Genomic DNA, 72089 nt, shown 5'->3' on the forward strand with positions numbered 1-72089 from the left:
ATTGTCTGTAAAGTATAAGAATAATGACATCATTATTGTGCAAATATATGTGGATAATATCATGTTTTATGCTACAAATGAATCTTTATGTCATGACATTGGTACTTGTATGAGAAATGAATTTGAAATGAGCTTGATGAATGAATTGAACTTCTTTCTTGGTTTGCAAATTAAACAATGTAGAAATGACATCTTCAATAGTCAAACCAAGCATTTCAAAGAACTCATAAAGAAATTTGATCTGTCATCTCAAAAGGCTAGTGGAAATCCCATGAACACATCATCGAGATTATCAAACAATGAAGATGGGAAGCCTTTTGATGCCACTAAGTATAGAGGTATGATTGAAAGCCCTCTATACTTAACAGCTAGTAGACCAGATATAATGTTTAGTGTTTGTGCTTGTGCAATATATTAAGTCAATCCTAAACAATCTAACGCTTGTGTCATAAAGAGAATATTCAAATATTTGAAAGGCACATAAAACTTACGTCTATGGTAACCTAAGGGTCAAGAATTCGACTTACTAAGTTTTTTCGATGTCGATTTGCCGATTGTCATGTTGACCGGAAAAGCACTAGTGGAACATGTCACTTTCTTAGACCATGCCTAATGTCGTGGTTTAGCAAGAAACAAAATTGTGTTGCTCTTTCTACAACCGAGGCGGAATACATAGTGGCCAGGAAGTGTTGTGTTCAAGTGCTATGGATGAACAAAACTTAGATTATAAGGTTCACTCAATAGCCAAGCACATTGATATAAGGTATCATTTCCTTAGGGATTGCATTCAAAAGAGTGAAGTTATCCTTGAATTCATTGATACAAAACACCAATTGAAGGACATAGTCACCAAACCCCTAAGTGAGGATCAGTTTGTTGAACTTAGGAGGGAGTTAGCGCCCATTGATCTATTAGAATATGATAAATCTCAAAAACTCCCTATTTGGACTCATTTTGGAGTCAAATTGAAGTTCAACAAACTAGATGGATGTCCATTTGGTCATAGAAGGCCAGACAGAAATTCCATCTGACCAGGCGGCTCTTTGTCTAGGTTTCTAAAACCCAAGTTTGAATGAAATGGAACCCTCTTTGTGAAATCCCACAAAATCCTAATACGAAAATCCTTAGTGAAGATCCAAAGATCCAAAGATCCAAAGACCCAAAGGAAGAATGCAACTGTGGACTATCCCTTTTAAACCCCTTTAGGTTTTACCTAGAATCAGTGGAGGTTGTCATTGAAGATCTTACTATGGAAACCCTAAGTGAGTTTGGAAGAAGATGGACTTTGAATACAGTGTTGACACCCTTAAAAGGTCCTATGAAGTTAGGTGAGACCCAAGTTGGTAAAGGACCCAAGTGATAGAATTGGCTTCCGGGAACCCAAAATTCAGCATTTACCAAGAGGGGACCCCTTGGTCGATCCCTTTGGTCAATCTAATCGACCAAGGCAATCGACCAAAGCATCCTTTGGGGTAGAATTGACTATTTTGGGAAATTTTACGTTTTGGGAGCCCTATATATTCAAACCTCAATCTAATTAGTAATACTTCGCCTCTGAGCCTCTAGAGAACGTGGAAGAGCCCTAGAGTCCCCTCTTCAAGCCCAAAGTTGATTCCAAGCATCCAAGAGAAGTTCCTCCATTGATTCCTCTTCTAAAATGTTAGTATTCAATCCTATGCTTCATTGATCTATTCTCTCTACGGTTCTACTTTTTGTTTTGATTGTGAGGAAGGTCTTTAATTATTGTAATGTCCTAGTCTCTGATCCTCATAGTCTTAGAGTGAATTCCCATTCACTCTATTCTTTCCGTAGACAATACGGTGTGATTTCAGTGTTTAACCTAGTATGAAGACCATGATTTATTCTTACTTGAGTTGTTTGATTCTAATCTATGTTAGATCTATTCCTAGGTTGTTTTCTATGCATGATCTACTGTTTTCTTATCTTTAGAATGAATCTCCATTCAATCTAGAATTTTCGTGAGAAGCCGTGGATCAAACCTATTAGGTGATTTATTACATTTATAATCCAAAGGCCTTGTTTGATATTTAGATCATCATAGATAGTCTCTATATGTTATTTTAGAATTTTTCTTATCAATTTCGGAGTGTTCCAATGTCGTTTGAAGAGTTTCCGACTAAAGTTGGAAGTTACTATCCGTACACAGTACCTTTGGTCGATACAATCGACCAAGCCAATCAACCAAAAAGGTCTGTGACAACAACTTTTCTCCGTTTTAACTCCATTTCGTCTCCAATCATTAGGGTTTGTTCCTTATATTCTATACATGTTTGTTTAGGGTTATTTTGGTGATTTTGGACTTGCCCTTTGATCTCTTTCTCGAATATTATGAATCGAATTGAAGGTGAGTACGTTCACTCACAATTGACATTATTGCATTTTATATATTGATTTCTTCTATATTGTATTACTTTTGTAATTACAGTAGGTTATTCATGATGTGATTTACATACTTGAATTGATTATGAATGATGGAATTGTGAATTGGACTATATTGTGATATGTATGGAATCATGATATGATGTGATTATTAGGTTACAGTTGTGGAATGAGGAATGCCCTTTTGGCGTTTTTGTCATTGGACACCAGTGGAGGTGGTATGGAACGCATTCCTATGGTGCCCCTTGGCACTTTCCTTAACTATTGGTTGACATACCTAGGTTTGGTCTAGAAGTATCTGGCTAGGGAAACCCTGTCATATCTAACCCTATCGAAAGGAGTATTGAGGCCAAGTGACTCGTGGCAGCAATGGTGATTCCTTAAAATACATGCATTAGAGCCGTGAGAGGATGTAAATCACATTGTAGTGGGCCATTCATTGGTAGGGTTGCACATAATAAGCTTGGGCTCATGGGCGCTCAAGACCTGTGACCAACCCATGGGAGGACATGAGAGCTTCCCGTTTATTATATGTGGATGACCAATAGGGTTAAGAGTCTACATAGCCGAGAGGGAGATGGTGACTCTAAGGGGAAGGATGCCGGAAAGGATCGCGAGAGGCGACGAATGGATGTATCCAACCCTAAGTAGATATGACTCAGTAGATGAATTGTATTGGGCTAGGTATTAACCTGACACGCGCCAATACTCAAACCAATGGTGGTGAGCGATAGTGTTGACCTAAACCCCAGCAATAGAATGTCCGAAAGGGATGCCTTGACCCAATTACAGCGGAGAACCCAATAGACTAAGAGGGTTGAGGGAGAGTGATTTGAGACCTACCTAGAGGAGTATGATGATTAATCTTAATGCGTGTCTACCAATAGAGACCAACATATGTAGAGTTAAAAGCATACTTGCATACTGTCTCATATCATTTGCATTTATGCTTTGTTATCATTCTTGAGATTGTGATTCTCATAATTGTTAATTGTGTTTGAACTGCCTGCTGAGTTCTTTTGAACTCATCCTTCGAGAGACATGTTTTCTTTAGATTGTATTGCAAGAACTAATGATTGAGAGATCTCGAACTACGAGACCACAGCATGTGACTCGTATGATTTTCAAGATTTTGGAGACTACGAGCAATACAGTGATGCATACCCGTGTGATGACGGAGCATACCAAAATTAGCCAGACCTTGGAGCTTAAGACAATTGAGCCTAGACCTTGTTTGATGGACATAGATACTCATTTTGTTTATCTTTAGAATGATTCCTAGTTTCCTTTATTTCTTTCAAGATGTAGTACTTTAGACTTTTGATCTACCTTCCACATTGATTTTAGAGTTTATTTCCGCTATACTATGTACTCTGATCTTGTTTTATTCCACACTCTGATATTTTTTTGTGATCCTTCTGAGATCCAGTATTTGATTGTTTCTCAAATTAATTGAATACACTGATTTGTTCTTGCTCTTGATTATGTTACTGTGCTATGTGGGTATGTGATCGCCCTAAACTTGATCTTCGGGGCTATGGATCACACCTTAGAGTATTCCAGATAGGGTACGGCTGGGGGGATGTGACACTCTTACTCTCCCCTTGAAATCTCTCTGGTTTTGCCCAAATCGCCAAGCTTCACCTCCCTCATCTTAAGTCTTGAATTCATGAACATTCTCTACAAGTCAAAGATTAAGATCTACTCCATTTGGATTCAACTCCTTACCTTCTGAAACGGTAAGAATTTTTTTGTTAAAGGGACCTGTGTTAGAGATTGAATCAACTGAATCTGCCTTTCTCCATCTCTCCTTTGTTAAGATGATCTTTGTTAAGGATTGAATCAATTATTGAAGTTCTCTCTAATGAAAAACTCTTGAACTCATGAGTTGGTTTCCAAACCTAGTTTTCCCTGTTAACAAACAAACATTTTTTTTTTTACATAACCGAAACTGAGTCTATATTTTCTGGTTTAAACCTGCAAATGTTAGGTGTTTGGCATTCTTGAATCAACCTTGGGGATTGGATTGCATCATTTGGATTTCTAGTTTCATCATGAATGGAATTTTCAGTTACTCTAGAAAACCAACCGAATCATTTTTATTTTTTTTTGGGTTTTAATCAGTTAGAAATGAGTCCCACTTATAATGATCTTTGAACTTAATTTTTTTGGGCTTTGGGATGAGTTATTTGCAATCCATTGATAAACCTCTCTTGATTTCAAATCCATTGCTTGATTTCAGATTCTTGGTTGATCAATTGTATTTGCAATGGTCAATATATGGGGATAAGTTACTTGGATATTGAACATCAGCAATGTATTCTTTTCATGCATTAGTGTTGTCTCTTATGAAAATTATAAATTTCATCTAGCTTTCAAAATTTCAGTTAGCTGAAAGCATGCCCCTGTATGTTGAAAAGACTTGACTCTTGATTGAAATCAGTCCTGTACTGTAATCTTCAAAAATCTGATTTCAATTCTTTCAAACTTCAAATGATCAAAATGTCCAAACATGATAGGCTTATTGATGCATGTTTGATTTCAAAATTGGACTTAGGAATAACCCAATTTCTTTCTGGGAACTTACCCTAATTTGAACTCAGCTCTCCTGTCCTAGTTCTCCACTCGATATTTGTAATTTAAAAATTACTTATTTCCTTCAATGTGTGATCTCTATGTTTGACAAGTCATAATGAGTTCTCGGCGCAACAATGCATTTGTCAGAGGTGGTACTTCATGTGCCTCTTCATCTAGGGCTCCTCCTCCTGCTGAATCATGTGATGACTCACCCCCTCAAAGAGACAAGTGGTTTAGGGATAACCAAGCTAGGGAACTATATCCCCAAACCATAAAGAGGTATATTGAGCAAGGCAAGTCTATTGATCATGTTGCCCTTGCTCAATTCTCCATTATGGGTTGGGGTCCCATTCTTAGAGCAGATGAACCCACCTACCCCCGGCTTGTCACCCACTTTTATGCCAACCTGAGATATGAACGAGAGGGAGAGGCCTTGATTGTTACCTCCTATGTGAAAGGGAAAGATAATTCTCTTACCATTCCTATCCTCCACACTATTTTTGGATTTCTACGAAGGTTCCCTTAGATTTTGGACTTATAAAGAAGCCACACCCCAGGATCTAAACATGGATGAAATTTAAGCTGTCTTTTGTAACCAAGCAATTGACCCCAATACTATTGAGACATTCAACAAACCATGTTTCATGACCAAGCCAAAGCTATTAGCCATATTACATAGCTGAATATTCTACCAAGGAAGGGACACAAAACTAACATTACCCCTCTCCAGGCCTATATCACCTTCTGTCTCATTTTTCATCAACCTCTATGTTTTCCATATATCCTCCTATCATCTATAGTTTAGATTGCTATCATTGGAAACATGAGTTTACCATATGGCAGCCTCCTTAGAAGATGAAGAATCACATATTAGCTCAATTTTCTGTCTCAAGAAAAATAATGTCTCTACAAAGAAATTCGACCAAGTGAGTGATTGCTACTATTTTGGACTTAGGTCTATTTGAATCCGTTGATCTTGCCAAGGTCTCCCTCAACAAGGACGATGATGATGATGATGATGATGAAAAGCTCTCTGTGATAGCTCAACGAGGAAAAGTGGGTACCCTGAACTAAACAATGAATTCAACAATTTGACGGAAATATACCATAGATGGACTACTTTGTTTCTTTTGTTTCAGCCCTAGTACCATCAGATTAATGTTTAAGCGTTAACAGGTGGCTTGTCTAGATTTTTCCCATTCAACGCACATTTCTGCAAAATTTCCTTCTCTAAAAACTCTCACAAAGATCACTGTAAACAGGTATCGATACTCCCAACCTCAAAACACTCCAGTTGATTGATGCACGGTGTCTATTAGAACAACACTAGTTAAGAACTGATTGGTGGTGCATAGAATGTTAATTAGAACAAAATTTTCTTATCCTTCTATCCTAATTTAGCATTAACATGGACGAATGTTTCTGTCATTGTCAATATCAGATTCAGCTGAGAAAATTCAATTAAAAGAACATGTTTTGGTTGTTATAGTACTACTGTTGTGTATGTGATTCTGCTGCCGCTTGCAAATCATGGAAGAGTCCTAGAAGAAATTGTGATGCTTCAAAACATGAGGAATCATGGAAGAGCCTGAGGAGAAGGAATACACCAGCAGCACCAACTGCGGATCATTGAAGCAGTTTTCTTCTTAGGTCTTTACATGTACATATATCTCAATTGAATTGTATGGTAGTGGTGCTACTGTGCAGTGTGTGATTCAGTTGCCCCTTACAAATATTGGAACAAACCAGATGACAATAATTTCTACTGGAGCAGGAAAGAGCACAAATCTTTACACACTTCTTTTATTAATTTGAAGTTGCTAGAAACGCCTTCTTTTCATATAGGAATATAGAGAGCAGTAGAGGTAGTATTTTTGCAGACATTGTAGAATCCATGGAGATAACGTTGTGTTGATGAAAGTATGTGGATAAAATGACAAATTTATGAAGGATAATGATTAAAGGTTCTTTGACTGTAAACACATTTGCAATTACAGTAACAAACATGCCTGAGAATGGGTGAAATCTTAAAAACATATGGTACCATCACAGGGTTGCTAAATTGGTAATAACTAACACTTAATAGTGAAGAAGTCATGGGTTCAACTCTTCTTGATGGTATATCTAATATTTTCTCCCCTTATATATAAAAAGCTCCCTTGTGCCCCCCCCCCCCCCCCAAAAAATATAATAAAATAAAAATAAATTGGTGGTGAAATAACCTTGCCAGTCATAGACCTGCACACCAAGAATAGTCCTTTGTCACTTGCAATATGTTTCCAGCCCTGTTTATTTCTGCTATTCCATGACAATCAGCTCTCATTTCCTAAGGGTAATTCATAAGGGATTGTGCTTATTCCTCAAATAATTCATAAACGAGATCCTAGTTTATGAGGAAAAGATGACAACATTGCGTATACAATCAATGGTTCGATATGATGTGAACGTCCGATTCCAATCTAAGGGTATCAATTCATTCAGTGTATTATTTGCTGAACTGAAACCATGCCGCTTATATCATATCATACTAAATGTTGTGTCCTGAACTCCTGTACTTGGTGATTGGACCTGCACCCACAAACAAGTCATCAGTGGGCGGACCTGGTTGACTGGGAAACCACTTTCAACGATTTAGTTAGTTTGGGAACAACAGTTAAAGCTCCAAGTAGAGTGTGCGCTGAGAATTCCAGAATTAGGTGAAAGATGTCCATACCCTCAAAGTAAGTGATGATTTGTTTATATAGGGCTTGCCACTATCACGAGGCCGTTACACTACCCAATCATATTGCTGCTTGATTCCGGTTTCCTTCCTTAGGGGGACGTGACGGTTTCCTTCCTTAGGGGGGGGCACGTTTCCCACTTAGGCAGTTGGCTACATTGCTACATTAGAGCCATTAATCCCAAATTGACGCCCTTTTTTGGCCAATTTCTTTACTCGGCTCGACTAGGTCAATCCCCATGACGCTGTCTACTTCTCGGGTTGACCTAGAGGGGGGTGAATAGGTTGCAACTAGTGGATTTGCCTAATTTTTTTGTTTGAATGCAAATTCAAGATTTATTATGAATTAAAATGAAAGTAAATAATTGCAATCAACCATAACACAAGGATTTTATAGTGGTTCGACATTACAAGTCTACGTTCACTCCTCTCTTGGCCTCAACAGAGTATTTCACTAGTGATTCTCTTTCAATACATTGGGTAGATGGTCAAACATTTACAATCTATGTTCAATAGGGCAAGAGCACCCTTTTAACAATCTTTGTTACAATAGGGAAAAAGCACCATTTACAATCTCTGTTCACGGACAATAGCACCCTAATCAATTATAATCAAACCTGGACTATAATTGAACTAACAAGATACAAGAGATGAAAATATATTACCTAACAAAAGTAAAACTGCTTACCCTAACATTTAGGAGAGGGCCCCAAATAGATAACCATAGTCAAGTTTGAGACCCCCCCCCCCCGACTTGGAAAGGTATCAAACGAAGATGGGAAGGAGGACACCCAACTATGTGATTAGCAAGGGCATGATCGACCTTGGTGTTTATGCAGTCAGTGCCAATACAAAAATTGGTCCATACAAAGAATTGAACTTGGAGGGGGTGAGGATAAATCATTAAGGACGTTGACTAGGTTTTCGCAATCTGACACATTAGATATTTCCCTAAAACCTTGTGTTGACCACTCGATCATAGCAGCACGAATTGCAAGCGCTTCGCCAACCAATGGCTCACCAAATTCCAAAGGTTCCGAGACTAGATGGCATGCCTGGCCTTTGTAATTTAAAATTGCAAAGCCCACACCTCCTTTATAGCTATCCTAAGGGAGAGCAGCATCACAGAAGACAACATGACCTCTTGAAATTGTTGTTGTCGATTCCATGGTCCTAAGGGGAGCGCTTTGACAATGTGAGGCATCATCAGCCGTTTGTTGAGGATTGTCAATTGCCCAGAATTCTACCCATGCTCTTTGGGCCTTTTCAATTACTTCCTCCGGTTTCCAACATCTCTTCCCAAAAATGCGGTCGTTTCTAGCAATCCAAATGTGCCAACATAAGTAGATGCACTGGCTTATCATCTCTTTCTTCTCCTTTTTACCTATAGCGTTCATGCCACACAGAGAGTCCAACCACTCAGTCATCGAAGGAGTTTGATTTGAGGGAACAAGGTAGGATAGAGAGCTACCAAACTACATAGCCTTGGCAAAATTACATCCCAACATGATGTGGTCGGATGTCTCAATCACAGCACTGTAGACCCTACAAGCTGGATCGATATCGACTTGCATTTTAATAAGATTTTCCCCAGTTGCCATGCCTTCTGCACACAGCCTCCAAAGGAAGGATTTCAATTTGGGAGCCCCAGTCACACTCCAAATTAGTTTCCACACTCTTTTGGGAACCTCCTCCCATTTATGTCTTCTTGATGAAGATGGGGATGATGCTTGTGTGTTCTCTCTCTTGTTAAATAGCATATGATATGCAGATTTTGTTGAGTAGATCCCATTGCAATTTAGACCCCAAATTTGCCTGTCTTCTCTATGATTGACACTCAACTTAATATTGCAAATGGCCTGTTGATCTGCTATTAAACAACTGCTTGATCAAACTGACATTCCACTCCCTGCTATGGTCATGAATCAAATCAGCTACCTTGGTGAATGGGCAATTAAGAGGCTTTAAAGTAGTGATCTTGAATTCTTCACTAGTTGGAATCCAACTACTTTCCCATATGTCCACCTGACTTCCATCACCAACATCCCATATAAGGCCTTGCTCCAACACTTCACGCCCAATTTGTACACTTTTCCATGCCCATGAAGGTCTATAACCTGCCTTGGCCTGCATAAAATCTGAGTGTGGAAAGTATATAGCCTTTATAAATTGTGCCCAAAGAGACCCTGGATTTTGGATCCACCTCCATGCAACTTTGCCCAATAAAGCTCGATTAGGAAGCATCGGCTTGCGGAAACCTAATCCCCCATTTTCCTTAAATTTACAAAGGCTACTCCATGAGACCCAGTGAACTTTCTTTCCGTCAACTCTTTGCCCCCAGTAGAAGTTGCTGATACTTTTGCCAATGGAATCATGTGTTGCCGTTGGAATAGAAAAGTGAGAGCCTGTATACATAGCCATTGATGATGCTACTGACTTGATTAATACCCTACCCGCATGTGAGAGATATAGGTTCTTCCAACTTTGTGTCTTTGCTTCTGTCCTAGATTCAAGCTCCTGAAAAACTTCTTTCTTCGACACTCCTATTTCTGTGGGAAGGTCGAGTTACTTGGTTGGCCCGTCACTCTGCTTTACCTCCAAGATTATGGCAAACTGTCTTCTAAATGTGAGGGGTGTTGGGGCTGAATGTAATGGTAGATTTTGAGTGATCAATGGCTTGTCCACTTGCAGAACAAAATAGATCAACACAATCTTTCAAGTTGACTACTTCTTCCAACTTCAATTCTGAGAAGAGAAAGCAATCATCGGAAAATAAAATGTGGGAAATGGGAGGGGCTCTGCCTCTTACTCTAATACCTCTAATCATGTTATCCCTTTTAGCTTTTTCAAGAAGTTTACTCAACACCTGTGAGCAAAGAATGAAAATGAATGGAGACAATGGGTCCCCTTGCCTTATGTCCCTTGTAGGAACAAATGACCCTTTTTCCACCCCATTAAGAAGCAAGGTGTAAGAAACTGATGTAATAGTTTACATAATAAGATCAACCGAAAGATTACAAAATCCTAGTTTGAGGAGGGTAGCTTTAATAAACTCCCAACTCAATCTATCATAGGTTTTCTGCATGTCAAGCTTAATGGCAACCTGCTTCTTTTTTCCTTTCTTGAGATGCTTAACATAATGGAAAATCTCATGTGAAATAAAAATGTTATTAGAGATTAATCTTTCAGGAACAAAAGCTGCTTGATATGGTGAGATAATACCTGAAAGTGCTGATTTTAGTCTTTCCACAATAACTTTTCGAATTGCCTTGATTGCCACACCACCAAGACTTATAGGTCTGAATTGATTAGCCTTTTCTGAATTCTTACATTTTTTGATAAAAATATGGGAGGGAACTCGTCCGGCCTCAGGGCTTTAAGGGGTCCCATGATCAAAATGACCTTGTGTACTTCCTCCAAAGTAGGGATAGTGCAAAGGCTTCTATTCAATTCCTCACTAATTATAGGATCCACACATTCCAATATTTCATCGATGGCCCCCTGATTCACTCCCTCAGACATAACTGCTTTATCAAAAGGCTCCAACAGCACCTTACTAACTTCTTTCTCAGAGTTAACCCAATCCCCTTCCTCATTTATGATTCGAAGAATCTTGTTTCTGCTTCTTTTTTGTGATGTAGAGGCTTGGAAGAATGCTGAATTTTTGTCTCCACTATGAAGCCAAGAAATTTGAGATTTTTTGTGCCAATGCTCCTCTTCTCTCTCCAACTGCTCATTTAATTGTTGTAGAAGTTTATCTTCCTCTGCTAGATTCTCCTCCCTGCTAGGCTTATATTGGATTGCCTCAAGGCCTTTCTTCAATTTCTTTATGTTTTCTTGGATGATACCAAATTCTTCTTTGTTCCATTTTCTCAAGCTTCTTTGACAATTCCTCTGTTTTTGATCCAGCTTGCAATTTCCCCCATCTGTGATGCTTTTACTTCAACCCTCTTCAATTGTAGCCTTACATGTTGAAAGATAAAAACCTAGAGTTTTGGGAGAATGATCTGGTAGAGTTTGAAGTTCCATTAATAGGTGGCAAATGGTGAGAACTTGATGGGTGTGTAATCACACGATAATCATGGCGCGCGGATATCACCATGTGTTGTTCAATGAGCCTTCCATATGAGGCATGGTTAGAGTTGCTTTCTGTGTCCACAATCAAATGAGTCTCGAAAGTCAACCTTTTTCTTGGAATTCGCTCACCATTATGTATTTCCATATTAGCTATAAGATCATCTCCCTTTATGGCATGGGCAGATCCCGAGGAGGAATCATAGGGTTGTTGATTCAAATCCATGACTAGGTCACCTATCGTTGACTCATCCACATTAGGAAGAATATTTGCGGGTGTATCCCCAGTTTTCATAGTTAGGGAGCAGCTATTTTGGGTAAGGTTCATAATGGGACCTACAGTAATTGCTGCCATGCTTATGTGACTCAGAGGGAGCTAGGTAGGACCATGCTACGAGGTTGCATGGGTGGTGCCTATCACCATCAACGTTGATATGCTGTGAGGGTCTCAAGGTGTGTTGTTTTTGCGCTGGTTCCTTCCATGCTTACAATGGTGACTAGTCGGTCGCTAGCTTCACGAGGTTCAGTTACAGTTGGGGGAGGTGGAACCAAAGGAGTGGTAATTGCAGGAGCACCACTGGGATTCAAGGGGAAAGTATAATTTGCATGTTTGAAGACGTGACAACATGAAGGGTTGCCCAATCATATGAAACTTGCTAAGGAAGAATGCCACCATCCTTCTTGCGCACATTGATATACTCCGATAATCCATTGTCGGCATTCACCAATACACAAAAATCAAGCACGGGGAAATCTTTCTTTTCTTGCAATGCAATGATCGGTACACAGGGGCTCGCCAATAAATCTAGCAATGAGACTAAGGAGTTTATTTCCCCAAAGATCCAACGGTAGGCGGGAGAACCAAACCCAAATAATGAGTTGCTTTTCACCAATTCAATCCATTGTTGCATTATGTGACCATGATGGTAAGATAAGAGGTTTGGCACCGAGCATCAGAGCCCCTCATCCAACACTTCATGATTGAGCTCTACATTTTGAAATAGAAAGAGAAACACACCGTTGGAAGATACATAAACTTCTACTTCACGTTTGTTACCCCACTACTCTTTCATGAACCTTGTCACGCTTGTGAAGGAGGGCTTCGGTCCAACCACGTACCCAGTGAGTGCTACCTCCCACCTTTCTCTTGTTTATAAATCGCCCACTTTGTAGTCGGCCAATTTTTCACCATTTTTAGTCGGAGGAAAACATAATACATAGATGTATCAATATCCCTACTTCCATTTCCTTTGAATAATCCTACCCAGGTTCCACCTAGACAATCACAAGGAGTGCCAGGAAGTGGTCTAGATAGGACGGGGACCACCGGAGGGTTACACGTTGCTACAGCAGAGGGAAGGGGACGAGAGGGTGTTCATGACAAGTCTCTTCTAGTAACCTAGTTTCTCTATTCATTCACAACTAGGGTAACTTCACGTGCAATGCATGTTAGTATTTATTGATTCATTTTATTTTCTTAATTTTAGTTGAACATAATTTGGAGAAATTTTTTATCGAGAGAAATGCTTCCCCTCTTCTTCTTCTTCTTTCTTTTTTTCTTTCTTTATTTATTTTTTTCAACGCTTTCCCTTAAGTAGTCTCTTAATGTGGTTACATGATTATTTTTTCCTTTACCTTACTGATTTCCTTTTATATTTCTCTACCCCCATTTAATGGTTACAATGTGCTTTCTTTTTTTCTTTTTTTCTTTTTTTTATATATAATTTCTTTAACTATAACCGTTCCTTAGGAAGTCACCAAAATGTAACTATAGGTGTTATTTTAGCGCCTTTTTTTTATTATTATTTTCTTAACTCAAGACTTTTAGTTAAGAACATTTTGGGGTTTAAAAAAAATTAACAACAAAGATACCACTTAATCAAGAAAATTAAATATAAAATTAATGAGAAAATTATTATCATCAAATTTTCCAGGTAAAAGGAGATGTAATTGTCATTGACCGAGGGCATTTAACTACTAATTACCCTTCATTTAACTTTATTTTAATTGTCCAAAATAAACATATTCACCGAAGATACTATGCAATCCATTTCACTCATTGAAAATTAGGGTTTCCTGAACCTCTTCTGCTGAGCACTTTTTTTTTGTTTTCTTTTTTTGGGTAATGGAAATAAATTTTTATTTATAAATGGATACCTAAATAGAAACCCTAATTCCTTACCCAGAAAAAAAAATATATTGAAACCCTGAATAGAAACACAACTAAGATATTCAGAAAATAGAATCCATTTCAAAGGGTATGGAGGGGTTCTTAGGGTAAGGAAAGAGTCATGTGGGAGAGATGTGAAGAAATCATGTAGTGCTCCATGTAAAGGCTAGGGGTGTCAACGGTGCGGTTTGGAGCGGTTTCGGGCCGGGCCCTAACGGTTTCGGGCTGAAAACCCCCAGCCCAAACCAGCCCATTTAAAAGATAACGGTTTCGGTGCGGTTTCGGTTTGGTGCGGTTTGGGTTCGGGTTGATTAACGGTTTGGAAATGAAACGGTGAAAATGAAATTTGAAACCCTGATGCTTGATTTCACAAAAGTGAAAATGTTAAAGACTAAAAGTCTGAAACTGAAACAACGTTAACGATTAAGATTAAGACTTAAGAGTTAAGAGTTATCAATTAAGACTTTTAAATTTTAAAATAATAAAACTAAATGAAATTTGAAAATTAAAAAGTTAACGATTAATATTAAGACTTAAGAGTTAAGAGTTATCAATTAAGACTTTTAAATTTTAAAATAATAAAACTAAATGAAATTTGAAAATTAAAAAGTTAACGATTAAGATTAAGACTTAAGAGTTAAGAGTTATCAATTAAGACTTTTAAATTTTAAAATAATAAAACTAAATGAAATTTGAAAATCAAAAAGTTAAAACTTAAAACTTAAGCAACTCTCAACTACTCAAACTCGAGTCTCAACGTCTCAAACACCAAAATTCATAGATCATTAATTACATCTAAACAATTCCAAACAAAATTTAATTACATTTAATATTTTAATTTTATTTATGTAAAGACTAACGGGCTGACGGGCCGCACACAGGCTGGGCCGGGCCAGCCCGAAACCGTTCGGGCTGAGGACCCTCAGCCCAATTACGGCCCATTAAGGATCGGTTCGGGCCGGTTCGGGCTATAACAGGCTGGTTCGGTCCGGTTTTAACGGTTTGGGTTGAAAATTGACACCCCTAGTAAAGGCTATCACATGTCATGCCGGGAAAGGACTAATTTAATCACTCTACGCCTGAGATCGCCGGTAAAACCTGACATTCCTCATCTGGATTACGAAAGTGTGCGGTAGATATCTAAACGCTGAGTGGGAAAGATTATAACCCATAAAAGTCCTCATCATAGACCTAACGTAGAGATTCCCTCTAGAGTGGAATACCTTAATCCGTACGAGTGGCTAGGCTACAAGCAATGTACCAAATCTCGCCCGAGTTTGTCGGTTCGCTACTTGGTGAACCAAGAGAATTAGCAAAATCTCGCAGAAATTTCGCCGATTTCATTTAATTTAAATCTCCAATCCCGATTCCCAAACCAATCTTTACAATACCCATTACCATAACACACAAGGTAACTCCACTCTAATTGTATAAAACCCAAGGTAACTCCACTCTAATTGTATAAAATGCATGCTTTATGCCCTAAGATTTCACACATAAATGTGCTCATCAGATCCCACCTTTTAAACTTCAAAATCCCAACCCATTCCCATCTCACGCAACCACTTTTCATTTTAAAAAAGTGGTGTGTTAGAGGTCTTTTCATTTTTCAATATTTTTTCAATGTGGTGTGTTTGAGATATTTCCACTTTGCGTGTGGGATAATAGGATTTCAGGCGGTGGTTCCTCACTTCCTCTGTGCGTGGTTCCTCTATGTAGTGGTTCTTCTTTCAAACATATAGATTGTTTATATTTCCCCTGTGCCTGGTTCCTCTCTATGGTGGTTTAAGAATCTATATTCTTCACATATTCACCAGTTCATCCTTCACTGAGATTTTAAAGAAATAAAAAGAGAAACAAGAGGTGGTTCCGGCAGAGATTTCTATTTTAGGCAGTAGTTTCGATGATTCCAGCGCTGAGAGAAGAGAAGAGAAGTGAAGAACAAGTGAACGATGGAAAGGTTTTCAGCATATTTCACATCTTCTTCTTCAGTCATCTCCATCAAAGCAACGATTTCACCGGTGATAGAAGGATTTCAACTATAAACGGCGACATTTTGCAGGCTCACTGACAATTTTTGCCGATTCAACGAATTTCCAGCGATAATGAGTGATTTACCAAAGATTTTATTTAAATTTCAATTTTCGGTGTAGCGTACCGAACTGGGCAAAATTCGCCGAAATGTTTTACCTTGGCTACGAGGGACTGGCCTCCTTTATAAGGCTCCTCATGAAGCACTGTCGAATCATGTTGAATAAGAGGAAGACCCACTTCTACCCACTCATGATCCACTTCATCAGTGAATGGAATTACACCCCTTATTGAACATGTGGTGGAGTGTGAAGAACGCACAATCTTGAACCCAATTCTGTGTGGAATGCTCCAGTATGGCAAGATTGAAAACAACAGCTAAAAGATACTCATTCCATTTACTTTTACATGTTTTATGACGAGTTTATAAAGAGTGACAAAGAAATGAGCTTATTCAGTTTCTGCCAAACAGAAAGGCACACTCACTTGAATCGGAACAACATGCTAGGACTGCAGGATGGAACTTCACACAACAATAAACCATTGCCTTCTGCTAGAAGCTTAATATTCAAAGAAACATCTATATTTCTTCCTAACAAGCTTCAACGGAGACTTCTGGATAGCCATCCCTCAGCCCCTCAAACGTCCATATACACATAAACTGGATAGCACTTTCGATCAGTACTCGTAACAAAACAACACGGAGAACCAAGAATATGTTCCTGTGAAAACACTTGTGACGAACTCATTATGAACCAGAACTGTACTATTTTCAATCATATCTCATCTTCATGATACAAGTGTAGACCAAGACCAAACCGAGCACAAGCTCTACAGAAAGCTATCTGCTCTGCTGCAGCAACTGGATCTTCAATGCTGCCATCGCTGGCAGATACTGTCCCAGTTGATTCACGATGTGCCTGCATCAGAATTCACACAAAACAGTCAAAATAACAAACAAACAACAATAATAAGCATTTTACCAACTAAATGGCGTCGGCTACATGATTCTTGCCCTCCAATCAGTTCTATTTGAGGTCATGATAGATACAAGGCCTAAGTTATGCATATATTTTCTCACCACTTCTCTTAAGGTTATCTTAAGTCTGTCCCTAGCTCTCCAAGTTCCTTCAATTTGGATTATCACTTCTCTGTATAGGGGCATTTAAAGGCCTTTATTGAATGTAGTCGTGCAATCTCAAACGACTTCTCGTAGCTTATCACTTATGAAAGCAACTCCAATACCAACTCTAATATGATCATTCATTATCCTATCATTCCTAGTTTTACTATTCATCCATCTTAGCATCCTAATTTTACAAAATAGTCAAAATAAATAACAAATTAATCATCTTCTGATTTGATCAATCACCTCATTATCCTTTCATTTTATACATGTTTATGGCTTTTTGCTTTTGGGTGGGGGGAAGAATTCTTCACACTTCATAATTGAATTTTATTAGGTCTTCTATTTTTATCAGGATGACCAGTAAAATAGATCATGTAGACATTCTCAACGTGGTAAAATTTATCATTAGGGTTTCCATATTCTTGACCTAGGGGCACTCTCGTCACTTATCCCTAAAATCTTCTCTTCATCCATCTTTCTTGCAACACTTCCTTTTTAGGGTTGTGATTCTTGTCAACACTTTATGGGTTTTACTCACTGAGGTTTGTCCCTAGTTGTTTCTCCATGATCAAACCAGACATGGTGATTGATGCTTCTGTGTCAATTGTTGCTTGCAATTATTTCTAAAGATTAGCTCGTGAAATCCTTAGGATCAGCTGTCATGGCAAAAACAAATTTTCCACTAGACCGACCATTCGAATGGAGGAAGTTGTGGAACTCAAAGGTGACTTCCCTTCATTCTCTGTTAGCTCCATCAAACTGGACAAGAGCCAATGATGAAGATATCTGTACTGAAACACAGTATTAACTCCCAGCCAACTTGAGGTGCTGATATCAAGACCAAAATGTTGTTCATTTGATCGGATTGTTTGTATAACTTAAACACAATGCACAAACCATTCACTACAACACACACACAAAATGATACTTGTGGTTTTGACCCAAGCTTGACAGCGTATACTATTATATACTATTGTTGGATTTTCAACAATAGGTGCAAATTTATTATATACTATTGTTGGATTTTCAACAATAGGTGCAAATTTATTATATACGATTGTTGGATTTTCAACAAGTGCAAATTTATCTTTCTAATACTAGGTTTTTGTGAAACCTGAGATTTTCATAAATTTGATATAGTAAAACCATGGAAAAAGAAATTTGGGGGAAACTCAAGTTTCGACCTTTTGAAATTGGGAAATTTCTTGGAAACCTGGGATATTTTGCGGACATTAAGTTTTGATAGGTTTTAGGGGGTATTTTTAAGTGGGACTCTACATATAAAGCTAATTCGAGTTTAGATAACACATTGACACATTCATTTTGCTAAAAATGTCAATGTAGATATGTCATTCAAAATACAAAACATCAATGTAGAGTTTTCTAACAAATACACTGTAATTTAACTACTCAAGTACATAACATTCAATATATAACTTCCAAGTTCAAAACATCAAATACAAAATAACTGACAAAAAAAGGGAAGTACAATTGAGTGTCAAGAGAAGTGCCTCAGTGGATCTATCCCATGAGCAGAGTAGAATTGTGCCTATAGGCTGTAACATCCTCTCCTTTGACCAACGAACATAGACATCCCATGACATGTTATGCCTATGGTTGTCAGTGATCGACAACTGTAGCTTTATAAGTTTAGTCATCAACATGCATAAGATAACCAGTCTAAGGAAATACACAATTTGGATAAGGAAGTACTGATGGAGGGCATATTGGTCGTGGTATTTTAGGAAACATGGAAAGAAAGAAAAAAAAAATCGAAAATTTGGGAAAACCACGAAACTTGCAAGAAAAAATCTCAGGTTTCCACGAAATTTCCCATTTTCACAAGGTCGAAACTTGAGTTTTCCTCGAATTTTTTCTCATGAACCGGCTGGTTCATCAGGGTTGAAGCAGGTTTTGACCCAGTTGGGGAAATTTTCCAAGTTTCGCGTGGTTTTTGTCAAAATTTTCCAGTTTTCAATCGAAACCTGGGACTATTTTTTGTTCCCTCATGGTTTCATTTCAAGCTCCTAGAAATGCAAAATTTCAAGGGTTTGGATCGAATTTTGTTCCATGATAAAACATTGCTAAAGAAATGGAGTTTTGGTAACTCCCTAGTGGTTCCTCGCTGAATTTGACAAACCTTAACATTGCAAGGGGTTATCTGTTGATGAATGCTACTACCAAAATATGGAAGGCAGCCAAAATGTTGTTCATTTGATCTGATTGTTTGTATATAGCTTACTTAAACACAACGCAAAATGATACTTAAACACACAACGCAAATTGTTTGTATATAGCTTGCTTAAACACAACGCAAAATGTTGCTGAATTTGATCTGATTGTTTGTATATAGCTTACTTAAACACAACGCATGAACCATTCACTACAAAACACAAACACACACACACACAAAAATGATACTTGTGGTCTTGACTGGAGCTTGACAGCGTCTACTATTATATACTATTGTTGGATTTTCAACAATAGGTGCAATTTTAATTTTCTAATACTAGGGTTTTTGTGAAACCTAAACATTTCACAAATTTCGTATAGTAAAACACTGCTAAAGAAATGGAGTTCTGGTGACTCCCTTATGATTTCTTGCTAAATTTGGCAAACACTAACATTGCAAGGGGTTTTTTGTTGATGAATGCTCTACTGCCAAGATATGGAAGGCAGCCAAGGACACCTTTCCCAGGTAGGGAATGAAGCACATGTTTATGCATAGAGGAAAATTCATGAGATGAAGCATAACTCAGTACGCTCTGAGTCGCAAGGTATGTGATAACAGCTGGATTTTTCTGATGATTTCATGCTGCACGTTCTACTGATGCTACAGCTTTCAAGAATGAGAAGAAAAGCTGAGAGAATATGGTTTCCTTACTGGCCTAAACATGGGAATTTCTTTCTCAGATTCATTGTGATGCCTTCTCATCACTCATTACAAGCCTACTCCATGGGTTTAACATGAAGATAGTTGTTGAACTGCCATGCTTCACAGTAACACAGTAATGATTAACCTTAACCTTATACACCAGTACTGGTTCCTCATCTTGTGGTGGTTCTACATGATCAGGTTAATATCATGGGAAAGAGCCATCATAACAAAGAATTTTGCTAGAAACTTCATAGGTGATCTAACAGAACTCATGGGTGTGATCATGTTTAACTAAAACAGTGTCATCCTCATCACCATGAACCAAAACGAAATTAACACAACAAAATTATTTTCCTTGGTTTCGACCAGAGACTGAAACAGGTTGTAAGTTCCAGATTTTGCTAGAGTTCTGCAAAATTTTGGAGAACTTGAGCGCTACCACTGGCGATATTTCAACTGCCATCACCTCCATTGCTGCTCCTTTGGAGATTTTTGAAGATTCAATGCAGGGTTCATTCAAAACTCCCAAATTTTTGATATTTTCTTCAATGATGGCTTAAATAATGTTGGATTGATTTGAGATTAATAGATGTCTAGTCTAGGAGGTCAATCTATGATTGTGTGCTGTCAGATTTGTTTTTTTGATGAATGCTACTATTTTTTTTCTTGTTTCTGATTTTAGAAAAATACTTTCCAAATTATGTGTTTCGAAAAAAATTAGCATGTATACTTCATCTACTCTGTGGCAGTGTCAAATTTAATTTTTTGTTGATGATTATTTATTTTAATAATTAAAATTATTAGTATATCCTAAAATTATTTAAAATTTAAAAAATACTAATCATTTTCTATTTTACACTTAAAAATAGGAGATTTTATTTTTTATTTTTTGTGGATGAATGAAAAACTTCATCAACCAAAAGGGGAAAAAGAGGGGGAGAAGATACAAGGAACAAGGGCCAAGCCCAACCACGCCGAAAGGCCCAAAGCAAAGCAACACAAGTAATTAAGCAAGAACAAAGAGAACACAAGGCCAAAAGACAGAGACAACACCAAGAATGTAACTAGTGTTTTCGATTTTTCTCTGAAGAGTGGAGCTCCACGACAAAACCCTTCATAAGATTGTGACAACCCCTAGTAGACCAGTTGCTATGCCTATAGTCTTGAAGGGGGGGGGGGTGGATGGCAGTCTCTGAAGAGGAAGATCCTCAAGCTCAGAAGTGCATGGAGCAATGTCCAAACAAAGGTCAAGCAAAAGGGAGGGAGGGAGGGAGGGAGGGAGGGAGGGAGGGAGATGTATAGAAGAGTGGCTTGGACCAAGGATAGGGGAACTAGAAGCTGCCAGGGCTGAAGGATCCAATGACAGCTGACTAAGGGGGCCATTGGGCCTAGGGAATAGAAGAGCACGAAGAGCGAGCGGGGATGCTGAGAGGGTGACTTGAGGGTCCAATAAAGAGAGATGAGAAAGTTGGAGAGAGGTGGAGTTGGAACTACCCACGAAAGGGGGTACTTTAGGAACAAAAAAATCGTCGGTTGTAAATGCTAAGGAAAGAAGGTTGGACGGAGCCCACATGGTTAAGGAAGAGAGAGAGAGAGAGAGATTTACGCAAACAGGGGACTAAGACTTACCACCAGTTAAAGGATAGTTGTAAAGGAGAGAAGCAGAAGAGAACAACAGGGGGTAAACATAGGATGTGTATGCATGTAATTGTTGGAAAGGTTTCATATGATGATTATGATGTTATTTAATTAAATTTAGTTAAAAGGCAAAAAGTTTCTAAACTTTAGGAGTAATTTAGCATATGCTTTATTTTTGTTTAAGGCTTATCATTAGAGCTTATGTAATGCTTTTGAAAATACTTGGTGTGTATTTCTTGTATCAGGCATTTGGTTGCTATTATTTGAAAGATGGGAGACATCGCTTGGTTGCACGGGAGACCACTGAGTGCAGATAAGAAGAAGTCAATGTAATTACTATAAGAAAGAGATAGGAGAGGTGGGGCCACTAGATTAAAGTGGCATCTAGCTAGAGGGGATATGAATGTAATGTAGTACTGTATTTGATTGATCAAAACAGTAGCCAAATAGGACCTTTCACAGGGAATCAAGTTCAAATTTGATGGACTTAAGGTGAAACAGAGTTTAGGTGGGAAAGAGGACTGAAACTAGAATGGTATTATAACGGGCTGAATAGATCTTCAAATAGGGGCAGAACTATAATGAAGAAAGTGACAATAACAATGTAACATGTAACACCCGGGCTTCACACCGCAAGGTGGATCGATTGGAGCGAACACCAACTTACCTTGATCAAACACAAGGGTTCTCCAAAGCGGAGGAATGCTAGCAAGCAATTTGATTTCAATTCATAAGTTGTGTCTTCACCTCTTACATAAGTCTCTTTATATAGTATTCTAAAAAGACATAAACACTAATGGTAACATCCAACCACTAGCTAACACCACCTACCTATTAATAACTCAACTACTACCTACCTCTTTAACAAAGGAAAACTCCTTTGACAATGAGTTCTTTTATTTTCAAACCACAGCCCCTTTTATTGACTTTTTAAAATATAGACTTGGGCTTAGTTCAAAATAGTGGGCTGATATTCTCCCACTAAAGTAATCCAAGCCCATAAAACCATGGGCTCATTTTATCCCACTACAATAGTCCTAGCCCATGCAAGCCATGGGCTGTTTTGGATCATATCCTTAGGCTTTGGTGGGCTTGACCATTGGGCTTTTCTCTTCCTTGTATATGCTGCCAATTCTGCATCAATTCTCCCCGGCTTGAAAACATTCGTCTCCGACGAATGGATGAATGATATGTAACGCTCATACCAATCGGGATCGAGATTGTTAGCATGAATCCAAGTACTATCATGTCGTGGACGATTCTTCCATTTTACAAGGAAAACATGGTATCCAATGCCATGACAAGTGGTTTTGTAAGAGTCATCCAAAACCTCATCAATGATGTCAGTGATTGGTGGTTTGACTTGGGGCAACCTCAACATTTCTTCAGTGTCTCCATCATCAAAGTGGTGTCGCCATGAGCCGTCCTTCTTTGGAGTGAGTAATGATGGTACAACACATGGACTTAAGCTCTCTTGAATGAATCCTTTATGTAGCGACTCATCCACCTGTCGTTTGAAGTTATTGTGCTCCGCTAGGCTGAGGTGATAGGTCGGTAGGTTTGGTAACACCAAAGCCGATACCAAATCAGTGGCATGCAGAATATCAGGCATAAGAGGTAGCTCAATAGGCAACTCATCAAGAACCACCTCAAGAAAATCAGAAAGTAAGTCTTGGATAAGTGGAGGGAATGTCACCTTAGGCTGATGGGTAACTTCTCTCGTAACAAGAACACCCGATACCAAATCAGTGGCATGCAGAATATCGTGCATAAGAGGTAGCTTATTAGGCAACTCATCAGGAACCACCTTAAGACAATCAGAAGGTAAGTGTTTGATAAGTGGAGGGAATGTCACCTTAGGTTGAGGGGTAACTTCTCTTGTAACAAGAGCCAATAATAGCCCTGTGTTATGGCTAGTGTGAATGAACTCCTGGTGTTCAAGCTTAACCCTGTGACAGTCACCAACATGTCTATTGAATGTAGGTTGTTCTCCAGTGAAATAACTTTGTATGTGCTCCTCAAAAGTTGGTTGCACAACTGGAATCCTTTGGGGTTCTCTCCCCATATTTCTCCGAGTAGGAAAATTGGCTAGAGAATGAGTTGTATGGGATTCTTCACCAAGTGGAGGGTGTGGAGCATGAGTACAGGCAACAACTCTAGCCTCCATTGTTGAGCGCCTCTCTTCCCCGTGCTCGTGACTTGCAGTGAGTTGGTTGCTCAATTGTTGCAACATCCCCATCACTTATGCCATAAGGTCAAGATCCAATCCAGAAGTTTTACCTCCCGCCATGGCTCTGATACCAAATAATGTAATACTGTATTTGATTGATCAAAACAGTAGCCAAATAGGACCTTTCATAGGGAATCAAGTTCAAATTTGATGGACTTAAGGTGAAACAGAGTTTAGGTGGGAAAGAGGACTGAAACTAGAATGGTATTATAACGGGCTAAATAGATCTTCAAATAGGGGCAGAACTATAATGAAGAAAGTTACAATAACAATGTAACATGTAACACCCGGGTTTCACACCGCAAGGTGGATCGATTAGATCGAACACCAACCTACCTTGATCAAACACAAGGGTTCTCCAAAGAGGAGGAATGCTAGCAAGCAATTGGATTTCAATTCATAAGTTGTCTTCACCTCTTACATAAGTCTCTTTATATAGCATTCTAAAGAGATATAAACACTAATGGTAACATCCAACCATTAGCTAACACCACCTACTTATTAATAACTCAATTACTACGTACCTCTTTGACAAAGGAAAACTCCTTAGACAATGAGTTCTTTTATTTTCAAACCACAGCCCCTTTTATTGACTTTTTAAAATATAGACTTGGGCTTAGTTCAAAATAGTGGGCTGATATTCTCCCACTAAAGTAATCCAAGCCCATGAAACCATGGGCTCATTTTATCCCACTACAATAGTCCTGGGCTAAGCCATGAGCTGTTTTGGATCATATCCTTAGGCTTTGATGGGCTTGACCATTGGGTTTTTCTCTTCCTTGTATATGCTGCCAATTCTGCATTAGAATGTCACTAAGTGCCCTAAGGTTCTTGTAGAGATTATAACGATAATGGCCCAACATCTGCAGGGTGGAAAAGAAAAGAGGAAGGGACAGAGGATGCAACAAGAGGAGTTTAAGGATGTTATCCTAGAGGACCTTCAAGCTGGTCGAATATCCCAGGGGCATTTTGGTCATTTTCCAAACCTTTTAGGGCTCAAGAGGGGTTTGGTTGGGACCTCCTTGGTCCAAGGGTCATGGATTTATGTATATTTTTTTATTTGAATTATTATCTTGTGAGTTGTGATAGAGCACTAGTCTAGTCAAGAGTCCCAATTGGAATCTAATCTAAAAAGATTCCTTTTGGATAATTACCTGTTTATATTGCAAGATTGTTAGGAGATTCCTTTTGATTGGTATTGAGTTGTGAAGGGAATTCTAACCCTAAGTAGATCCCCTAGTTAGAGTCCAAGTCTATTTAATTAGTTAGAATCCAAGTTTGTTAATTAGAGACCAAGTTGAGTCCAAATAAGTTTTAGGTTGTAATGCTATTAATAGCCCTCTCATTATTGAATGAAACAAGTTGGAGTTATTGAATAAATCAGAGGCTTGGGCTGTGGGGGAGGAGAACCTTGTGGCCTGGGCAAAAGAGTAATTCTTAGATAACTTCAGCAAGCATCTTCATCATCATCAAGACATTCAACAACAGCAGCAGCCACCTTCTTCCCTATCAAGTAAGTACACATCCCCAGCCCCTTCCAGCCCTAATTCCCCTCCCCCAACCTGCAACACCCCTAGAATTTTCCTCCCTTCTTTGTCCCTCTTCTTTCCTTTTCTTTAGCGTGCGGCAGCCAAGAAACAACTGCAGAATTTCTGCAATTAACTTCCTTCTTGAATCTGAATTGAAAGTTCAAGAAATAGGAAGCATAATTTTCAAGAAAGGAGAACAGCAGAATCCTAAGAAAAGATCCCCTTCACCCCCCCCCCCTTCTTTCTTGCAACAGCAGCCAACCACCCTTTCCCCACTTTCTTGCGATAACAACCCAACTCCTTTTCTGTTTTCTTTTTTTATCTGGTTCTTGTGGCAAAGTTGAAACAGCAGAAAACAAGAAAAGAAAAAAAAATGGAAGAAAAAGAAGAGAAGGGAGGGGGGAAGAAGAAGAAGAAGAAAGGGTCAAGGATCTTGAAGAATTCCAATACCAAGAATTCTTCAAGATCCAATTAAATTTCCAATCTCTTTTCCAACCTAACCGTGGGCCTTCCTTACCCTCATCCAACCCCATTCCATCTGAATTTGGATCCTTCATTAAACTTCTCAAGTTCTTCCTTCACCTTTAATTTGTTAAACGGCCAAACCCAAGTTAAAAAGTATATATTTCTTACCTTGCCAACCCAAGATCATCCCACAAGGCCCTAGGATATTCCCTCCCTTTTTTCATCAACCCTGGAGCATCCCATCCCTTTTCCCACAAACTCTTAGTTTATCCAAATATCCACATAAGTTAATCAGTACTTTCTGCCATCCCATAGCATACCCAAACCCTCCCACAGGACACCCACTAGGCTCCCAGGATCTCAAAAACATCTCCCTACCAACCCACAGACTATATCCTAACCCTTAGACTGCCCATTATTTGTTGGTTTTCATTAAAGAGGGTCTCAGAAGATCTAACCCAGACTCTGGGTTACATCACATGGCTTTCATGGGCTAGTAGGACTATTTTGGTGGGTTAACGCCAACCCACATATTATGATCTTCATGGGCTAGACCTAAGCTCAAGTCTAGTCCTTGAGAAATTCATCGAAGTTAATAAAAAGGGTTGTAGTTTGAAAATAACGAACTCATTTTCAAAAGAAGCTTTTCTTTGTCAAGAATATGGGAATGGTTGTAGGTGGGTGTAAGCTAGTGGTTGGACGGTATATTTAATGTTTTAAGTCTTTAGAATAGTTATATAAAGGGACTTATGTAAGAATGTGGATCACTCACTCAATTGAAATCAATGTTGCTTTTCTATCCCTACTTATGGTGAAACCTTGTGTTTGATCAAGATAGATTAATGTTCAATCCAATCGATCCACCTTGCAATGTGAAGCCCGGTGATGTAACCCAGGGTTTTGGCCAGTCTTTAGGATCCTCTCAAATAGAACCAGCAGTACTTTGGGATTAAACCTTGCCTTTTGGGGTTAAAATCTGATAAGCAACAGCAACTCCAATTGCCATTGAGCCCAGCCCACACCCAACAAAGAAGCCCTGTTTCAGCCTCACTCCAAGAAAGCCCAATTCCAGCCTCAACCCAACAGCAGCAGGCTAAGCGTCTGAGGAAACCACCAGCATGGATGGAAGACTATGAATAGTTGTAACTGATTTCTTACAGGAGTCTATAAAAGGAAACCTGAGCGTAATCAATCGATATGAATGATATCAAGATACTTTTCCCCTCTATTCTTTTCTCTTGGAGTTAGCAATTACTCGAAAATTGCTTGCTCTTAAGCTTGAATTCTGAATTGCAGATTTAAGCTTATCATTTGGTGCTTTCATTGAGAGCAAATTTGATCGGTGCTGAAACATAAAGAACACAGAGCTAGCAGACGTTGTCAAAGCCATACAAGTGCAATGAAACAATTTTCCATCTCTTTTGCATCCAATTTGGCAAATAGTTTGTGGTTTGTGCAGAAGGTATAGAGCAAGAGGTTTTATTCAGACTTTCGAATAAGAAGGGAGAATTGCAGATTCGGTGATGGCAATGGCACTTGAAAGTGGGTTTTACCTTTGCAGTTTTAGTTTTCTATTTTTTCTTTATCGATCAATGACTACATTGAGGGTCCCAACTTGACTAGAAATTGTTCAAGTTCAAGCTTCTTCTTCTCCATTCCAGCAGTCTACCAGCAATCATCAAGCAGCAAACAATCATTCACGGTTGCCTACAAGTAACACCCCTAGCCCCATTCCCCTCTTCCTCCCTCTCATGCAAACCCTTCTCCACCCTCCTCTACCTTGCATGGCCCCACCTCCCCACCCCCATCGCACCCTCTCTCTTTCCCTTCCCATCTGTTCCAGCAAGCCCCCACCCATCCTCCTTGTATCCGTATGCCCCTCCCCTCCCCTTTCTTCCCTGTGATAGCAGCAGACCCCACCCCCTGCTAACCCCTCTTCCCCAACCCATTTAGCCCTCTTTTCCCTTCACCTAGGTTCGCACCTAGGCCTAGGTTTTAGTTCCACTGTTATTTCCCCAATTCAGCCTAGTTTCTTTGGACTAGAGAAATTATATCTTCTTCTTCTCTAGAAAAATTCTGCAAACTTTTAAAATTCTGAACTCTGTATTTGTTTAAAATTCTGATCATATCCTATAGTCATGGTTTTCAAAGCATCCGCCTAGGTAGTGAGGCAGTTTTTCAACCGCTTATTGCCACCGGCCCACCGCTTGACATGCAATTTTTCAGACGTTTTTTCACCTAATCGCTACCGCTTGGTCACCTTGTGCGCCTTATTGCTGCCTAGACGCAAAATTTGTCGCTTTTTTGACATTTTGTACATAATAATATTTTTTTTCTTATTTTTTTAAATCAAATTTTATTCTACAAAACCATATACGAATTTAATAGTTAGTCATTTCGGAATCGAGAATCAATGGATCATTAAATGGATAAGGCACTTACTTGGCATCACACTATCATAGAGGTAAGTAAAAATGTAAAACTACTACTTTCATTTTCATACTTATAATTTGACATAGTTCATAGTCATAGTTTATGATACTTGATGAGATGGACTTATATTTGTATTATTTTTGGATAATCTTTCACAACTATGATTCTTGAATGCTTTTTTTTTCTTTGGGGGGGGGGGGGGGGGGAGATGAATGTGATTCTTGAATGTTTGTTTTATCAATTTAAAAGTAGTTGTATTGAGAAAATTTGACCCAACCGCTTTGGTCGCCTTTTTGCCGCTTGGGCCCAATTTGTCACCTAATCGCCTAGGCAGGCCCCAACAGCTTTGGTCGCCATGCCGCCTTGACAACCATGCCTATAGTCCAGATCAATAACACCAATTCTGAAGTTGCAGATTAGCAAGAAAACCAGTTCTGAAACTGCAGAACAGCAAGACGGTTTCCCTTTCCTACCCTAGCTGAAATTCCCTCCAAACCCTAGTTTTAAATTTTAGTAAAGTTCAGATGCTGAATTTCTGTTACAGCAGGGTTTTTCAGAGCTTTAGAATACCCTAAACACCCTGAATCATCTCTCCTCTTTGCTAGAATTCCTAGGTAGCCATTAGATTTAGGGAAATACCCTTGGCACTAAATCTGAGTTTACATCAAGATATCACCAAGTTGTTATGTAGCAAGTATAAATGGAGTCCTAACATTATTTTTGAGAACAAAATCCCTGAGAAAATGACAATCAACCTCAATGTGCTTAGTGCTCTCATGGAAGACAAGCTTACTAGCAATGTAGATCATTAATTGATTATCACAAAACATCTTCATGGTATGTGCTAGCTTCATCTTTCATACATCCGATAATTCATACCAATCAAAATAGTCATCCAACGCTGCCAACCAATAAAAAACCCTTGAGGATATTGCTTACCTGAGTATTCTTTAAGTTCAAGCTTAACCCTGGACTGTTTCTATGCCCTCCAACCCTTCATGGGTTTGGAGGAAAATTCTCATGCTTCATCCCCGTGCCATCTCAGCTATATCTACTTCCATCTCTTCTGGCTCCTTCACTTCCTTCTGGCTTGACCCGTGGCATCCGATGGGCATTCTCTATAACCACTATAGCCCCCGCACTGTCTATAACACTAGCATCCCCAAATCCCCCCCTTGGCAGCCTTCATCTCAAATGGATCCTAGATCCCTGTCCCCCATCCCGTTCTCACATAGGTTTGGGAATCTCTTCCTTCCCTCTCTAGCTCCCCTTGCGAGCTCACCATTTGGTTACCTTCCCCCACCAAATCCTTCTCCACCTCATCAGCCTGGAACCTTCTCAGATCCCATAGCCCTAAGCCCCCTTGGCTCCCATTGATTTGGTTCAAAAATCACATTCCCCGTCACTCCCTAACCCTCTGGAGAACCCTTAACCTCGCCCTTCCCACCCAATCCTTCCTTATTGGCCGCCACATCCCCGTTAACCCCAACTGTATCCTCTGTTGGTCAAGGTTGGAGAACCTTGAGCACCTTTTCTTTTCTTGCCCTTTCTCCAAATCTATCTGGGGAAAAGCCATTGCCTTCATTTGGCCCCGTTTGAGATGCTCCTATGGGTTTGGGGGAGATTGGCCTTGGATTTTGATAAACTTTTCAGGTTCTTCCATCTACATCGGATTGGTAAGCTAGTGGTCTGTGCCTTGATCCACCACCTTTGGTGGGAGCACAATCTTCGGAGATGGACCTCCAAATCTCAATCTATAGACAGGATTTAGAATTCCATCTACTTTATGTTTCTTCTAGATTGTTAGTTATTCCCCATTCCCCTGTTGATGATACCCCAAGGAATAGGCTTATTGTTGTTTCCTAAGGTCTTAGTTCTTCTTTTCGGTCTTCTTCTTAAAGACCTTGGTCTTTGCTTTCATTTTTTTAATATAATTATTTATTCATCCAAAAAAAAAAAAAAAGCTTAACCCTGTGAGAGTCACCAACATGCCTATTAAATGTAGGTTGTTCTCCAACTAAATAACTTCGTCGGTGCTCCTCAAAAGTTGGTTGCACAATTGGAATCCTTTAAGGGCCTCTCCCTATATTTCTCCAAGTAGGAAAATTGGCAATAGAATGAGCTGGACGGGATTCTTCACCAAGTAGAGGGTGAGGAGCATGAGTGGAGGCAGCAACTTTGGCCTCCATTTCTGAGAACCTCTTGTCCATTTGCTTCTGGTTTGCAGTGATTTGGTTGCTCAGTTGTTGAAACATCTCCATCATTGCCACCATAGGATTAGTTGGACTGGATGGTCCAGAATTTTCATTCCCTGTAATGGCTCTAATACCAAATAATGTAGTATTGCATTTGATTGATCAAAACAGTAGTCAAATAGGACCTTTCATAGGAAATCAATTTTAAATTTGATAGACTTAAGATGAAACAGAAATCAGATGTGAAAGAGGGCTAAAAGCCTAAAACCATAGAAGAAAATTCGACCATTTCGACCGAATGTCTGCATTTTTAAAAAACGAAACGAAATTCCAAGGAAAGTGTCAAATTTCGACCGAAATTTTGGAGATTCCGACCATTTCGGAGGTTTCGACCGAAATTTCAACCATTTCAACATTCCAACTTGTTTTTCCTTAGTTTTTGTTGATTTCTATCCCAATTTCACCAAATTTCCACGACTCATTTGCTTTCATACACTTCTTTTGCTCATTTTTTGCCTCCAAACACCTCGCCACAACAGCTATAAAGGAAACTCCGGCAACAATAGAATGTTAAGCATGAGCCATATCCAACAGTTCCAAACTTTTATTTTGTTTTGTTCATGCCTTAAATGATCTTGTATTGCCTTGAAATTAATATATGTTTAGCCTAGGACTATGATCTATGAATGTGTTTTGTTAAACTTATCTTTTTATTATTCGCTACCATTTTTTCATTTCCTTATTTTAATAATTATTTTCTAAAATTATGTATTTTTATTTTATGTATATATGATATATAGGCTTCAACTTAATATATGTGAGACACCATCTTTATCTAGTCAATCATTTTATTTTGTTGACTTATTGTATATGTAACCATTCTACCAAACAATTCATGTATGCTAATGATTCTATGCCTGTATGCAATACAACTTGCACTTGTCAAAACTAGTCATTTGTTAGTATACTTGAATGACAAATTTTCAATGGTTTTTTTTTTTTTTTGTTAATACAAAATACTAGTTCCATTGTGTTTATTATGCTTGAAATAGGTAGTATTCAAGAATACAAATCATTTTGAATCTATATGAGGCCTGAAACTGAAGTTCCAATTTCTAGAACATCAAAATTTCGGCCTTTTGCAAGGTCAAAATTCCTGTTTCAGTCGAATTTCTTCCTTGGCTAAAACTAGAGGGGTATTATAAGGATAATAGCATAACAATATAGGCTGAATAGATCTTCAAAACAGGGCAAAACTATGATGAAGAAATTGAAGGTACAATATGAGGGATTTGAGAATAACAATGCAACAACCGGGCTTCACACTACAAGGTGGAGCGATTGGATCAAATACCAACCTACCTTGATCAAACACAAGGATTCTCCATAGAGAAGGAATGCTAACAAATCAATTTGATTTCAATTTATTAGTTGTATCTCCTCACCTCTTACATAAATCTCTTTATATAGAATTCTAAAGAGACCTAAACATTAATGGTAACATCCAATCACTAGCTAACACCACCTACCTATTAATAATTCAACTACTACTTAACTCTTAACAAATGAAAACTCCTTCGACAATGAGTTTTTTTATTGAATAAAGTGGTGGGTAGTGTTGCCTATCAAGGGTTTGAAACAATACCCTTAAGTGATTGATGATGCACAATGATGTAAGTGATGAGTAGTACACTAAGTCTACTCAATATACTTTTTCCTCTTGACAATGCTTGAGATAGGATACCTTGTTCACCCCAAGTTCTTCGATGGAAAGCAATTGAACTCAATAGGAGTAAGATTTCTAAGAAGACAGGGCTTGACAGATACAAGTAGTAACAGAGGCTAATTCGTGTCTTGATAAGTGATTAAGAGTGTCATTAAGACCTCCACTTATAGCCAAAATGTGGGATTGATCAGGATCCTAATGGATAGAAAACCGTTATACTTTTTATCTAATGGTCGAGCCACACAGCTAGGCGTTGAGAATATAGTCATTGCAGACTTAGCTGGCCTAACGGTCCCTTGATGGTCGACTTACAGAGAGATCATCAAGCTAATGGTCAACCTTCAAGTTAGACGATCGCAACCATTAAGGTTGTGAATTTGATGATCACGCTAGTTCACTAGACAATTAACTTGCACTTCGACTGTCACTAATTTAGGACATTTTGAATTATTTTAATGAAATGGGCAATTGTCCTAAGGTCTAACGTAACAGTGCTTCATGCACGTGTTCAAAATGCAAAATAGGTAAGTACATTTTTATGCAATTACAAGATGCCATGTGTTTAAGGCTAAGTGCAAGGTCTTAACTTCTTGTATTTTTCTCCAACTTTACGCTCTTGAAGTATGTCCTCTTGGGTGAAAGCATCTAGAGTAAATTCTCTAGGCTTGATGTCTTCTTTTGGCCTTGAGTATCATTGGGACAGGTTCAGTTTATTGCATGCTTTTAGGATGGTTTTGCCTGTATATGGTTGAGTGTGTCAAAGGCTTAGGTTCAGTTTATTGCGTGCTTTTAGGATGGTTTTGCCTGTATATGGTTGAGTGTGTCAAAGGCTTCTTGTCTTTCATATGAGTAGATTGTTAGTGCATTTGTTTATGCGTTCAATCATCAAAATTAATGAGTGATAAAAGGGTCATTTCCCAACACTAGGGACACTTAACTCATATCTTAAAAGTACTCATCTCTTGTTGTTATGAAATTGGCCTGAACAACACATTCAACAAGTTTTTCTCTCAAGCAGACGGGTCATTTCAATTCTAAATTCCCTTAGGGAGAGCATGTAAATGCACAAAAAGAAAGCTCACCTCTCCATCAGATCCATGAACAGTTACACGGTATACCACAGTCACACCTCCATTGTCTGCAAATATTACATCACGTATTTCTCCACACCAACCTACAAAATTAAAAATCAACTAAGAACGATGCCAGCATGTTTCATCACTTACACCCCAAAAGGGGAAAAAATTATAAGCTTCTTAAGTATGAAGACAGCCCCCAACCCCAAAAATAATTAATAATAAAATAAAAATTTGCTCAACCAAAACTAATAATAATAAAACTAAGCTGATGGCTATTTAACTGTCCCATAAAGATCTAAGTAGCCAAACATACTAGAGAAAATGGAAAGTCACATAAATGGTTCACATGCTTCTGTAGGTCAACCTCGTTCCTTAAGACAGACAGTTCCAATGCTGCACACATAGCAAATCTGCATTTCCTAGCACAAGTGATAGGTAACTCCCAAAAGAATTCGGGGGCATTGTATTCCATTTGATTCATAGGAAAGGAAAATGATCAAGTCAGCGTTCAAGCAAAAGGAAAATATCCATCTACCAGAACTTAAACTATAACAGACTTATGAGGCACCGAATCAAGCAAAATCACATGCCTAAACCAGAGAGCCCTAAATCATATAATAAGTCTCGTTATTCCACATAAATGTGTCCGGGAACCCCAAACTTCATCTTCCCCCCACCCCAAGGAAAAAAAAATAATAAAGTACCCGCTCAAACACACACAACAGCAGTGGCAATAACAACAAGAACAAACACACACAACACAAAACCAAGAGAAAGCGAAGGTCCGATTTTGAAGGGAAAAAAATGAAATCTCCCAAATAAAACCAGTAAACAGGTGACAACGACCAGGATTATTTGGTGGCAGGTAACTTCTCGTAATTAAATTCAAAGGTCGGAACATGATAGAATAAAACAGGGAAAAAGAAAATGATCCCTCGAGAGCTAAAAAAAGGTCCACCTGGAGCATAGAAGCTCAACATTCGGTTGGCATGGTACCTGTAGAAATATGCAAGTAACAGGAATTCAGTTAGATCACCCATATTCTAGTAGATATGGAGAATCTAAAGACAAACTCACATTGAGATATTAGGTATTCCGCAAATATCGATACCAGATCATTTCTTGTCCAACCTTACCGGCAAATCACAAAGCAATACTGATTTGAAAAGAAATATACAGAAACCGCATGAAGTTGTTTGGACTTACGGTTACACTATCACTATGGTTGTTTTCATTTAAAGCGTCATACTAGTTTCCCCTTGTTCCTTCTTTTCTGGTAAGCAAAACCAAAAATTGCGGTAAGCTTGTCGACACTGTTCTTACCATGGGATATAGTTCGAATCGGGTTTGATAATCATATCGGGAACCCTTTTGTTGAAGTCTCTGAGGATCTCAGCAAGGGGGCGCATAATGCCCGACGACTTGTCCAGAGGCACCACATAATTCGAATTGGGCACTGCTGACTTCTTGGCGGCGTTGTTGCTGCTCCCGCTGCCGCCACTGCTCTTCTCCAGAGCCCAAACGACGGGGGACCATGACGACCTTCTCCTACCTCTGCGTCCAGAGCATCGAAGTTCGTCGGAAGTACAGGAAAGACATAGCGGTGAAGAGATCGCCATAACATGACTCTCCGTCACCGGAAACACAGGCTTACTGAGAAAGATCCCATTCTGTGAGGCCATCAGATAAGAAAAACCAAGACAAGATCAACGGGAAAAGAAAGACACAGAACCAAGGATCGACGGGAAAAGAAAGACACAGAACCAAGGAGTTGGATTCTTTATTTATTAACGTCCAGATGGTGAGAGAAGAACCTATTTCTTTTTCCCAAGAAAATGAGTTTCTTCAGGACTGTACGGTCTGTACCTCTCACTCACCAACCAATTTTGCTATTCTCATGCGCCATTATTAATGCGCATGACGGTCAAGCGAATATTCAGAATCCTCTTGGTTGGTGTTGACGGTTCGGTCCAAGGAACGACCCAGCAGTCCAATTGGGTTGTTTTGTTGGGTTATAAACTGGTATTCCATACAGTAGCATTAATATGTTTTAAAAATACAAGTCAAACCAAATACGTATATACGAATTGGTGAAACCAATGACAGCCATGAAAGCGCAATTTTCAAAATGTCATTTTGAAATTTGAACAAAACCCATGTTCATTTGACGATTTGGAGGTGTTGTTGAAACTCACATGAGGAGGAGAAGAAGAACAGCAATCGAAGCTTTGGAGCTCTCTTGATCGCATCTTCATTTGACGATTTGGAGGTGCTGCTGAAACTCACATGAGGAGAAGAAGAAGAACAGCAATCGAAGCTTTGGAGCTCTCTTGATCGCATCTTCATTTGACGATTTGGAGGTGTTGCTGAAACTCACATGAGGAGAAGAAGAAGAACAGCAATCGAAGCTTTGGAGCCCTCTCTGAAATTGACGATTTGGAGCTCTGAAACCCAATCTGGGTGATGCACCATTACTTTTCAGTTGGCTAATCAACTTTATTCTCTGACCCAAAAAAAAAAAAAAGGATCAAGTTTATTCTCATTCTCACTGCTAAACACCGTTTACTAGCTTCATTTCCTACATTTGAGTCACCCTTTTCTTTTCTTCTCTGAGACGCATTGAACTGATCAGTGATCCAACTCCTGCACCCATTTTTTTTCTTTTCGAAATTTCGCCTGGTTGGAATTTGAGACATGATTTGGGGTTGATCACTTGCTTTCCTATGTAAGGTACGTTATATGTCTATATGTTTCCTTCTAGACAGTTGTGCGATTATGCTTCCATAGCCTAAGAATCAAACAAATCCCAAAGTAAGGTGTTTTTTTTCCCTCTCTCTCTCACCTTTGGTAAGGAACTAGGCATGATCTACTGTGGAAATGTTCCAATGTGTCAAGTATAAGCGATCAACCAAATTTCTTAGCCTAGTCCTTTTCTAGATTTTGAGGAGGTTGTAGAACTGAAACTTTGGTGTCCATTGTGTACAAAGTAGTCATGTATGACTCCATGCTCACATGCCATAGTTGGAAACCACATACAAAGACATCTCATGCTATGTATGCTAATGTTGCTATGCTAAAGATACTTTGGGTTTCTTTCTGTCATTTTAATTGCTGGGAAATTTGTATATGTAACAGTCAGGAAATTGGTCGTCTACCAACCATTGAACTGCTCATCGTTTGTCACAAGTTTTCAATCAATTGTGAGGTTGTTTGCATATCACTCTCGTTTAACAATTACTGAAATTGCTAATCATCTACCAATTAGTCACAAAATCACAGTCAATGTAATTCATAATGGTGTGCTATACTGACTGTTGTATTGGGGTCGGAGAGCTTTTAAATGTAACACCATGGTGCATTATCTCATAATTTATGTTTGCTGATTTTTTTTTTTTTTTTTTTTTGGTATGATTGCAGGTGATAGCTGACAGAGGACTTGATTTACTATTTACAACTTTCATATTCAGCTTCATCGTAAGTTCAACTTCATGTTTCATTGTCATGCTTTAAAAATAGTAATGTGTTAGTATGGTTTGTCATAGTATATAACATAATTCTGAGATCTCGGCCAAGATTTGCTAATTTTTTTGTTTCGCCCTTGATCTCGTCTTGAGTCCTCACGACAGCGAGATCTTGTGAGACCTCGAACCATGCCCTTCAAGGCTTTTGGTAATGATATGCTTTATTCATCCAAACATTTTGGGAAAGGCGTGGGCTTCCTATGTCTGAAAGCATGTCTCGAATTGAAATTCAATTTAAGATGGAGATGATGCAGATTCATCACTCAAATAGGCCTGGCTTATTAGGTATAGTTTCAGGGTTGGGTTATAAGCATGTTTACCCTTTGACATGATGGGTTTCCTATGTAATAGACCTCTTTTATGGCCTATAATATGGGTAATTAGGTTTCGTACGAAAAAAGCTTTGTTCCTTAGTTTCTTATAAGTCGTTTTCATTTGGTTCAGTTGAACTGGTTTTATGTTGTATAATTGAAGTTGCAGATAAATTGTTAGTAGTGTGTCGTGGGTTTGGATTAGGACTTGACAAACCAGCACTGTTATGTGTCTATTTTAGTTTCCTAGTCAATTCATTCTTTTATGGATTTCTTTTTCTGTATGGGAAACTATTTTGAGTCTTTCATATAAATTTTTAAGGGGGTACATTATTGAAAACAAATTTGATTAATGAAATTGGTTTGCGAGCTGCAACTAATGCCCGTTTCCTCCATTGAGACAGTTTCAGTTTAGTGCGTGAGATGATCTAAACTTAGGTGGAATTGGTTGGACCAGTTGGTCCTTCACAGTGTTAATCCTGGGAGATTCTCAATCAAGCTTCCTCTTCATTAGTTTGAAGAACACTAATCCTTTTTTGACATATCAATTTTCCCAAAACCTTAACTCATCACATCCCATTACAAATACATTTAAATAACAGTTTCTCACTGATATGGAGAAAATATGATCGAACCGGGTTCATACCTGGTTCGACCCTCAACCCCGGTCGAGACAGAGGGAATCGACTCGCTCCCGAGCGAACCGGATCCAGAAGATGGCTTGCTGAGGAAAAAAACTTATTCAGCTACAAGCACGCCCTAATTCAACTTATGAATTAGGTTGATTACCCTAATGATGGCAGACTCAAATTGACAGCTGCGGCTAATCATTATCGAAGGGATAATCATCGCATAACCTAAAGGTTATCTCAGGAGTCCTCTACTAGTCCAAATTAGTAGAAGTCTATCACTCAACGGATCTAACTGTTAAGATCCAACGACTACCCGAAGGCTCAAGTGCATCCAACGAAGGAGATTCAAAGGTACACTCTATATAAACCTCATTGCCATACGAGATGAGGGACAGAGACTGAGAGACTCAGACTCAGACTCAGATTCAGATACATACTGGTAGACGTAAACTATCAAAGGCTTACGATCTAGATCACCTTTCCCAGTTCTTTATTCCTTAGCTCTGTGCTTCTAGCAGAGCCGTTTGTGATTAAGTTCATCAACTGACTTAGCCTTCGGAGGTGGACTCCCGACCCCCGCGATCGAGCCACATCTGACGCTTTCGTTTTGCAGGTCATGACGAGGAGATCTAAGGGCTAAGCAAATTTTGGACGCATCATTTGGCGCCGTCTGTGGGAATCTGACTTGTAAAGCCATGGTGACTAGATCGGCAGCAGCCGCTGCACACCGCGATTCCAGTGTTCAGATCCCTGGAGTGAATAATCCAGATGTTCCCCAGGGAAGCCAAAATCCTATCGAAGTAAATGGTGGTTAGGGAGGACGTAATCCTCCTGATACATTCCAAGATCAATTGAATCAAGTAAAGATTCAACTCTTGGAGGTGAGCCAAGCACTCCGCATGCTCACCAGACGAGTGGTGTTACCGCAAGAGCCTGACCATAACGATCCAGGGAGGCGCGCGTTACCACGTGATCAACCGCGTGATCAAAGATTGGCTGAAGACCGGAATATCGGTCAGAACTTTCGTGAAGGTGACTGAGGACCTAGGAGAATTGACGATCAACCTAGGTGGGACGATCGGTTCGACAGACCGCAGGAAAGTACAACTGATTCAAATACAAGGTTGGACACAGGGGTGAGAACTCACTCACCAACTGTCGGAAGAACCGGTCCCGATGATCGAGCAGTTCGCGACGAGCGGAATGTTCGGGAAGGACGGGCTGTTCGTGATGATCGAATAGCACGTGATGATCGTGTTAATCGAGGTCGTGATCATATCGCTGAAGATCACCCGACCCAGATTGGTCAGGAATTGGCCAACATCAATTAGAAGTTAGGGCAGTTGGCTAAAGGAAGGATGACTGAGGATATTTACTCAGTCATTCGGAAGACCCCCTTTGCCGAGCCAATTGCGGGATATCAATTTCCCCATAACTTTCGTTTGCCTACCTTTTCTACATTCGATCGCTCCGGAGATCCAACGGCCCACATTGGCTATTATCAGCAGACCATGGCAGTTTCAGGTAATTCTGATGAAATTTTATGCAGGGTTTTTGGTTCATCTTTAACGAGTAGCACAAAAGTGGTTGTCGAACCTCCCCTTTGGAGGGATCGTAAACTTTTATGAATTGGCGCGCAAATTCATAGGGCGATTCCAGAGTGGAATACAGGTCAAGAAAACGGAAGAAACCTTGTTTACTGTCAAATAAGGAAAAAGCGAATTGATCAGAGAGTTTCTGAAAAGATTCAACAAAGTAACGATGGAGATAGAAAATTTGGATGAGCAAGTAGCCAAAACTGCTCTATTCACTGGACTCACTAACTGGAAACTCCTGGAGTTATTACTACAGGATATGCCCGCAACTTATGCCTGAGTTGGTACGAGAGATGCCGAAGCGAGCCGAAGTCATGGAGATACTAGATGCGCGCCAAGGAGATAACAAAGTCTCCAATAAGGAATGAAGGCTCTGAGCAGAAGCAGAAGCTAAAGAAAAATGTCCGTGATCGGGTTGGAAAATCTCAGGCTTGGCGCCTGAGGTCTCCCGGTAAAAGTGAATATACTCCATTGAATGTTCCTCGGGCTGATATTCTAAATATCATCAAAAGGAAAAATATTTTGAAGTGGCCACCTAAAATTCTTTTGAAACCTGGGGAGCAGCAGGATCGAGAAAAGTATTGCCGATTCCACAAGGACTATGGTCATTATACAAATGATTGTCGTCATCTAAAAGCAGATATTGAGAGATTAATATCTCAGGGACACTTGTCCAATTTTGTTAGCAGAAGGAGGGAGGAGCCACGTGAGCCACGCGCGGCTGCTCCTAAAAGGGATCGTTCAATTAGTTCAGAACGATCAAGGGAGGCTCCGAAGTCTAAGAAGGGCAAGGAGGTGATTAAAGCTACTCGGTCACCTATACTTACCATTTTTAGAGGACCAGAGCCCGAATCACTCCGCAGTTTGAAGACAAAATCCAAATTTGTCGGAACCGGAGAGACGCAAAAGCGAAAGAAGCTGAATGGTGAAGATTCCATCACCTTTGGCGAGGAGGATGAAAGAGGCGTTTGTTTACCTCACGATGACGCCATAGTCATCAAGGTAGAGATTGCACGTCGGGAAGTGCATAGAGTTTTGGTTGATACAGGGTCTGCAGCTGACCTAATTTCTTATGAAGTGTATCAAAAACTGAAGGTGGATGAGGACTTGATGGAGCCTTCATCCACGCATCTATATGGTTTTGCAGGGTCGTCTGCGGTGGCGGAAGGATCTGTTCAGTTGGACTTATCTATTGGAAGTTTTCCTAAGGAAACAACCGTCCGAATCAATTTTTTGGTGGTTTGGGAGCTGCCAGCTTACAATGTTATCCTCGGGCTACCATCTTTATCCAAGATAGGTGCTATTGTTTCGACAAAACACCTAAAGATAAAATTCCCGACTGATATGGGAATTGGTCAAGTTTCCTCTGACCAGAGGATTTCTCGGTAATGTTACGTTGCCTATTTAAAAGACAAGGAGGGCCCGAGGAAGGTGACTGCCCTACATATAGAAGTTCGAGACGATCGGGAAGAAGCATAAATGCAAAGGCCCGAACCAGTGGAGAAGTTGGAGCAAATTCAACTGTGTACCGAGGATGAGAAGAAGATTACTTATATCGGGTCTGAGCAGCTGGAGGAATTCAAAGATGAGTTGAAGTTATTTCTTCAACAGAATAATGACATATTTGCATGGTCTGCTGAAGACATGCCAGGAATCGATCGGGCTGTCGCAGAGCATAAACTCTGGATAGATCCGAAGGTGAAACCAGTGATACAGAAAAGGAGAAATTTCTCCATTGAAAAGTATGAAGCCGTTCGGGGCGAAGTTGAAAAATTAAAGAATTCTGGTTTCATAGAACCAATTGAATGCCCAACTTGGTTAGCTTACGTGGTAATGGTAAAAAAGGCGAATGGGAAGTGGAGAATGTGTACAGATTACACAGATCTCAACAAAGCTTGCCCTAAAGATTGTTATCCGTTGCCTCAGATTGACCTCTTGATAGATGCGACTGCAGGATATGAAACTCTAAGTTTCATGGATGCCTACTCAGGGTATAATCAGATCCTTATGAATAAGGAAGATGAGAAGTTTACGGCTTTCATGACTGATCGTGAAAGCTACTACTATAAAGATAAAATTTTGTCCTGAAGAACGCAGGAGCTACATATCAGAGGGCCGTCAACAAGATTTTTAAAGATCTGATAGGAAAGAATGTTGAAGCTTATGTTGACGACATGCTAGTGAAGAGCTTTACAAAAGCAAATCATATTGCAGATTTAACTGAGGTATTCTCAGTATTGCGAAAATATCAAATGAAGCTGAATCCAGAAAAGTGCGCTTTTGGAGTTTCCTCGGGCAAATTTTTGGGCTTCATGGTTTCACAGAGAGGTATTGAGGCTAATCCCTGCCAAAATACGGGCTCTGATTGATATGGAGGCTCCCAAAACTGTTCGTGATGTGCAGTGTTTAACAGGGAGAGTTGCCGCTTTGAATCGATTCATCTCCAAGTATGGAGAAAAGTGTTTGCCATTCTTCAAGGCACTCAAAGATTTGAGGGGCAACAAGGAGGCAAAATGGATCGAACAATGCCAAAAAGCTTTCGAGGAGTTAAAAGAAGCACTCGGACAACCGCCGATCTTGTCCCGACCAGAGAAGGGGGAAATATTACTGTCACATCCACCCAGCCGGTACCCCATTTGGAATACCCAGGATGTGATCCACAGTCCAAGGATCAATGATCTGAGGTCCATGCCTCCCACATACACGGTAACACAATCATGAATAGTAATAATCAATGGTAAAAACAGCTAATACTAAGTATCATGAATAAGATAAGATTAACTAAATCAGAGTGCGGAATATAGATAATAATAAAGTGTGATCAAAATCATAAAGGGTGAGAAGGTGTGGTAGCCACCCTCTCAGAGCAGCGGAAAAGAAGTAAATCAAGTTAGTTACATATCCAAATGTCACCAGAATAATTCAAAAACAAGTTAATTACAAGATCCAAGGTTCCACAAATACACCAGGGGAATGGGGCACTATGCTAGGGTTTCTTCTATACTAATGGTAGTCTCCTCAACAAGACGGATGAAGTAAACCCTGGCGCTGCCGCTCCCGCACAACTGTGGGGCTAACCCTGGTGCGGATAGTAATCCTCCTCGGCTCCAATATACGAATCCTCACCGACGCCACTACCCGGAGGGTAGTATGTGGAATCATAGTCCGCCTCATAGGAGGTGCCATCGTAATCTTCGGTGCACTGGAATGTAATCTAAAACATTTGCACAAAAAGGAATGAGTTCGAAGAACTCAAAGAAGGAAGTTATTCCATAATTAGAAATCATACACATTCGGAACATATAATAATGCAATGTGATATGGAACATATGATGCGATATGAGCCTAACGCTATGAATGCTTGGTCTCTAAGGTAGACATGCTTTAAGTCATAGCACCGTACTCTCTCCGGGTCGTCAGTCACTCTCCCATTTCCATATCTTGGGAATGCCCGGGGAAGATCGATAAAGTCATCAAAAAGCCGTGGTAAGGGGATCGGTCACCACTCTCTCACATCATCATTTGGTCAAGTCTTGGCGCATGTCACAAGAAAGCCTAGCCCAATGCAAGTCATCTACTCAGTCGGTCAAGTCAGATTCAGATACGTCCATTCCTCACCCCCGGTGATCCTTTCCGGTATCCTTCACACTAGAGTCAGCGAAATCCCGGATTTCGGACTCATCAACCCTATTGGTCATCCACATATAGTAAACGGGAAGCTCTCACGTCCTCTCACGGATTGGTTACCGGTCTTGAGCGCCCGTGAGCCCAAGTCTATCCATATGCAACTCTACCAATAAATGGCCCCTTTCAGGTATCCGTAGCATGGTTTATGTCCCCTACCGGATTGGTTACCGGCCTAGAGCGCCCATCCAACCATACACTACCACGGGTTGTTCGGTCTCAATGCCCTTCTGATTCGGGTCTGACACGACAAGGATGAACCTAGCCACACAACTAGACAATCCTATGTATGTCATCCAATAACCCGGGAGAGTGTCGATAGGCACCATCGGAGAACATCCCATACTATTCCCTCCGATGCCCAAGGACGAAGTGTCGTGAGGACACCCTCCAATCCCAAGTCATACGTAAGCAATCACACATCAAATCTCATCATTTCTCATGCATCCAATGCATATTAATAATAGTAATCAAATCATGTTATTGAAATGAATCATTATAAACATAAGCAAATCAAAATGATAAAGTAACACAACAAAAGTATAAAGATTTAAATGTTACTGTTCTAACACATATGTAACAGTATCATAATGATTGAAAGAAGTTTAGAGATTTCATTCTTTGGATAAAGCACAGTTCAATATTTGATGACTTATATGTTTATGGATATAACCATCCTTACCTTGGATGAGTTGATGATGAATTGAGAATACCAAGAATAGTCCTATAGAATTGTTAAGGCCCTAAACAAACATCAGTAATAAGTTAGAAAAGAAGTCGGGAAGATCGGATGTCATTTGGGTCAAAACTGACCAAGGTTGCTGTTAGCGACAACTTTGGTCGATGGTCTTGGTCGATGGTATCGACCAAAAGTATCGACCAAAATTGTCCTCGGGCAGAATAGTGGATTTTGGGGATTTTGGTCCGAAATGAGTCTTCTAGTGTTCGGATCAATCTTAAACTTGGAGGCATACTTAACAACAGTAGTAGGACACTATAAATCAAGGAATTAACCCAATCCAATGGTCCAATTAAAAAGCCCCAATTTGAGCTATCAAGTTCAAGTGATAAACATCATGGCATGAGTTGGAATTGATTGCATTGATGAGGAATAGCATGCAATAGCTAGAGGAACTAATAGAAATTCGATTGGAATCATATGGTAATGTTAAACATGAACATAATACACTCTATAGCTCAGTTTGATATCAAATGGTATGATGTTAATAGGTAAATCATGGAATACATATGCTAGGCATGAGATATAAGCATTAGCATCAATGAATGGCTAAGGGAATCATGGATTGAGAATGAGTAGGCACTTGGAGTGGTGGTTGCAAGGTTGCAGCACCATTCCAAATGTCCCATCAGCAAGATGACAATAGAAAAGAGTAGAAAAGGGTAGGGTAGAGAGTGGAATGAAGAGTCATACCTTAGTGCGGAAGATGAAGACAAGAATCAATGATAAACTAAGTGTCTTTGATGAGATACCCTTCACACTAACCAAGGAGCTGCTTTGGGAAGCTCTCCCCACGTTCCCAGGTGAGAAAAATGATTGCAAAAGGCTCAAGGCTCGAGGTCATATTAAATAGAAAAGGAATATTCCATGGAATCATTAACTTGGCAGACTGGGATATTTTGGTCGATGGTCCTTGGTTGATGGTATCGACCAAAATGATCGACCAAAATATTTTCAGCAGAAAACTCAGGTTTAGAACAGCAACTTCAAGTAGGGATTTGAAAGGCTATACAAGGTCAAATTGAGTGAGGTTTTCTTCCACAATTCAATCAAGAAGTCTAGTTTCGAGGAATACCTTCATATTGTGCACAGGAGGTCATTTGGTACATCAACCATATTAATCTCCTCCAATGCGCAGACTTTCCTTAAACACCGACAATGCATTTAAGCAAGGGGTATCATTGTCAATGTCCATGGGCTCGGTCTCCGAATCATGATCATCAATCAGAATGGTCCATAAATCTCTTCTTCCACCGCTTCGGGTCCTCGGACCTGAATACAACAGTTGATCCAGGTCAGGGTCAAGGTTAGAATAGGGTTGGATATTACAATTCCGGCTATATCTAGCGACGTCCCTTTCAGCGGTCAGTGCAGTACTTGTTCGTGAGAAAGATAAAAAATAGTGGCCGATTTACTATGTGAGCCATGTATTGCTAGATGCGGAGACATGATATTCGCAGATTGAGAAGCAGGCTCTAGCTCTCATGATGGGCCGCAGGAAGCTAAGGCCATACTTTCAGGCTCATCCAATTGAGGTATTTACAACTTTTCCTTTCAGTAAAGTTCTTAATAAACCTGGATGGTGTCTTGGTCAGTTGAACTCAGCGAGTTCCAGGTGAGCTTTAAGCCCAGAAAGACAATTTAGGCTCAGGCGTTAGCCGATTTTGTTGTAGAAACTACTGCACCAGTGGAGTCCACCATTGAGGATCCCATTATACCAACCACTTGGGAGGTATATGTGGATGGTTCGAGTAATAAAGATGGAGCAGGAGCTGGAATTCTATTGAAAAGTCCAGCAGGATTTATTATTCGATATGCTTTGAGATTTGCATTCGGAGCAAGTAATAACAAAGCAGAATATGAGGCTCTGATAGCTGGACTTCGGTTGTCAAAAGCATTATCTATCGCAGATGTTACTATTTATAGTGACTCTCAACTTATAGTCAACCAAGTCCAGGGGGAGTATGGTATTAAAGAACCACGCTTGCAGAAATATCAAGAGATAGTGCAGGCATTTCAAAACCAATTTCGAAATTTGAAGATATCTCAGATTTTGAGGAATGAAAATTCAGTGGCAGATGAGCTATCCCGACTAGCCAATGCCAAAGGAAAAAATCTAGACCCTTTGGTCTATATTGAAGAGATAACATTTCCAAGTTATCATGAGAAAGAAATTTCTTATATTGAAGCAGAGCGTTGCTGGATGGATCCAATAATTGAGTATCTGAGAGATGACAAATTACCTGAGGATCCGAAAGAGGCAAGGTTGATCAACATACGATCGGCGAGATTTTTCATTCAGAATGGGAGACTATACAAAAGATCTTATTCTGGACCCCTTATGAGATGTATAGGCCCCGAAGGAGCAAAGTCAACTTTGGCTGAGGTTCATGAAGGAATTTGTGGGGCTCACATGGGTGGATGAGCCCTGGCCCACAAAATTCTAAGACTTGGGTTATATTGGCCTAAGATCCAAGAGGCTGTTATGGAGTATGTTCGTCGATGTGGCAACTGTCAAATTCATGCTACATTATCGAAGCGCCCGGCGGAAACCATGACTTCAATTCTAGATCCCATTCCCTTTGCAATGTGGGGAATTGATATCATGGGCAAATTCACCAAGGCGTCAGGCGGATGGGAATATCTGATAGTAGCAATTGATTACTTCACAAAATGGGTTGAAGCCAGTGCACTGGCAGCAATTACTGAGAAAAAAGTGGAGAAATTTGTGCTTGAGTCAATCATATATCGCTTTGGGATTCCAAAGATTATCGTCACTGACCATGGTACTCAGTTCGACTGTCTGCAATTTGAGCAATTTTGCGGAACATATATGATCGAGCATCATATGTCCTCAGTGGAATACCCCCAGAGCAATGGACAAGTAGAGGTTACTAACCGAACGCTACTGGAAGGAATAAAGAGAAGACTCGAAGCTGACAAGGCTTCTTGGGTCGAAGAACTTCATAACGTACTGTGGGCCTATAGAACTACGGTTCGAACACCCACAGGAGAAACTCCATTCAGGTTAGCATATGGATCCGAAGCATTGGCACCGGTGGAGATAATGGAGGTGACATTACGGGATTGAGAGTTCGAGGAAAAAGCAAACTAACAAGGACTGCTCGATAGTCTTGATCTGTTGGACAAAGTTCGGGCAAAGGCAATAGCACGAACTCAACATTATCAAAGAAGGATAGCGTCTCATTATAATACTCGAGTGAAGAATCGTCGGTATTTAGCCGGAGATTTGGTGTTGAGAAACACCTTAGCTTCCGACCCGCGTCACCAAAGAAAATTGGACCCTTCCTGGGAAGGGCCTTATATGGTTGTAAAACCAGTTGGTTCAGGAGCTTACAGCTGAAGAACATCAACACCCAGAAAGAGTTGGATCATTCGTGGAATGCCAGGCATCTCAAAAAAATTTATCCTTGATGATGATTTCAATTTTGTTCGTGATGTAAACATTTTCAACTCAATCAATGCAATTTTCGGCTTTCAACAAATTATCTTTTGATTGGGGAGCATCATACACCACATTCAAGAACAAGATTCAACTATAAGGCATCGGATGAAAATCCGTGTGGGTCCTTCAACACTTATGGAATTTTTTCGGAATCTCTTAAGTCGAGGCATCGGATGAAAATTCGAGTGAGTTCCTTCTGCAAGGCATCGGTTTGAAACCCGAGTAAGTTCCTTCAAGACTTATTGAATTTTCGAATTATCCTTAAGTAAAGGCATCGGTTTAAAACCCGAGTGAGTTCCTTCTCAGACTTATTGTATTTCTCCGGAAATCCTTAAGTAAAGGCATCGGTTTAAAACCCGAGTGAGTTCCTTCTCGGACTTATTGTATTTCTCCGGAAATCCTTAAGTAAAGGCATCGGTTTAAAACCCGAGTGAGTTCCTTCTCGGACTTATTGTATTTCTCCGGAAATCCTTAAGTAAAGGCATCGGTTTAAAACCCGAGTGAGTTCCTTCTCAGACTTATTGTATTTCTCCGGAAATCTTTAAGTAAAGGCATTGTTCTAAACAACTAAGACCTAGTACAACAGAGATTCAAGTGGCTAGCAAAGTTCAAGATGAAGTTAATTTCTTATTTCTTCAAAAGACCAGAAGAGGCCGGTCTCAACATCAAACATAAGATTACGAGAGCTGGATACAATCTTCAGTCCAAAAAGAAAGTCATCATCGATGATCATTAAGAAGTCATACAAGATCGACACAACTTTGCTAAGACAAACACATGAGTCAATCATTGGTATGGATTCAAGGAGAAGAAGAGGAGAAATGAGGATTACAAAAAACATTTCAGTATGTATAAAATCCTCCGCAATTTCATACTCTTTGTTCAGCTTGTCCAGGAGAAGTATGGTCTTCGACCAAACTTGCATTCAAGGCGAGCTCGTCATAATTGAATCCTTCCAAGGGAGAATAAACAGGAGAATCTTCCAGATAATGCATAATATCTGGATCAGAAGGCGGAGGATCAATCTTATTTTTGGTCCAGTCAGGAGGAGGAAGGCCCAGTTTAGTAAATACTTCAGGATGGCAAACAACACTGTAGGGAGTTGTATCAAAATGAGGATCCTTCCTTAATATTGATTCCCATACTTCGTTCTCACCATCCCGCACGCCCGCAAGTTATAAGCATTCAGCATATCAACAAAGGGCATACTGTGTAAATACTTGAAGACGCAGGCTCTGCGAACATCAGTTGGAAGGGATTCGGGCAAAGGAACGACAGCTTGCCTTTAGGGTAACGTTTCAGATCCTTTGGCTCCTGACTTTCCAACTCCTCGCTCCAGTTGCCGGATCTTCTCCCTGACATCATCCAAGTCTGACCGAAGACGATCGATCACCGAATTCTTTTCTCCTGCAACCTCCCAAGCTAGTTTCCTAAGGCGAGCAATCTTAGCATCTTTAGCTTCAGAGATTTCCCGAAGCCTGGAAACTTTATTGCTCAACCTATTGAGCCTAGAGGCTGCTTCCACTTGGTTGTGGAAGTTACCAGTAAGACTCCTGCAAACAACTTCCGAGTTAAAAAGGAGCAGGAAGAGTAATATTCAGAATCAAAAGATAATGAAGAAAGACTTACATCACCAGCGACTTCATAAAGACTTCATCTGGAAGTTTGGAAAGAACTGCGCTCTCAGAAGTTATTCGAGCAGCAGTGCACCATTCCAACGCTCTGTCAAACTCGTTTGACACTAATTCGGGCGAAGGATGAGAAGGATGAGCTACATCAAGAGAAGGATGAGCTGCATCACTTGTCACTCGACGGCGCTTCCTGGTGGAAAAATCCTCCAACTCCAAAGGAGAGGAGGAGGATGCCAAACAAGCACTAGAATTGGAAATAGGAGCAGCACCTGTTGGGACCACACCTTCATCAGACGCCAACATAGTTGCCTCAGATGCCCGAAGAGTCTCCTTCGGGGGTGCACCAACGGTCTCTGCAGCAAGGGCGTCAGCAGCGCCATCAACAACGGAGTGATCAAGATCTTCTTGGGAAAGACGAGCGATCACTTCGGGCATAAGAGGCGTAGGGACGGCATCAATAGAAACTATGGGAATCTGACTTGAAGATTCACCAACAGTAGTCGCCTTACGCTTGGAGGATTCACTAGATGAAACCACCTCACTGGCCCCAACCACCGCCGACGGAACGATTTTCTTACAAGATTTCGCTCTGATAAAGTTCGGGTTGATCCTGAGAGCCACTATATAAACAGAAAAGCCGTATCAGTACAGATATCCAACAACGAAAGACAAGAGGGAAAACCCTAGTTCTCTATCAGCTATGAAAAACCCGATTAACTAAATCCCAAGTACTACTACTGTGCAGTTTACTCAGGGGGAAAGGGGGAAAGAGATGAGTAATCAAAAAACTCACTTGTTCAGAAGTTGATAGAGTTATTGTTGGAGTACGAGGAATACAGAAGCAGCAGGAGGACGGAATGTCGCTTTAGCAAATATAACTTGCAGATAGCAGGATAGATGGAGGGTACCCACGAAGGCTTTAAATAGCCTCAGGTATTAAGACGACAGTTGAGAGCTAAAGACAACCAATGGCCCAGATCGAAATGACGCTTCGAAATCCGTAACAAGCAAGATCAACGGTCGTAGGGAGGCCACATGGAAACATGTGGAGGCGAGCCCCCGATGCAGGGATACCTCCAATCGTCGCACCGCCATTATGATAATGGATGTATTACCAATTCATTGGAAATAGTGAATGGTATACCAAAGCAAGGAAACGCTTGGACTTCGCAGATACCAGAAGGGAAACGTGTAGATTTTGCAATAAATGAAGGGGCGGGAAAGATTAATGCATCTTTCCAAAACGTATCTTCATAATATCTCTACAAGATTATTATTCGTCGAGGAATGTGAAGTTAAGTGATAAGTTTTATCATTTATATTTTATTCAAGACAAGATTTCAGCAGGAGATGAGGAAATAGTAAGGCCAACATAAAAAAGAAGTGTCTATTCATTAGCAAGGAGGTCAATCTTTACCAAAAAAAAAAAAAAAAGATAACTCCCTAAGCCTTTTCTTCATTGTTGCCCGAGGATCCTTGGTCAGGAGGACTTTGAGAAGAACCTTCCTCAAGATTAACGTTGTCAGAGTCCTCTTTAGCAGCAGCTTGTGACTCGGCTTGTGACTTTTCCTCTGGAAGTGCCGGCTCGTCAGCCAGATATGCCTCATATTGTGGGTCAACTGGAAAAGGATCATCTTCTTCCCGAGCCCAATTTGGGAGATCCATGCCTAATTTCCCGAAGACCTCTTTATGGCACACCTCATGAAAGGGAGCAGTATTGAAGGAAGGGATTGATGCGAGAATTCGCTCCCAAACATCATTCTGCCCCAAGCGATAAGCTTGGATGTTGTAGGCACCTAGCAGTTCAGAGAAAGGTACGCTGTTCAAGTACTTCCGAACACAATCCTTCCGAAGCTCTGGCTTGATGTGCTCGGGCTTGCTGGGAATCGCCAACTTCAAGTATTCTTCGTTCTCTATACATTTAAATTCAAGTCTGTCACCGAACAATGTGGCAGCTTCTTTTTGCTTCCTGGCCTCGCGCTCGGCAGCAGCAGCACACACCTTTGAAGAATTAAGGGCCTCCTTGAGGGAGTTCACTTCTTCCTCGTGCTTTCTTTGCAGCTCCTCGGCAGCTGCAGTAAGCCGGTCTATCTCAGAATTGGCTTTCGCCAAATTCTCTTCATAGGTCTGCAGCAAGGAGTTGTTGCGGCCAACCCGGCTCAATGCTTCCATGTGTTGATAGAAGCTCAACACAACATTCCTGGGAAGGCGGAAATTATCAGAAGAAGTCATAAGAAATTATGAAAAAATAAGTAAGCAAGAAGACCGGTACCTTGTGGATTGACTAACAAGGGCAACGTCATCCAGGGTTTCAAATTCCTGGCGATCAGAAGGAACAAGACTGAGGGAGCTCCACTCTGCAGCTTTCTCAGGGTCCTAAGTCACCCTGTCGGTCACCTTCAGGGTCCACTGAGGGGTGAAGACCTCCTCACAATCTGCAGAATTTTTGGATTTTTTGCGGGAGGAAGCATCAACTGTATCATGCCTCCTTTTGGTTCGGGCGGAGGAGGAGACATTAGACCTCTCCACCATTGGCTTCTTCCCTTTACCCGAAGCATCAGTCACGGGTCTGATATTCCTGATACCCCTATAAGAGGGGTCGGGAGAGGGAACAGAAGCCTCTTGATCAACGGTCAAGGCTCTAGGCGATCATTGCTCGGCTGTCACAACGGCCCTAGTAGCCTTCACTCGCAGGTTCTCGGGGTTCATTCTTGGAGGCACTGCAAAGAAGAGCAAAAGTCAGAATTGAAGACGTATCACTTCAGTAAAATTAAAAGATGATGGTTAGAAGCTCACAATGAGCCAAGCCCCAGTACTGAAGAATGGAGTTATACTCCACCTCAAGTCCATGTATCTCTTGATACCATGGAATGGATTTGATCTTCCTGACGGCCGCCTTGTCTTCTTTGGATAAGGTAAGGCCTCGGTTATTCTCGGAAGAAGAAGTACACCGCCTCCAGACGGTCGGGAAGTTAAGATTTGAGGGAGGTGCTCGACAGAAAAAGTATCGTTCGCGCTATCTTTTGTGGTTAGAAGGGCAAGTTCCTTTGACAAGGATGCTGCCCCTCCAGTCAAGTTCAGCCTTATTGCGTTTGGACAGAAAAACCCATCCGAGAGGATGGGAGATAGAAAGAACATGAAAATGCACAAAGAGAGAAAGAGATGGCGTAATGCCAAGTTCAAAACACAAACCCAAGAAGCCAACGATGAGACGCCAGCTATTGGGAAGGAGCATCCTGGGACAAATGTCCCAATGATTCATAACTGCGGAGAACAAAGGATTAAAAAAGGGAAAGCGAACCTCGCTTTCCAGTGCATCTATGTACAGAGAAAATTCACCCGAAAGGGTTGAATCAACCCTCTCATTAGGATGGGGAGCCCTCACTTGATAAGAGGAAGGAAAATCAAAATCTTGGATTGCTGAAAGAAGGGTTTCCTCCTTGAAAATGGAGGGAAAGAGCCCAGGTCCGCCATTGGACCTGGAAGTTTGAGGCTGCCTAGAAGACTAGGTAGCTACCCTAGAAGTCTTGGAAGATCCAGACTCAGGGAGGACAGAAGGAGTTTCGGTTTTTCTCTCTAAACCTTTTTGAGAAACTTCAGCAAACTCGCTCCAAAGGACAGTTAGGGTTTTGTTATCACTATCCGATTGTTCGAAAGGAGGAGAAGCAACAGCTTCATTACCACTACTATTACTAACACTGGATACCAAAGAAACCCTATTATCCGTCATTACTTGTTTCAATAAGGTACAAAAAGAAAAAGACCAGTAAACTTACTGATTCAGTGAGGCAAAAGCTTGAGAGCAGGAAGGCGCGAAGCAGACGACAAAGGTTCAAATTCCGGACAGGAAGAATGGAACCTACAAAGACAATGAACCTCTTTTAAAAGAACCCGCACGAGTGTTCGGGAATCTGAACGATCGAGATTGATTCAAAATCAACGATCGAGATTAGAAGACGTTTTGAAAGTTTGAACTCACGAATCCAAAACAGGCGTTCGGAAACCGTCGCTTGGATTACGTGAGCCACGATAGATTGACTGCAATGAGACACGTGGCCTTACCCTCACAACGCTCGAGGAAAAGTGACCACCGCATTAAATGTGATATGACATTTAATGGAAAACGCAGAGACTATTTCCTGACGAAGAACCCAGTTAAAAACCAAGCCCTTGGGATCGACTGAACGCTTGGTCTGAGGGGCTCGTGATATGGAGAAAATATGATCGAACCGGGTTCATACCTGGTTCGACCCTCGACCCCGTGTCGAGACAAAGGGAATCGACTCGCTCCCGAGCGAACCAGATCCAGAAGATGGCTTGCTGAGGAAGAAAACTTATTCAGCTACAAGCACGCCCTAATTCAACTTATGAATTAGGTTAATTACCCTAATGATGGCAGACTCAAATTGACGGCTGCGGCTAATCATTATCGAAGGGATAATCATCGCATAACCTAAAGGTTATCTCAGGAGTCCTCTACTAGTCCAAATTAGTAGAAGTCTATCGCTCAACGGATCTAACTGTTAAGATCCAACGACTACCCGAAGAAGGCTCAAGTGCATCCAACGAAGGAGATTCGAAGGTACACTCTATATAAACCTCACTGCCATACGAGGTGAGGGACAGAGACTGAGAGACTCAGACTCAGACTCAGATTCAGATACATACTGATAGACGTAAACTATCAGAGGCTTACGATCTAGATCACCTTTCCCAGTTCTTTATTCCTTAGCTCTATGCTTCTAGCAGAGCCGTTTGTGATGAAGTTCATCAACTGACTTAGCCTTCGGTCAGGCCACATCTAACGCTTTCGTTTTGCAGGTCATGACGAGGAGATCTAAGGGCTGAGCAGATTTTGGACGCATCACTCGCCAAACTGTATCCACTGCACCCTTACCCAAACCCCATACTTCCTTGTCATTTGACAGGCCCACTCATTCATCAATTTCATAAATTCCCAGAACCTTAATTTTTAAGACACCTACTTCGCAGCATCAAAATTCTTCCAAATTTGGATCAAATAACCTTAACAGTTCCTTTCAAACCTCAATCAATACTGCTGTTGTAATTTCAACTAGAAAACCTAGATCCCCAATTCCCTGTTTTAGAACCTTTATTGCCCCAATTCAAGTTGGTTCATTTAAGATCATGTTCCATTGACATCAGAAAATGGTACCTTTAGTGCTGAGAAGTAGATGCACCCTTATTGCACCCTCTTGTAGATGCCATTGTTGCAGGATAAACTTATGTTGACTCATTTGACAAGAGCCCCTCAAATGAGTAAAGGTTTTCGATTCCATGGTCATCATTGAGTGCATTCAAGCTGGATATTTAGGTTCTCATTGGGAAGTAAAATGGTAGTTTGGATATTGTTTGATGCCTTTTCCTTTACCACTTGCAAATATGGCTGCACGCTTCTCTGTTCTTCTGGTCGGTTTGTATGAGTTTATGGGAATTGATGTTGGAATGACAGCCTTGATTTAGTTAATCATTCCTTTAATGTTTACATATTCTTTTTAACTCAGTAGTCTTAATGAGAAAAGAAATTGTTAGTTTGACTTTGTATTATTGATGAAGTAAATGCTGCAAATGATGGCTTTGTAGGTTGAATGTGCTTAGCCAACTTAAAGTGTTCCAAAGTACAGATTACCTTTTCAGTGTTAATTTTCTTCATCATATTAAATTCAGCATCATTGTGGTCCCTTCTGAATTTACCAGATCGGCTTATCTAATTTCTATGCTAGATGCACGTGGTTAGCTTGTTTCTAAGAAAATGAACTATTGGTGCCAGCCTTTGGATGAGAGCACTTACCTACCACTCTTCAGATTGCCATTGTTCTCCAGTTCTTTAAATATGAGTTGATACTGATCAAACCCCTTTTGTCAAGTAGTAGTTGTTATATATCGTATTCCAAGATCTCTTACTTTTGTGATGTTTTTATCTTCTTCTTTAATGTGCTGTCTTGTTTAAGCATGTTGTTGAAGGAATGTGGTTCACTTCTGTTTGGAATCTTTAGGATTTGTATTGATCTTTGTATTGCTCCCTGCTATTATTTGGTGTCCTTCCGCGAAAGGATAGAAAACTTATCAGGGTTGACAAGTCGGAAGAAAATTTGATGTGGATTTGAGTTTTTTTACCTAAGTTTTGTCAGTGTCTTTTGTTCAGTCGATTAAAGTGTTGTTTTTCTTAAATTTTCTTTGTGGTTTTTAAGATCTGCTAATTGACTACGACTTGCGCTTGAATTAATCTAAAATTTTCCATTTCACTCCCACAAAGACAGAAATAGTTAGGACTTTATGTTGCACTCCTTCTATGATGAAGTTTGGTGTAATGGAACTGATGTATTACGGTTGTCTAATCAAGGTAATTGGTATTTGGAAGATTTTATTTTGGCATGTGGATAGATTGTATAGCCTTTGGTCTTGTTTTGTTCTATTATCAATTATTTTCAAGAATTTTGTGGCAATTAAGCTTGGCAAACAGGGTATAATTTGTTTTTTTTTTTTGGGGGGGGGGGGGGGGGGGGGGATAAATGGCTTGGCATACAGGATTGTCTCCATAGATCTTCTTTTCTCTTTTGTCTGTTGATTATGAAGTTAGTTTTGGCAGTTCCCTTCTTATCATATCAGTTCTTACTTATGATTCCTTTCCTGGCATGAAAACTTATATTTTTCGACTAGGGATTTACTGAAGCTTTAAAACTAACTGTTTGATTTCAAATATGCTTCACTGCTAAATATCTGGTTTATGTTGTGAACCTTCGTGTTTTCAGTAATTCCCATTTTGTTTTGATTTATTAGAGTCCTACTGTGAGTTTGATGTCAAACTCCACTGTTTTATGATCAGATGCGATTCTCTTGCAGCATATTAATCATATATCATTGCTGAAAGTTGTTGTTTTTGATACTCTTAATTGCGATTTTGAATGCCACATGAATAATTGGTAATCACTTAATAATTGGGTCTTTAGTTTGTTTCAAATAACCCTATTCTTAGTGGGATAACCTTATTAACTTTCAGATCAGTCCATTGGATCAAACTCATATTTTGAAGGGTTGTACTAGACAACTAAAGTGGCATCAGATCAACATGATTTTGATCAAACACATTGTCCATTATTTCAAATCTTTCCTTATCTTATTCTGTTTTTTTTATTAAGTTTGTTGGTGAACTGAAACTCAATCGGATCATAGAATCTGGCTTGCAGATTGGTTTCAGCTTTTCCTATGTTATTCTTCTACTTTTGGTTAATTTAATGACTTTAAAATGTCATTTCTATTTGTGTGTAGAAATGTTTGTCTTTAATATGAGTTGTTGGGTGAAGCTTTGCATTCAGGCCAATGGTTGGATGGTTGTTAATTTTGAACAACTAATATGTGGACCCAATATTTTCATGCTTACAATGGTTGTCTACTCTCTTTAATGTTGCCTCATCCTCGTAACAACCTTATTTGTGTTGTTATAGTTTAGTTTCATTGTCATGATATGCTGACAACAAATATGTTTTGTGATCTATGCAGCAAAAACCTGCAAGTCAACAACAAATGGCTCCTAAGGCAAAGAACAAAGGGAAGTCGAAAGCAAAAGGAAAGGGAAACACACGCAAAGAGGATAGATCATGGTTTGTCAATGACAATGCGAGAGACGATTATGAAAAAATAAAAGACCAATCTATAGAAGAAGGAAGGGATGTAGACATCCTTTCTTTTGAGAGTGGAGGTGTAGCACAACGGTTTAGAGACATGGGGTGGGAAACCATACTTGAGTTGCCTCCGACCTGTTACTACCACTTGGTGAAAGTGTTTTATTCAAACTTGAGGTTCAATGAGGAGGAGGGAATCTTAAATGCCATCTCAAATGTTAAAGGGGTGGAAATTGTGTTGAATATTGGTGAGTTAGGTCGTATGCTAGGAATCTCAACTGAAGGACGTTTAATTTTTTGGGAGCCTAGGAAGAAGTTTAATGAGGTGATTGATGTGGGTGTCACCTATAGGGATATAATGGTGAACTACACGGGTGACACCCGCGTCAACTTAAAGCAGCTAAAAGCAATCCCTCATGCCATAGCATACATCGTTCAACACAATATTATCCCACGTAGGGGTCACCGTGGATGCTTGACTTCATTTGAAGCCTATGTGACGTATTGTGTTCATTCAAGGACACCTGTCAACCTGCCCTACATAATTCTTCGCATGATGATGTATGCGAAAAGGGCACACAATCGGGCTCTTCCATTTGGTAGACTCCTTACTTGCATCATTACTAGCTATGGAATTGATCTTGAGGGGGAGGATTGTACAAGTGGGAAGAAGGAGAACAAAGATGTTAAAATCTCTGGAGCTAATTTTCCTTGTGAGGTGCCACATGTAGGAGTGCAGGTTGCAGTTGTAGGAGCACATGCTGCTGTTGATGCACACATCAGTCGAGCTGAATTTTTGGCTCTTCAGCAACAAGTAGCACAAAACAGGGGTGATATGCGCTACATGCGTCGGTGTGTAGACCAAATTGCCAACCACCTCAAGCTCCCAGAAATTTCGAACCGCTCAAGTTCTTTGTTAGATGCTAAAAGATCTGCATCAGATTCTGAATGGCTTCATTATGTTTGTTAAATTTAATTTGAATGTTATGTGAAGTGGATTATTTGGTTGAATCCTTTGAACAATGTTTATTTAGGAGACACTGAACAAGTTGGTAAACATTTTGTATGTGATATATTTGTTATATTTTGTGAGGTTAACTATACTATGTGTGAAATACAATTAGAATATCAACTATTGGTTTTCCTTGTGTTAATTGAGTATACTATGTGTGAAATACATTTAGAATACAGGTTTGTTTAAGTTCTGCAAGAATAATGACCTAGATTACTGTCTAAAGTGGCAGGAAAAGTTTTATATCTCACAAGAGCCATTGCTTAATTGAGCTGATGATCCAGGGGCTCTGGTGAGGGAAGATGTTGAAGGGATCGCAAAAAAGTAAGTTAACTATTTTGTCTTCTGAATTTGCTGATTGTTTCTAATTGATGTACTTGGTGGGAACTCATGGGTTATAATAAACAACATTTGCCAATTCTTATCTAAGTATTTCTGATTCTGTAAAATGTGATCATAATGCGGTTATTACTTTTTCAATTCAACAGTTGCCATAGATGTGGACTAGCCCTGACCAGTTTGTATCCAAGCCCTTTTAATTTATAATGCAAGGCACCTGGACCATATATATGTCCTTTAAAGACCCAAGCATAGATCTTTGACCTAGGATAATGATTGACTTGTTCTTGCAGGCATTGATAAAAGGAAAGTTTGGGCCTAGCCGTTTACTTTTTAGTCTTCCATTCGTTGTAAGTCATTCAAAGCAATTGTTAAAGACTGCTACCATGGATGGTTTGTTGTTGTTACCATGAGGAGAAGTGTCTCTATTTAGTTGCAATTGTTAGTCTGTGAGCAGTTGTGGTTCTGGTTGTAGTTTTCAAAGATTTCCTTAGGGCCTGTTTGGTTACATGAGTCTGGAGATTTCAAATATCTAAAGATTTTAAATCTATAGATTTCAAATCTATGGAGTTATAATTTATAAAATTAGATGTTTGGTTGTGGAATGAAATCTGTGGATTCATCCTAAAAAACTATTTGATCGACGTGATTTTCGTGAATGTACAAATGTATAGCTTTTTTGAAATCTCTGGATTTCACCCATTACCCATAAATTTACAGATTCACATTTTTAGTGTAAAAAGGTGAATCTCTAGATTTCATGAATCTAGAGATTTTTACAACCAAACGGGTATAATTCTCAGATTCATGAATCCAGAGATTTCAAATCTCTGGATTCATGTAACCAAACAGGCCCTTAGTTATTTACTTTCTTGTAATTAGACTTATACTCTTAATAGGTTTTCTACTAAGGATCAATCACTTGTAAGTGGTGGGGACAGACCATGGTGGAACTCATTCTGAATATTTGTTCTGGTCTATTCTCTCCTTCCTTCATCAAGATGTCCTCTCTTTCTCTTTGGTTCTCTTCTTGTTCATAGATTATGTCTTGTGATATTTGGATTTGCTACAGTTAGCTTGAAGTATGCTCCAACATATATGTGAAAGCCTGATAGAACAAAAGAAGAAGCCTATTGCATTCGTAGAGATACTGTTTCAAGACTCAAACCTATTCTTGCCACCTTGCTGGATGTCAGAGGTTTTACGTAGATGCTTATTTATCTTCCCCGAGATATATGTTCTGTACCTATGTTCATCAAAACTTTGTTTATTCCATTCTTTATTTGTTAAATCCTTTCTCAGCATTTATATTATTTCATGTTGCTATGTACAGGAATTGTAATAACAAGTGAAGATTTTTTGAGAGAAATGCATACTTAGTTCTAATCTTTTGTCAATAATTTAGATTCTCACACTACATTTGTTGCAGAATGTTTGCATCAAGTGTGAAGAGGCTTTGTGTAATGAGGACTTCGGACCTTCCAAAATTTCATAGTAAGTTAGATATGTGACCTTAACTCCCTGGTGATAATGATGGTTAACAACCACTAGTGTTTCTGATTTGGGTTGAATCTTAATTGTGTTGCAGTGGCGAGCTATAATCCTAAACCAGAGAACAGAGTGGGATGATGAGGAATTTATTAGGGAATCTTCATGACAAAGTGATCTGGTTTTGTAACTTAAGATATGATATGACTTATAGAGAGATCAACAGCTTCCCCCCCCCCCCTCTTTTTGTTCTTTAATTTCTGGGTGGTTTGTTAAAGCATCCCTTGTAGATAGAACTTACATATTTTTAGAGAGACCAGTTGGTTGTTTTGAAAATGTTTCTCAATTTGGGTAAACATGGCTTCTGTAGAAATAGCAAGTAATGTATTTTGATCCAATTTTTCTGTAGAGGTCTATGGGGTTCCCTTATTGCAGGCACCTTTGTAAAATATCAACCGGAAATTGGATTAATTGGATCGAGTGGCCTTTTTTGGTTTATTCTTTTCCTGCCCTCACCCTCTCAACCAGAAATCAAACGTGTTCCACTTATTTGCCTGGTTTTTGTAATGATTATTGCTTTGAAAAGCAACCGAAAACCATCAAATGTAAAAGGTGAGATTGTAAAACCCAGCCCTAACCTTGACCCGGAAACCTTGTTATTTGTAGGTCCAGTGACCCGAAGTAAAGTAAGAAGTCAGCTTTGGGCCATCCCAGTGGAGGACTTGGTGTCTGGCTTTGATTCCATGAGAGTTGATGATGAAGTTCTATTGATGGAAACTGAATCTTGATGGAGATCGGATTAGTTGATGGACTTGGAGTGCTCTCTATCATGGTTTGAAGGCATTTCTACCTATTAGGTAAGTCATTGGTTATGTGTGCAAAACCCCTTTAGGATTGGATTTGATCTGGGTCTTCAATTCCCTGTTTTGGAATTGCTGTCAGCATTGGTCGACTGATTGGTCGACTGGACCAATCGACCAATCCACTCGACCAATGAGTGCTGTCTTTGGCAATTAGGTCTTGCTTGCTCTATTTAAGTCCAATCTCGAGTCTACTTCGTATTTGCTGTCTCCAAACTCTTTGGAACGAACCAAAGACCTCTGCAAGTCATCTCCCTTGCATCCTTGGTGATTTTCTTGACGGATCTTCGTCGAAACTCTTCCTTTTGCATCAAAAGGTATGTCTATACTCTCTTCTTCTCCTCCATCTCTGATTTTCTTTCCTTTTTGAGTTGAGACAGTAGAGGAGATGCTGCATTCTCTGTTGCAAACATCTCTGGACTTGTCTCTCATGATCATCCTAAGGATTAATGGCTAGAACAATGATCTTAACCATGATCATTGCAAACTTTTGAAGGAATCATGATCAAACCATGATCTAGTCTTTGTTTAACTTCTGATTTGAATTCTGGTCTCCTTGGATCTTCTATATTGATCATGTTAGTAGTCAATTGCTGTGTTTTCTTTTCATGATCCATGATCTATCAATCTCTAGTTGTTCTCTTCTACCATACTATGTGTTCTTCATGAATCATGATAGTTACATATATGGTAGGTTTTGTTTCCTTATTTAGATTTATGCTTTTAAGCCTATTTCCTTGAAGATCTAAGTATGCTTTTCATGATACCTTTACCTGAAGCAATGATCCATCCTCCTATTGTTCTTGTCTTTGATTTCTACCTTGAATCTTCAAGATCCATGGTTGATCTAATTATGGTAACTTTTTGTTTCCTAATTTGGATCTTGATGGCTTGATTTGATTAGTGTTTTGAGGTCCCCTATATGTTATTTCCTTAATTGCATAGATAGCATGAATCTAGTTTCTATATTTGAATATCATTGATATGTTTCCTTAATTAGATTCTTACAATGATATACTACTGTTGCATAACTTTGATTACAGTAGCATTACTTATTCATATTGAATTGACTCATGTATGATTTACTTACCAATTATATACAAGGTGATTGCAATTATTGATTTCTTTCCATATATGAAGTTACCATATATGTGATGATATGAATTGATGCATGTGTATGCTTAAGTATGGTTTGGAAAGGAGAGGTGTCCTTTTGACACTTCTGTCCTTGGACTACTACGGGAATATTATGGGATGTTTCCGGAGATGCCCTATGGACACCTTCCTAAACTGTTGGATGACATATCTAGGATTGTCTAGTAGTGTTTGGCTAGGATGTCCTGTAATGTCAGACTCTAATCGGAGGGGTATTGAGACCGAACGACCCGTGGTAGCAATGGGGATTCATGGGCGCTCAAGACCGGTAACCAACCCGTGAGAGGACAGGAATCACATTGTGGGGGCCATTTATTGGTAGGGTTGCATATGGTTAGACTTGGGCTCACGGGCGCTCAAGACCGGTAACCAACCCGTGAGAGGACGTGAGAGCTTCCCGTTTACCATATGTGGATGATCAATAGGGTTGATGAGTCCGTAGTCAGGGACTATGAGGACTCTAGTGTGAAGGATACCGGAAAGGATCGTCGTCGGGGACGAGGAATGGACGTATCTGGATCGACTTGATGTAACTAAGTAGAAGACTTGCATTTGGCTAGGTTTTACCCTGACATGCGCCGGTACTTAGACCAATGGTGATGTGAGAGAGTGGTGACTTAACCCCCAGCCATGGAATGTCCCGAGGGATGCCGGACCCATTACCAACTGATGATGAGTGATTGAGACCTTCCTAAAGCGATACGGTGCTATGACTTAAAGCATGTCTGCCAATAGAGACCAGCATACATAGAGTTAGATTCATTCATTCATTGCTTGTCTCATATCATATTGCATTTATGTTTGTTCTGAAATCCTACCATTTATGTTATTATGGATTTTAACTGCCTTACTGAGTTTCTTTGAAACTCATTCCTTTATTGTACAATGTTTGTTAGACTATTCTGCAGGTACTGAATATTATGACAGTCCCTATGAAGAAGAGCAAGGCGATGAGGCATATCTCCAGGAAGGTGATTGCGGTTACAACAATTACACTGAAGATCCTGCGAGTGGTTATGCTCCGTACGATGCTTAGTCCGACCATGGAGTGGAAGCTTCCTTGTGCTGTTTATGAGATTTATACTTATAGGGATGTTGTCTATAAAGTGGAGAACAATTTAGTTACCCATTGTACTTGCTACTGGGATTAGATTTTGTCTAGTTTATTCTCTTTTAGAGCTACTTTTCCGCTGGTTGTAGAGTGGGATTTTGCCTCACTTTACATATCTGTTTTTGACACTCTGATTATATCTAGTACTCTGATTTATATATGATTCATTCTTTCCTTATTGGATCTATGGTTTATCTTCCGCACTTTTATTATGATTGTTCATGATTATGTTATTGTTTATGTGGGAGGTTGATTACTCGATACCTGATCTTCGGGCTGTGGATCACACTCTCAGGTATGCCAGATAGGGTACCGGCTGGGAGGATGTGACAGAGATGGCTTGGGTCATGCACATACGTTAAATAGAGATTTCGGACTGTTAGATTTGAACTTTTGGTCGAAAGGCGTTGCATTCCATGATTGGTCCAACTCTCGATTAGTTATTATATTTACAATCTGCAAGAGCCCGAACCTACTAGCTTCACTGATCATGTATGATGGCAGTTATGAACGCCCATGTTGTATGGTGGCAGTTAAAGCACCAATCTTGTGAATCAAATGTAAATATTTGAACATTTTAAATTGACCCCAATTTGAAATACAGTTAAAATATAACTTTTCTTTTAACCAAGTTAGTAAAGCCGTTGATGGCCGTACACCCAGGGAATTCAAGAATGCGATGTGTTATTATTTCAACCACATTTTGGACAATATGGAATTTGTGTTTAAAGTTGGTAAAACGGAATGGTTCCGTTCTGCAGCTACTTGAAATGGAACCATTCTGTTTCATGTCAGAGCCAGACGGTCAACCATCTGGCTTAATTAGCCCAAACGGAATTCCGTCTGCCAGACCAAAATTCCGTTTGGACTACTGTTGTTTGAAACAGAAAATCAGAAACTAGACGGTCGACGAATTTCCTTCTGGCCTACTGTTGTTTGAAACATAAAATCAGAAACTAGCCAGTCAACCGTCTGCTGCAGTTTTGCTGAATGACCTTGGGGCTGGGACTTGGGTTGGGTTTTTTGACTTTTTGATCAACCTTAAGAGGAATACCTCTCACTAACATGTCCTACGTCAGTCTAGTAACATGAATTACATATTATTAATGCATTTACATATATGTGTAGGCTATGTATGTGTTTCCTCACTTCTCCTGGGGTCATTTGGGTGTGCCTTTTTTTTTTTCCTTTCTTTTTTACCAGAATACAAAATGTTACAAAGTAGGGTAATTGTTCTAACTCTTTAACTTTTGCCATAAGTTTTGTGAAAAACTTACCCTTGCTTAGTAGGGAGAAAGCATGCAACAAGAATCTTGTTCTTGGTTTAAAAGACTTCAGATTATTTGTATCACAATTTATCAAAGTAGGATTTTTTTTTGGATGAATAAATAATCTATTAAAGAGACGAAAATAAAATACAAAAAGTCACGGGCAAAAGTTAGCTAGAAGGGGAGATTTGGGAGTTGAGCCCCCAGGAGACAAGAATAAGCCTGTTACTTGGGGAATCAATAACCGGGGGAGGGGAGAGGATGAAATCCTAGCTGAAACATCAAAATAATATATTCCAGATGGTATCGATAGTGCGGGATTTGGAGTTCCAACGCCTGAGATTACGCTCCCACCATAGATGGTGGACTATGGCATCAAAGACTACCTTACCAATACGATCACAAATAGAGGTACCTGCGAATTTGCTCAGAATCCATGACTAGTCACGAGTAAAAATTTATGAACGACGGAAATGGGGCCAAATGTAACTAAGGGCTTTTCTCCACAGGGCACTAGATAAAGGGCAAGTAAAGAACAAATGCTCAGTGTCCTCAATACCATTCCAACAAAGGATAGAATTTGGGTTCACCGGGATTTGGCGGGAAATAAGGAAAGACTGGGTTGGTAGGGCTAGGTTTAGGGCTCTCCAGAGGGTGAGGGAATGACGGGGAATGGGACCTTTAAACCATACCAGAGGAGGCCATGGAGGGGCTGGGGAGGGGGAGCAAAGGAGGTTATAGGCTGAAACCGTAGTAAAGGATTTGGTAGTGGGGGACCAAATAACAGTATCATGAGGGAGGGGGTAAATAGGGGGGAGGGAATTCCAAAATTGCGTGAGACTATGGTGCAAGGGAAGGACCGGAGATAAACTCCGAAAGCAAGGTGGATTTGGGGATTTGGCTTTCATAGACTGTGCGGGCGGGAAAAAGAGAGAGGAGGATACCCATCGGATGCCACGGGTCTTGTCAGAAAGAAGTGGAGGAGCCAGAGGAGATGTGGGTGGTGATGGTTGAAAGAGCTCGAGGATGGAGAAGGAGGAGCTTCCTCCAAGTCCAAGAGGGGTTAGGGGGGATAGAGACAGTCCAGAAAGAGTTGGATTTGAGAAGGTATGAGTGGACCTAATTGACCCAAATAGAATCATCCTTGGTGATGATTTTCCAAATGAGTTTGAGCAAAGTAGTGGACTTAACATCTTGAATCCTACGGATTCCTAGGCCTCCCTCAGATTTGGGCCAACACACCTTGGACCAGCTTATGGGATGAAGGAATCGAGAAGATTCCTGGCCCTTCCAGAGAAAGGCACAGAAGAGAGATTCCATAGCATATGAGATGGCTTTAGGGATCGGGAAAATGCCACACCAGTAAAGATAAGAAGATTGGAGCACAGATTTTCTGATAATAGAATCAAGTTTAGTAAATACGTGCTTGGGGATTTTGATGATATTCACATTATAGGTATAAAAAAGAAGAAGAAGAAGAAGAAGAAGAAGAAGAAGATGGAGTTGCATATAGCACAGATTTTGAGCAATACTTTCCTTTGCTGTAAAACTTAAAATTTTGAGTGGTTATCCATATAACTGTAACGAATGGTCCTTGTGGTCATGAATTGAGATCTCATTTCATAATCAGGTCATTTACATCAATAATTCCAATATTCATGTGTAAAAACCAAGCTAAAAAGTAGTCATCATAACAAGGGAAATAAATACATGAATCATAAAGTTGTCCAACACAATCTTAACATGACAACAGTATATGTTTCAAATAAAATTTCTTAAAAAGAGAACTAAAGCTAGTCATCATCTTCGCTGCCCTCTTCTTCATCTCCACTCCCACCCTCACTACCACTGCCACTGCCACTGGCTTCATCATCTTCTTCATCTCCTTCCTCTTCCTCATCTTCTTCTTCATCGCCTTCCGCTTCTTCAACTTCTGGAGCCGGCATAGGAGGAATCCTGAGATGAGTCATCATATGTTGCATCATGATTGTTTGATGAGCTATCATGTCTTCAACAGTGTCAATGCGATTACCCATTGAGTCAAAACGGGTATCTAGTTGTTGTTGCAAAGAGGTGAGGCGAGCATAAAGGGCCTGAAATCTTGAAGCAGTAGAAGAGGAGGAGTAGGAAGATGTCTATGGCCTAGCTGATGTACCTTCTTTGTCCCTGGGGTTAGTGGCTACTGTCTTTCACTTGCGGGATGGAATAAGGCCTTTGTTGTCTATTTTAGGAGGTGGGTCATTAGAGTCTTCATTGTTCAGATTGACATTAAATTTCTGGAAGACTTTGGTGAGGAAACTGCCATAAGGTAGACACTTGTTCCCAATTACAGCAGACTGAATCATGTATAAGAGCATGATGTACGGGAGACATACTGGGTGATGATGAATGATGTAGTAGGTTACATATGTCTGAAAAGAGGTAATATTAGACCGATGTCCCTTCTTAGGAACGAAGGTTCCGTTGAGTGATTTTGCTGACTGCTTTAGCTAGTTCAGTAAACATTGTTTCTTTAATTTCTTTGTAATAGGTAGGCGGGTGTCCATGGGGTAGAAGACTTTGATAGACTTTATCTATATCAACATCCTCAGGTGGGGTACCCTTGTAAGTCCAGAAGCGAAGTTCCCCCTCAGTAGAGACTTAAAACAGGGTGTAGAAGGAAGGAATGGTAAGAGTAATGTACACCCCTTTTACATAGGAGTTGACTGTCAGGTTTGCACCTTCTCCCTCATAGCGAAGATTGGCATAAAAATGATGGACAAGTCGGGAATAGGTGAGTTCTGTGGCAGGGAGCATGGGATCCCAGCCCATGGCTTCGAACATTTCCTGGATGGGAAATTGAGAGAAGTCATCAAGGTCAACAGATGTCCCTTGCTCAATGCTTCGGGAGCTACACTTGTGAAATGTATTCTTGGCTTTTGTATCCCTAAACCACTTGTCTATGCTACGGTTACTTTGAGGGGGTGGATTTTGGGATGGGCGAGGAGGAGGGGCTGTAGAGGAGGATGCACTACCTCGGACCGAACACATCTTGAGGCGAGGCTTGATGAGCTGTCAATCACAACAAATACCAACTAGTGTAAGCAAACACATTTCAAAAATGTCTATAACAAATGTATGATGGACTCATGTGCTCAGGGCTGAATTGAAAATTTAAGTGGTTTGGCTGAAATCATGGTAAAACACAGATGTGAAACACATTTGAAGGGATTTCAAAAGCTGAGATTAGACAAAGAGCTAAACATGCATCATTACTTCACAAGTTTGAAGTAAAACAGAGGAGTGCATCCATCATGATTAGAAAAACAGATTTTGCCCTAAAAAACATGTTATACTCATGATTTTGGAAGATTAACAATTGTTGTAACTCATCGAGAATCTTGTTGTAACCAATGAACATTCAAGAGAGTATGGTTTCAACAAGAAATTATGAGTATGGTGGATTTTAAGGGGAAATTATGGTTTGAAAAACAGGGGAAATCCATGAATTTATAAAGTCCAATGCTTTGACAAAAAAGTTCATGTCTTGGACTAAATCAGAGTAGATTGAAGCCTATGGATTTGTAGGGTGGAAGCCAAAATTAAAGCAAGGGAATTACTTCTCGGTGGGCACATATCCTTGTATTAGTAAATAAATATTCGGGCTGTGACTCATCATTTACATGCTAAGTGATAAAATATCAAACAAGTAAAAAAATAACACAATCCACTCAAAAAAAAAAAAAAAAAAAAAAAAAAAGATAAGGAGCATTAGAGAAATAATAAACACAGGATTCCAACCAACATTAGTAATGAAGTCTCCATGGAATGAATAGATGACCTACTAAACAACCAACGAATAGTGACCCACATAGGGTTTACCCAAAAAAAAAATCATTTTGAATTGTATTGGTTGGTTTAATTGCAAGGTAAAGGAAGTGAAATCAAATCAAAACCAAAATGAACTCCTACAATCATCACCCACGATCTCACAAGTAATTCCAAACCTTTCAGAATCTGGTTATTAGGTCCTTGCTTTTAAAAATTTAACTAAATAGCTTGAAGCATATGTAGCAGATGGGCATGAGATCCTTGAGGACTTACCAAAGATGAAGCACGTAGGGAAGAGAGAGACAGAGTGTGAGGAGTGCTGCTATGGGTCCTTCACACACGCAGAGAGAGTAGATGGAGTTTCAACCTCAACCAAGGCTGCACTTGGATTCTCACGCACCGAAGAGAGGAAATTAGGGATTTTAAAATAAAAGAGAGATGTATTGGGAAAGGAAGTTGAGAGAAATTAGGGTTTTGGAGGTTTTCAAATTGTGAGGAGTGTGAGTGAAAGGAGAGAGATAGAATGTAATGAGGTTCCTTTGTTCAAAACACATGTGTGTTTTGAAGTGAACCAGACGGTCGACCGTCTATTTGACTGTCAAACGACAGTAAGCCAGACGGAATTCCGTCTGGGCTTTTTAGCCAGACGGTCGACCGTCTGAGGAGACGGTCGACCGTCACATTGCTAAACTGCCCAGTACTTTGGGGAGTGGGATTTGGGATGCTTATTTGATGATTTTCTCTATTCTAAAGGATCAATCAGCCCCATATGAGATCCGCTTAAGTGATGACTGTGTGTAATGTCATTTAAATGTAGATTGACAATTAAGTTAGAAATTATATGAGACATATCCTGTACAAAAAACACTTGAGTTAAAATGTTGAGTCAATTTGAGCAACCAACCACTGTGATGCTCACTGAAATCTTAAACTGAAGAGTTACATTAATTGTGAAATGGTACATATGTCCTTCATTGTTTTATACAAACTAGTACCCCTCATTGTTTTATACAAATTAGTACCACTATCCATATAAAAACTCAAGGGGGAAAATTTGTTTCAATATGAAGCTCATGTGACTGCAAACTGAAACTGAGAGACTCGTGCTACGTCCTCAGACTATAAATTCTCTGTCAGAAACACCACCATGATGACAGCAAGCTTTCTATGAATCAATGTGCACCCTTGAAGACTGTGACAAGCACACATGCTCAGACCGCTGACAACATTCTATCCAAACCTGAGTGGTGGGCTTTGTAAGCCACCTACTTCCTATATAATCCAACAACAAATATGTGTCTTAGTATCACTTTGAAATTAAAATTAATCAGAAATACAAAAACAGATTCGTACATGCACTTACCTTACTACAATAATGATCAGAACCGTCACCAAGATGTACTGAATTTTGGGAGGAAAGTACATGTTGTATAATCTAACAACAAATCTCTAAGAATAACGAAAACAATTTAAATAAATGAGCAATACAAAAAGAAATCCCTTAATGCATTTACCTTAGTTGAAGAATGATCAGTAGTTACACCAAGTTGTACTAAATTTTGGGAGGAAGGTACGTGCTGTATAATCCAACAACACATAATAGGTAAGATTAATTGTGCAATGATGAAAAAAAGATGTACAATACAAAGTAAGAGATTGAAATGTAGTTACCTGAGTTGACCATGCATTAAAACCGTCAAACATTGACAAATAATCAGACTCTGGCAAGGTAACTTCAATGGAGCCCTGTCCTTCCACTAGCTTGACAGACCTCTTCTTTTTAGTTTTTTCATGCCAAGGCTTCATTCTTTTTCCTGATCCCCTTTTCTGAGACTCTTTTGCTCTTAACTGAAAATTTTCGGTAGGCTTCACCATTTTGTTCAGACTCATGCTCAATAGGTTGCACAGCGTCTACATCTTTGAGATCTTTGACAATCCCATTTAGATGCTTACATAGTATGTTATAACCAACTCCTGTTTCACACACTTGGTTAATGACTTTCAAAAATGTCGGAGTAATCAGCCTACTTTGTTGTAAGCAAATTAATTGTCCATCAACTTGAAACCTTGCCTCCCCTTCTCCACTTGTCCCGTCAACTTCTGACAATTCTCAGACTGATCTTCTCCATCTCACCAAAAAATGTTTTGTCGGAATGCACATGAGTGAGAGATAATTGAACACTCTTAAGATATGGACACAAAGGATCCCAACACTCTCAAACTTCTTACAACTACATGTTAGGCTTTCTTCAACTGTATTACGCAATACTCTGTATGCCTTCCCCGTATAGTGACCAGTTGCATCTGCCTTCAAAATCACATATTCAACATAAATATTTGAGACATTCTAGCTGTTGATACAGTGACTATCGACCAACTCAAACTCCTTCAAAAATTCTTTGAATATAGTTGGAGTATATAACTGGTAAGCATGAATCAACATAGGTTTCGATGAATGTGCACCCCCAAGAACCTCATTCCGAGCATCAAATTATTTTTTCACTTCATTCGCACGTTTTGCCTCCACAACATCATTGAAATGTCTCATAAACCTAACAAGATCAAGTTTGCGTCCAAGACATTGTTTCAAATCAGCATTCAAACTTTCAGCCAATTGTGTGCTCCTCACACCTAGTGTGAAACAATCCTTCATGTAACAACAAGCCCATTTTTTTCTTATTTCATATGTTCTATCTAGCCAACCCGTGTTTACAACCCCATTTTTTTCTCTTAAATTCTTCCATGCATATTCAAATTCCTCAACTTCTATATAACTGTAGATGCATTTATACAAAATTCAGGAGAAGTGTGACTTCTCACTCATCAAATATCCATGGTGTTTCTTTACATTTGCTAGAGATGCCAAGTGCACAATGCATGGAGTGTAGTAGGTGCAACCTCAGTTAGTGCCCTTGCCATTGCAGCGTCCTGGTCGGTGAAAATTGTGTTAGGCTTCTTTTCACCATTAACTCCAAAGAGAGTTCGAAATAACCATTCAAATGACTCAGTTGTCTCGTCATAAAGCAAAGCGGCTCCAAAGATAACCATAGTCCTATGATGATTAAATCTCACAAACATAGCCAATGGTTTATTTTCTTTGTTTGTGCAGAAAGTAGTATCAAACACAACTACATCACCAAATAGTTGATAATCACATTGCATCTGTGGATCAGCCCAAAATATATTTGTCAACTTATCCTCACTGTCCATCTGTACAGAATACACAAATGCAGGGTTTAAATTTCGTTGATTGTCTAAATAAAGCATCAAGCTCCCGGCATCCCCAAATGCCAAATCACGCTGCCGTTTGCCATTCAAATAGTTTTGCAAATCTTTCTTGGTGAAACCTAGATTTTCATGGCCCCTTGCTTGCAAACACATCAAATTATATGTCAATCTTGTCCCCATTCCAGTTCTGTCTGCCATTTCTATTTTTGTGCCCTGGGTAGTTGATATTGCACCCTGGGAGCACAAAAAATGTGTAGCTTCTTCAATTTGAAGAACATGGTTGTGTTCATCACAAAATTTATCAACACATATTCGTCCATCATTATCTCTTTTTACAATCATCCTTGCTAAACAACAAGTTCTAGTCTCAAGACGTTGTACTTTGACATCCACTTCTTTTTCTCTTCGGTGTCCTTTACTACAGACCAAACACCGTTGCACGATGGCAGTCTTATCTGTCGTGCTCCTGTGCAAATAACTCTTCCGAATGCTGAACCCACTCATACACCCATACTTATTATAACAATCATACACTTCTTCAAATGATATAAATTTCATGCCACATCAAGGTGTGACATTGTCATCCATGTCTGAAGAAAGTTTGAGAGTTCACTACGAAGACACATTTATTTATAAAAGTTAGGTCAGTGAAAACAGTAAAGATTATTCAACAACAAAGATGAAGCCTTAAGGTACATTATGAGATGAGAACACTTTAACACATATGTGCTTCATTGCATCGAAGTCATATGTAATCAAATTGATGACAGTTCTTACAACCAAATTCAGTTTTCTCGGTATGAAAAACAGTTCGAACTGATCTCGGCATAAAAGAAGCTACTCCTTAGAACGTATATCTTACAACCAAATTCAGTTTTCTTTATGAAGCTGATAGCAGCAACATAATACATTGCAATACTTTCTTAGCACATGAATTAACATACTCAGCATTGACCAATCTTGTATTTCTTCTTGGGGACTACCACATCAGCCCATAATGACGTCAATCATTAAGTTATAATTTAAGCTGTGTTTTAGTTAGATCAACCCTAGTGAATTAACTGAAAAAAATTAAACTAATATAAAATGGATCAACAAATGAATGAGTCGGATGAAGAGTAATGCAGAATGTGTAACCCAAGAATTGACATATATGTGGACTTGAAGTTTGAAGACATTATGTATCGTTGAAAAGAAATGATCGGACTAAACCAAGATCAAGAGGACCAACTGCACTTGGGACAACTCTGGGTACATGTGTAACCACACACTCATGCATCAACTCCAATTTACTCTTACGAAGACAAAATTTATGACCAACTA

At 39.8% G+C, this 72089-nt stretch overlaps 1 protein-coding gene across 1 annotated transcript; it reads right to left on the reverse strand.

The window, feature by feature from the left end:
- Positions 1 to 16350: 16350 nt before the first annotated feature.
- Positions 16351 to 35140, reverse strand: LOC149019807 (DNA repair RAD52-like protein 2, chloroplastic). The gene is made up of 4 exons (XM_089147774.1): positions 34597 to 35140; positions 34232 to 34269; positions 33277 to 33368; positions 16351 to 16891 (listed from the first exon to the last, which is right to left on the reverse strand). Exons 1-4 carry the CDS (start codon positions 34953 to 34955, stop codon positions 16748 to 16750), a joined length of 633 nt encoding a protein of 210 aa, XP_089003900.1. The 5' UTR covers positions 34956 to 35140; the 3' UTR covers positions 16351 to 16747.
- Positions 35141 to 72089: the final 36949 nt, after the last annotated feature.

Source organism: Hakea prostrata, chromosome 3 (assembly GCF_041222555.1).
Source record: "Hakea prostrata isolate BN-2017 chromosome 3, UWA_Hpros_2, whole genome shotgun sequence".
In the NCBI taxonomy this organism is placed as follows: Eukaryota; Viridiplantae; Streptophyta; class Magnoliopsida; order Proteales; family Proteaceae; genus Hakea; species Hakea prostrata.

Excerpts from the sequence above, each read along its gene's own strand:
- LOC149019807 (XM_089147774.1), bottom strand. The coding sequence starts at position 34,955 with ATGGCCTCACAGAATGGGATCTTTCTCAGTAAGCCTGTGTTTCCGGTG. Across the intron at positions 33,369-34,231 it reads GTTGAGCTTCTATGCTCCAG|GTTGGTGTGGAGAAATACGT; the intron begins GTGGACCTTTTT and ends TTAATTTTGTAG. Across the intron at positions 16,892-33,276 it reads TTCATGGATCTGATGGAGAG|GCACATCGTGAATCAACTGG; the intron begins GTGAGCTTTCTT and ends ATTCTGATGCAG.